This window comes from Prosopis cineraria, unplaced genomic scaffold, assembly GCF_029017545.1.
Source record: "Prosopis cineraria cultivar Desert tree isolate PC_DT_omini unplaced genomic scaffold, ASM2901754v1 PC12, whole genome shotgun sequence".
Taxonomy (NCBI): Eukaryota; Viridiplantae; Streptophyta; class Magnoliopsida; order Fabales; family Fabaceae; genus Prosopis; species Prosopis cineraria.
Window position 1 is genome coordinate 16,111,096 of NW_026555343.1, and position 56,393 is coordinate 16,167,488.

The 56,393-nt window shown below is 30.6% G+C and overlaps 1 protein-coding gene and 1 long non-coding RNA gene across 3 annotated transcripts; both read right to left on the minus strand.

Annotated features, from left to right (window-relative positions):
• Nucleotides 1–3,261: 3,261 nt before the first annotated feature.
• Nucleotides 3,262–11,883, minus strand: LOC129288620 (uncharacterized). 2 transcript variants are annotated; one of them, XR_008588039.1, is made up of 4 exons: nt 11,576–11,883; nt 10,317–10,427; nt 5,185–5,534; nt 3,262–3,663 (listed from the first exon to the last, which is right to left on the minus strand). It is a non-coding gene; the product is annotated as an uncharacterized LOC129288620 (long non-coding RNA). The 2 variants fall into 2 exon arrangements; XR_008588038.1 differs by lacking the exon at nt 3,262–3,663 and having other exon boundaries at nt 4,720–5,534.
• A 10,282-nt stretch (nt 11,884–22,165) lies between these two features.
• Nucleotides 22,166–23,631, minus strand: LOC129289463 (UPF0481 protein At3g47200-like). The gene is made up of 2 exons (XM_054926230.1): nt 23,524–23,631; nt 22,166–23,394 (listed from the first exon to the last, which is right to left on the minus strand). The coding sequence occupies exons 1-2, from the start codon at nt 23,529–23,531 to the stop codon at nt 22,716–22,718; spliced, it is 687 nt and encodes a 228-aa protein (XP_054782205.1). The 5' UTR covers nt 23,532–23,631; the 3' UTR covers nt 22,166–22,715.
• Nucleotides 23,632–56,393: the final 32,762 nt, after the last annotated feature.

Sequence of the window (56,393 nt, forward strand, 5' to 3'; positions counted from 1 at the left end):
CAAAAATGGGTCCCCTAGTCACTGATAATAGCCCTTAGAATATCAAACCTGTAAAAGATATATGACCTAACAAAATCTACAACAATAACAGAGTCATCAGTCTTGGTGGCTTCAGCTTCCACTCATTTAGAAACACAATCAACATGTAGTAAAATGTAAGCAAATCAAAATGAAATAGGAAAAGATCCCATGAAATTAAAACCCCATGCATCAAATATCTCACAAAAAAGTAGAGATTAATGAGGCATCTCATTTTTGTAAGAGACATTTCCTGTATACTGACATCTAACACATTGCTTACAAAATACATATGCATTTTGTAATAAAGTAGGCAATATAATCCAAAATCAAGAACTTTTCTAGTAGTACATTGTGGACTAAAGTATCCTCCACAAGCAAGAGTATGACAAAAATATAATATAGACTAAAGCTATGTGTCAAGAATACATCAAATAATCTGGTAACTACATATGTGCGAAAGGTATAGGTTATCCTAAATGTAATATTGAACTTCCCTCTTAAAGTTATCTAGTTGATATTTCTTTAAATGCACAAGAAATGTAGAGCCAGCTAAGTAATTAACTAAGTCACATACCAAGGAGTAATATCATGCAGTATATAAGCATTCATCAAGAAAATTATCATCAATAAGAATAAAATGAACTATAGGAGATTTAATGTGACTTAAATGATATGCAACAAAATTCTCAGCTCCACTCTTATCTTTTATCTCCAAGTTAAACTCTTGCAGCAAAATTATCCATCTAACTAATTGTGGCTTTGCATTAGGCTTTGTCAAGAGATACTTTAATGTTGCATGATCAAAAAACATAACATCTTTTGCATTCAAAAAATATTATCTAAACTTATCTAATTCAAAAACTATCACACCCTAAAAATTCAACATGACTGACATAAGATATATGCACAAATTCACATTCCTAAAGCTTTAATTAAGAAAAGTCCTGAATTAATGTATCAAATTTTACTTTTCACATTAATCAAAATATCAAACTTTTTATAAAAATTTCTACAGCACCTCCCCTAAAGGTAGGATCCTCCGAAATATCTATAACAGAAAGTTTACAACATATATCTAGCAATATAGAGCTTTGCTTCTCAACAACAAATAATTAGCATAACTGAAAAAAAAAGACCCTAACTATAGTTATTGTGGAGCATTCTAAATTGGACTTTCAAAAGATACTACATAAGTTTTCAAATTTTACATAAATAAGATGATATTCTCAAAAGTAATCTTCTAATCAGTTCAGCAATGAGCCCATCAGAGATTAACAAAGAGTACAAAATTAGCTATGGTATCTGAGACCAAATAAAATACTTTTTCCAATGAATAACGTCCCAGCAATAAACAATTAAACATGAATAAAAAGAAAAGTTTGAAATAATTATGTAATTTAAATAGACAACAATTTTCATAAAAATTTAATAAACTTCAAAATCAAATGGCTTTATAAAATTTTAAATAAAATCTTAAACCATTGCACTATTATAACAAATGTCATTATCAGTTGATTTCAAGAAAGCATATAAATGAAATAAATGTTTGTAAAAATTTACTAAATGAAAATCAATGGAATATAAAACCACCAAATAATCAAATTCACAATTTTAGAGACTTATCAGAATAATAAACAAATGTGGACACATAGTCCACGAAGATAAATAACCGAATGTGGCTTATGCCATGAATACAAATGTGGACACACAATCCACGAGGGTAAGTAACCAAACACAACTGAAGCCATGAAACAAACATGAACACATAGTCCATGAGGATAAATAACCGAATGCGGCTTATGCCACGAATACAAATGTGGACACACAGTACACAAGGGTAAGTAACCAAACACAACCGAAGCCATGAAACAAACATAGACACATAGTCCATGAGGGTAATGCTAACCAAATGCAGCTTGAAGCCATGAAAACAAACGCAGGTACGAGACCCAAGAATAATCAACGTGAGAACAAAACTCAAGAAAATCAAACTAGCTCGTCATTAACCATGACGTGCCAAGGGCTAACGAAACTGTCATTAGCAACTAGTGTTCTGTGTATAGTTCCTTTTTAAATTCACTTTCAGACATGCGAGAAAATCATCATTTTCAAAATACAATTTCTCTTCTCGGTATCAAACTACACAAAATATATAAAAATACTAATCTTTCTAAATATGAAAATTCATTATTATTTCATAAACTGTTCACAAACTTTCATAATTGACTTTATCAAATAAAAGACTGCTAGAATTTGTAAAAGCATTTTGTCAATTTGAAAAGCATAAGTCATGACTCCAAGAAATAAAACAATTTAATTAACAAAAGTAGCTAATGCAAAAGAAATATATATAAATATCTGTAAATTGTTAAAATCAATATTTTGATAAAGAAAATCTTTCAACATGTAAATTGATTAGGACGTTATCCACTTACATGTCAAATTCCAAAATTCAAAAAGTCACTCCTTTTCAACCTTTACCAAGTTCTTTCCAACATTCTATATAGAGATAAAAAATTTTAATGGCCTATACTTGAATCAAATAAGATACCTTTCAAAAATCAACTCACCACCAACATTTAACAATAATAACTTTAGAGTTCTAAGACTGTAGTTTACACATAAAACTTTCGTCATAATTTTCAACTTTAGCTAATGACTTGACTAAAATACAATCTCCTCTTAGGCTTTTTGTCAAGCATATAGTGTATGACCTCTCTAAGCCATTCAATTAAACTTCCTAATTCTCAAACTTTACTCAATAATTTGCAAACACCAATATCTAAATTTATCATACTTTTTTAAAACTCAACATCCATCCAAATCAAGTTTAAGTTCAAAGAAGACCAACTCTAAATTTTTCTTCTTAAGGTAACCAAATCAATCAAGTGAAATTACCTATCAAAGATGAGCTCTATCAATATAGAGAATTTTTCATAATTTCCAGAGGGTATAAATCTTCTTATCTAGTTACAAAAACTCCATTAAAACTAGGATTATAAATAAGATAAAAGAAACTTGGTTAAACATGATGTGGTGGGAGCAACCTTATTGATTGAAGTTTATCTACCTTAGTACCTAAATGCTTTAATAAAAAATGTTGCATTAATTAAACCATCCCACTACATAATATTGAATAGTATATGCTGACAGTAAATGAACCAATAGATTACTCCCTTTTTTAAAAAATTACAATTAACAAAACTCAAAGAAAACCAATCAAATCAAGCTTCCAAAGTTCTATGCCTTCAACAAATAAATTCATCTTTAACTCTAAAAATATTACATCCTCATCCCCACATTACTCATGGCAACAGAGAAAGGAGGAAGAAAAATTTCAATATTTCAACCCACAACACAAGTATTCAGCAACAAGGAAGTAAAGGATCAAAGTTTATTACCTTAGACCATCAACAACACAAACAAGAAGTAAATCACGGTGAAGAACAGAGGAGAGGAAAAATCTCGACCCACTTAAGCAGCTACACATACGAAGGAACACAGCCGATATAGGCGAGGAGATGAGAAAGTATCTTCAATGCTGACTCTAGCCGACGCTCCAGTGTTTACACGCCTAGTAGAGCATTGAAGAAGAAATAAAGATTCGATGCTTCCCACAGCTACACACACTCGATGACGGCACTTGAACAAGGAAGAAGAAGAGAGATGTCACAGGAATCAAAAAGACTAACAGATCAAACATTTTACACCCATGAGCCAACTCCCCCAACACAAAATAGAGGAACATGCTACATGACTCTAATAGAGGAGAAGAAAGAACAGTCGGTGATGGAGAGCAGAGGGAAGAGCAATGCGAACAAAGGAGAAAGATTAGAGAATCCAATGACTCAACCCATTGTGGCTAATAAAAGTGAATGGAGAGGAGAACGACGGACGAACTGATGACGATGGGAGGCAAACAGTGCAACAGGAAAGAGGAGAAGACTAGTGAAGAAAACTCACGAACCTTCTCCATTTGAGCTCTATGAAATTGATCGAATGGAAGAGAAGAGGAGAAGAAAATGAAATATAATGCTTATGACAAAAATTACAAAAAAATACCCCCATCAGATTTTATTATTATTATGTTTTTATACTAATAGGCGAGGGCACATTTAGTAATTTTCCCATCTGAAAATAAAACTAACATATTTCATTTAAATAAGATTTAAACTCTAAATTTCCATATAAGTAATCAGTATAAGTTCAACTAGCCCTTTATATTCTCATTTGTCATAAAATTAAAATAATTAAATTAAATACTAATTGGGAGAGAATTCATTTAATTTAAAATTTAAAATCATTACACTCTTACTAAACCAACATTCCTTGGTAAAATTTTTTCAAAATTAATACAAATACAATTAAAACACATTATTATATATTTCAATTTTTTTTTACTTAAAATTCTTGAGTTATTATAAAAACAATAACTGAAAGCTTATTTTCAATGTTAGTGTAGTTGGTTTGAGATGCATTTGAAGTTTTGGAAGCATAAGATATGACATGCAATTTCTCATCAACTCTATGAAAGCACGACACCAAGAGCATAGTTGGAAGCATCACATAATAATTCAAAAGGAAAATCTCAATTTGGTGGTTGAATGATTGGTGCAATGGTCAATATCTTCTTTAACTCATCAAATCCCTACTTACAAGCTTTATTAAATTTGAACTCTACATCTTTATGCAACAATCTTGAGAGTGGCAAGGCTATCTTGCTAAAATCATATATAAACCTCTCTAATAGAAGTGAGATAAGGCAAAAAAGTAATCACTGTTACAAAATATGCTTTAGGAGCGCCTATTTCAAAGCGCTCTTGTAGATTGTAAAAAAAATAAAGAAAAAAAATTAAAATGACATTTGAAAATGCTTATTTTAAAAGTGCTCTAATAAGTTTTAAAAGTTTTAAAAAGAAAAACTAGAGAACCCTATTGGAGCGCTTATTATGGAAGCCCTCCTATAGGTTTAAAAAATTTAAAAAAATAAAAAAAAAAATAAAAGGACCTAATGTAGCTCTTATTATGTAAGCATTCCCATAGGTTTAAATTAAAAACTTTTAAAAAAGGACCCTATAAGAGCGCTTATTATTTAAGCGCTCTTATAAGTTTAGAATTTAAAAATAAAATAAAATAAATAAAGGTGAGTACTCTTATAGTCACCTTTATGAGCGCTTGTTTTATTAGTAGTGGACATTCGCAGGAGGGCAGATATTTTCTAATGTTCTTTTCTCTCAAAACCCTTCCAACTTTGGTCCTCTCCCTTCCCGCCATTGACACTACCTAGAGTCCATCGTCATGTCGCTCCGAGAAGCCTGTCACAGGTGATCACTATATGTTACCGTGCCAATAGCTGTTGCAAATTATAGAGCGCGTCGCCAAAATTTGCTGCTATTTGAAGATGCAGATTGGGTTGTTGTGTCGCCAGTCAATTTCTAAGGACCATCCATCTCGCCATCACAGGAATCTGCATCCTTTCCCGTTGTAGATCTACAGCTGTGCATCAACAGAATCTACAATAATGAAAGGGGAATATGAACTTGACCAATTTTCTAAATCAATTAGGTGATCGACAAGTTCCTATGTTCACTGCAGCAATTAAAGCCTACCAAAAGTTCACTGCAATAGCCAGTTTTTAGCTTTGCGATACTGGATTATGCTTTAAGGATTTGCTCTAAGTTTTTTTTATTCCTTCCAAGATTCATGCTCACATCTCCACAAAATACTTTTTCTTTTTCTTTCTTTATTTTGTTTCTTGGTCCTCAAGGAAAAGTATTTACTCTACAAAACTTCTACAGGTGAATGTCGACCCATGTGGCTATAGGAGATCTAAAGGAGATAATGTGGGAAGTTATCCAGAATTTGCATGTTGATTTACTTGTGATAGGTTATCATGCATTTGGCCACATTAAGAGGTAGTTTTAAATAGTGCTAAGAAATTTATAATAGTTGAAAAGTGATAATAAAAATCTATTATCAATTATTTTTTCCCTTTATGTAATGTTATCCTAGATAAAATGCACTCTATTTTTATTGATTGTTTCTGGTAGGTAATACAAAGTTTTAAAGTCCACTAAAGTTGAAGGGGGGGCTTGCAAGCATCATGGATTATTGTTCTATTTCCTCATTCTAATTTTTTCCCTCATTAATAGTAAAAATAAACATGTTTAGCTTTGGTAAGATTGTTGTTTTATTTTGCTTGCAGTTGCTTTCATTTAGAACTTTTTAAATTCTAAGTGTCATGTGAAAGTCATGTCAAACTATAAGTTTTAACATGAAAGAGAATAATGGATGATTAGGTTTGTATGGCTATGGAAGAATGCGAAAGAAATTCTTATAACGTAGAAGTTCCATGTTGAACATTTATATGACTCCTTATGGTAACTCTTCAGCTTACCCATTTTGGATTAGATGAACACAATCAAATCTGATCCCATGATGGATTCCTCAAACATCAACCTCACTGATAAAAAATCCAACCAGGAAAAATTCCAACCAGGAAAAAATCCAACATGGTGATGACAAAATGCGCACCTAAACCGAAATGCAACTGTAGAGAAAAGATTTTGGATTTGTATGTGATGATGCAGATAAAAAAGACATGGAGAGAAGGAAATGATGGTTAAAAAAGGGAATACAAAGAACACATTGTGAGTCCATGAGGGAGATGAGGGAGAATCGGAGGTCCTTTGGAAGGGAATGATGAAGCTCAATCAGTAGCTAGGAGTGAAGATGTAGAGATGGTGCGACATGATGAAGAACAAGCTTGATTGAGGATGGGCATAGAGGAAGAGATGGTCAGAGGATGATGATATGTCGCTAAGGATGGAAAGTTCTAGAAAGTGAGAGTAAAGACTAGAGCATATTCATCGTTTAAAAAAACTTGACAACTAAACAATGGATCCCACATCAGAAAGTGCATTTAGGTAAAAACACTATAGGAGACCCACGTTAGAAAGGGTTATTAAGGGAAAAACACTATAGGTGAATAGTATGAACAGTAAAAATCGACAGGCTTTATAATATGTAAGACAAAAATGGAAGAAATATAGTTTATCAACTCTTCTTTTCACCTTTATTTTCTAATAATTTTACCGCCTCAACAAAACCCAACAAGATAATTGTATCATTAAAATAGTATAAGAATAACATGCCTTTCAAAATTTACCTCTATTTAAAAATATGAATTTTAAGAAGAAAAATTATTGAAAATTGGAATTGCAGGTAATTCCAAATCACTTTCTTTATCTCATCATCAATAGAAACACAAACCATATCTCAATACACTACAAACTTATCATCATTAAAATTGAAATGTGTAGTCCAACTCTTCTCAGACTCCCATAAGATATTTATTTTCTAGTTGTACCATTTTTAGTTCCCTCTAGAAATCATTACTAATGACCATCGAATGTACACTAACTAAAACCTTCAATGGCACATCCCACTAAGAATCCAAGAATGATTCCATCAAACTATACGCTTGTACTATCAAATAAACCACGTGCAGTGTTTTTTCTACTCAATGCATCAACAAACGCGTTAGCTTCACCTAGATAATATTTAATTTTAAAGTTGTAATATTTAAGAAATTTCATCCATCCTCTATGCCTCACATTTGGCTCTTTTATATCTACTAGATACTTTAGACTTTAGTGATCACTGAATACCACACCATATAGATAATGTCACAAAAACTTCAAAGTGAAAACCACTATTGCAAGTTCCAAATCATGATTTGGATAGTTTTTCTACTTAATGCATTAGCAACGATGTTAGCTTTACCTAGATTATAGTTAAGTTTAAAGTTGTAATCTTTAAGAAATTCCATCCATCTTCTATTGCCTCATATTTAGCTCTTTTTGAACTACTAAATACTTTAGACTTTTATAATCACTTAATACGTTGAAAACCACACCATACAAATCATGTCACAAAAACTTCAAACTATAACCACTATTGCAAGTTCCAAATCATGGGTTGGATAGTTTTTTTACTTAATGCATCAGCAATCACATTAACTTTACCATGATGACATCTAAGTTCAAAGTTGTAATCTTTGAGAAATTTCATTCATCTTCTATGCCTCATATTTAACTCTTTTTTATCTACCAGACACTTAAGACTTTTGTTATTCTTAAATACTTTGACTACCGCCATACAAATAATGTTGCAAAATCTTCAAAGCCGTACTTTTGCAAGTTCCAAATCATGGTTTGGATAGTATTTTTCATGTGGTCTCAATTGTTTCGATGCATAAGCCATTACTCGCTCATCTTGCATTAATACAAACCCTAGAATTTTTAAAGATGTATCAGTGTATATCTTAAATGACAATCGTGAATTAAGAATGATCAATATAGGCACTACAATTAATTTTTCTTTTAACTTTTGTAATGTAGCCTTACATTTATCATCTCAAATAAACAACTGATGCTTCCTTGTCAAGTTGGTCAATAAAGAAGTAATTTGAGAAAACCCTTAGATAAACTATTTGTAATATCTAGCTAATATCTTTGTAATCAAACTAGGCTATTCCTACTTCAACACTACATCTATTTTATGTGGGTCAACTAAAATTCCATCAATAGAAACCACATGCCCCAAAAATCTAACCTCTCTTAGCCAAAAATTTGCACTTGCTAATCTTGGCATATAACTTGCTATCTTTCAAGATATGTAACACAATTTTAAGATGCTTAGCGTGCTACGCTCACTACTACAAAATCTATTTTTTGAAGTACTTATTTTTAACTTATAAGAGTGCTTTTGAAGTGCTCCCGTAGTTAGCACTCCAAAACATACAGGAGCACTTCCAAAACGCTCCTATAGGGGTAGCCAATGGGAGCGCTTTTTGCTTTTTCAAAAAGCGCTCCCATTGGCATCCCTTAGAAAAGCCTACGGGAGCGATTTCTAAAGAAGTGCTCTTGTAGGTGGACTTATAGGAGTGCTTTTCAATATAAGCGCTCCCATAAATCCGCCTACCTGAGCACTTTTAGATTGAAGCGCTCTCGTAGGCTCAATTTTTTTTTTAAACGATCATTTTTGTTGTACAGCACTAACAAATTTATAAATTAATGTACAATATTTTAAATTTAAACACCATACAACTAATAAAAAATGTACTTTCTTTTAAAATTTAATAAAATACAATATTTTTTAGTTCGGTAGCTACAATCTCAATCAACTACTCTAATCACAAAATTAGTGCAAAGATTTATATTCTAATCTTCCAAATATTGGATTGTAAGAGCAAAAATAATATCTAAAACAAAAAAAAAACTGTCTTCTACAATAATGCCAACCTAAAAAAAAAACACAAAACAAAAGTTTAGATAACATAAATAATATAACAAAAATATATGGATAGATACTAATCATACAATACACTTTAATATTTCAACACAAATAACTACACACATTGTTTCTTGCTACAGCTATTTAATATTTGACATTATCAGAGAAAATTCAAACCATGTCCGGCAAGAGATAGTTACCTATTTTTTGATTAGATAAGATAAAAAAAAATAATTTTTTCATGCTATAGAATCCCCTCCTCTGACTTCTTATATCTTCCTCGACTCTTTCAATAGAGTATTATCATTCAGGCTCTAAAATTAATAAAAATATAAATATTGTATTAAATAAATCCTATAATAAGTTTAGATAAGTGCATGATCTGGTTTATTTCGCAAAAGTTTAATTCCATAATGTTGCCATAAAAGGAGAACAAGTTGAAGAGTTTATCCTCGTCTATTCTCTGAAATAAGTAGCTTTCAAGTTAAATTCATGTTTAAAAAAAACCAAGCAAGAGCACAAAAAATCAAGTAGTTCTTACATTAGGATTAAGATTTGAGACCAGAATTGTATACCTTTCATTTGTCCCAGTTATTCCAGAAGGAAAACCATTCCCGAATGCAACGGCAATGGCTGTAGCATTGGCCATCTAGATCATTATGTCAAATCATTTGTATGCATTTCTAAACAAAAGTTGATGAAACAAACATAGATCATTTGTATGCATTTCTGAAGCCAACATTCCCTATTTTTTCATTACATCAAATCATTCATCACACAATGGAAGAAAATCTTGTGATACTCAAGAAGCAAGAAGTTTGAACAGTATCCTCCCTCCCTAACCAACCTAATGTCCTATCTGACAGGAAATGACATGCCACAAGAATAGAAATTATCAGCAGCAAGATATTCTCGCTTCTGACGAGTCAAACTGCTAAAATGTTCTCTGCTGAGGTCAAATTATACCAAGGATAATAGGCAATAGCCAAAGTGATTACCTGTTGCATGATTACTTCCTTTTCCTCCTTCTCTTTAGCCTTCACTTCATTTTGCACTTCAATTTTGTCCTTCACCAATTCATCAACTTTACCAGTGTATTCACGTATGAACTATGAGAAGAAAGAAAATATAGTCAAAATAGATACTGCAAGCATTTCAATGCATGAAAGGCAGAAAAAAATACATAGGAGTTATCCTATATAAAACCACAAGTGAAATGCAAGAAATAAACCATATAATTTGCATTATGCATAAGCCAAGCATCACCCCCTTACATAAAAGCTACTTATTAGTCCATTTTTCAATTCACCAACATGTATCAGGCGCTAGAAAAACCAATGTGATAATTCATAGAAAAAGTAGTTCAAAGCTACTGTTTAAAATTGCTTATATGAGAGATGCCAGTCTTTATAGACACTCAAGTTCACTCCCCATAAACAAGGGTTTTATCCAATAGGAAGCATAAATTTTGGGACACTAAATAAGCGAAGGGGCCAGAGCATACCATCCTGTATCAGTAAGTTACTTGAGGCCTAATATTACAACTTAAAATAAGATAAAATTCATAAGTTCTCTGATACAAGGAAACAGTTAGCAGAGAAAATACAAACCTGTAATGAAAAAATATTAATGTCCAACTAACAGCAACCATCATGAATATTATGCCCCTAGTTATTTCCAAAAGTAAAACCATCATTTCATAAACAACTTCAGAATCAACATGCTTAGAGCTACAAGCCCAAATTTAATGTAAGGAACCCGAAGTGTGCTTGGAGCTACCACAACACTCTAACGTGATTGATAGTGAACCAGAGCCCGAAAGCCTACAAAGTTTGCAAGTATAGGATAACACAATCGGAACAAGCATAGTGCACAGGACATTCATGTATGAGCCAAATGCAATTAAGCCAAAGTCTATAATGCTCTACCCATTAAAAAAAAGGAAAAAAAAAAAACTCTGCATCCTCAATTAAAATCTCAAGATACGCATAGTTAGTATAAAGTGTATAATCCCCTACAAGTTTAAACATGAAAGATAATAATTTCATTTGGTCCAAGAATCTCATTATATTGCTTTTCCCATTTTCTTTCAAATATCAATGATTTGCATATATTAAAATGAATTAGTCAATGGATAAAATATATTGATGCTCGACCTAGTTGAAACCCACAAGCATAAAAGGTTAAAAATGAAAAGAAAGAAGGAAAGTGAGAAATTAGAGAGAATCTGACTAGCTAATTTCTAAAATGTCACAACCTTTTCAGATAGAAGGTTTCTTTATCTAGAGTTCATATCCAGGGAGCAATGGAGCAGGGAAGAAGCACCGTCGGCGACAAAATGGCGAGAGGAAGTGTGGAAGACGTGTGAGGTTCAGATCTGAATCGCGACCCTTCTGCGTTCAAAAACGGAGAACATGGAGTGATTATCGACGATGGCGGAATGTGCGCTGTGCTCGGACAAGGACCTTCAAAAACAGCGTAGGTCATGAGGGGTAGACAATATGTCGACTTCTGGGAGAGAGAAAGGAGGTGAAGGGCCGATGAATATTTTCTTGCGGGAGTTCTGTTGAATGAATGGGCACTGAGGAAGTGGGGCTTTTAATTAATATAATATTTTTTTACTTTTAGAGCGCCCTATTTTAAAGCCCTCCTAAAGATTAGATGTTTAGGAGCTCATTAAAAAAGCATTCCTAAAGATCTTTAATGTTCTATTCTTGTGTGTTGAAGCCCTAATTTTTAGAGTGCTCCAAAAAATTTAAATTTTTTATATTTTAGAGCACTTGTTAATAGAGTACTTTTAAAAATTTAATATATTGGAGTGTTTTTTTTAAAGCACTCTTATAAGTTTTACATTTTATTTAATAGTACTTTTTTTTTAAGTGCTTCGAAAAATATACTTTAAAAGGTAATTCTTGTAATAGTGACTTCATTCTCAGAATAATTCAAAATGCAGTCAATAAAGATTACAACAAACTAATCTAGATAAAGCTTGAAAATACAATTCATATAAACCATAGGTGCATTTGTTAATCCAAATAACATCTATAACCATCTAATGTGAATTTTGGATTGAATAAATTTTAAAAAATTATAAATTCAAAATACATATTGGACAATTTTCTAAATAATTATCCAATATAGTGAGACATATTTGATAATTATCAACAAAACAATCTAATATTCTGCTTCACATCTTCTTATTGGATAGTTAAGCATATAACCATCTAATAAGACTCGTCATATATGAGTAAATTTGTAAAAGTGATCCCAACTGACCACTTTACTCATTTCCTTCATCATCGACCACTTTAAAACCTCTATTACCTACAAACAACTCCTATTAGCTTATCTAACATCAATTGATTACTCTAAACATCTCAAATTGCCACTTTTCATTTAGGGTTCATTCAAATTGGAAGACCCACTCATATAACTTTAGATAAATACTAACCTTAGATTTAGAAAGTTAAAACAACTTTCATTAGTTCCAATGAGACCAATGGGTTCAATTATAGCCCACTTATAATCGAAAACATCATCACTTTCAACAAATCCCGACCTCAAAATTGCATAGAGAGGGAGGAAGATGAGTTGCCTAGATGATTTTGAGCTCAAACAAGCCTCCTAGTGTCACAACTCCATTGCCCTAACAAAGTTCTATGTGTGCTCTCCATTCTCTCCCTCTCCTCTTCTGTTTTGAGCTCTCATGCGATCTAATTAAATCAAATTTTATGCAATCTACTGTGGTGTATTGCTTATCTCGTGGTGTATGGTACAGAAACCCAATCTACATTTTTCTCTTCCTATTAGGCCCAAAGCAGCCCAATATACTCCTTAGCCTAATTCTAAGGTTTTTCAAGAATACAATAGGCCCATTATGTTGGAAATTATGCCATAGGGCCAATTATTGTACTATGTACATTGTTATTTAATGAACTTCTTTTTTGTTATCATATCAATTGCATGTTCAATATGATAACTGTATCATTAGACAAATTATAGTGATTATCTAATTATAGTGATTATCCTTAAAACTCTTCAATTTGATCGAGAAGGTGAATATTTAAGCTAAGAATTCATTGATCATCTTCGGAGTTGTGGGATAGTCTCACAACTAACTGCTCTTGCAACACCACAATGGAATGGTTTTTTTGAGTGGAGAAATCAGACACTATTAGATATGGTTCAATCCATGATGAGTTAAGTAGATCTTCCACCATCCTTTTAGGACCATGCATTAGAAACGGCTACATTCATACTAAACCGTGTTCCATCTAAGGAAATTGAGAAGACACCATATGAGATATGGATTAGGAAGAAACCTAATTTATCTTTTCTCAAGATTTAGGTAAGTGAGGTTTATGTTAAGAAACAGGCCTCAGACAAGTTAGTACCCAAATCTACAAAATACCTTTTTGTGGGGTATCCTAAAAAAATAAAGGGATACTATGTCTACAATCCCACCAATAACAAAGTGTTTGCAATTTGAAGTGGTATCTTTTTAGAAAGAGAATTTATCTCTAATAGAACTAGTAGGAGTAAGACATCTTGAAAAATTCAAGAACCATAAAATAGCACAGAGTTAGAGATAGAAAATCAAGAAGACTCACAAGAAGTAAATGACCCTACTTAAATAACACAAGGCCCACGAAGGTCTGATAGGACATGATATCATCCTTAAAGATATGGATTTTTGATTAATGAATGTCGTGATGTGTTGCTCATTGAACACAATGAACCAACCACCTACCAAAAAGCCATAGGGGACCAAATTTTAAGAAATGGCTAAATGCCATGAAGTCTGAAATGCAATCTATGTATGATAATAAGGTATAAACCTTAGTAGATCCACTTGAAGGTATAAAAATCATCAGGTGCAAGTGAATTTTTAAGGAGAAAATTGACATAGATGGCAAAGTAAATGTCTTTAAGGCGCGATTAGTTGCAAAAGGATTCACTCAGACTTATGGTGTAGATTATGATGAAACTTTTTCACTAGTCACAATGGCCAAATCAATTAGAATTCTCCTTGTCATTACAGTATATTATGACTATGAAATATGGCAGATGGTTGTTAAAACAGCATTCCTTAATGGATGTATACTTAAGGAAGTGTACATGATACAACCTGAAGGCTTTATGCATCCAGAAGACTCTAAAAAGGTGTACAAGCTTCAAAGATCTATTATAGATTGAAGCAAGCATCTTAGAGCTGGAATCAATGTTTTGATGAAGTAATCAAAGAATTTAGATTCATTCAAAACATTGATGAACCTTGTGTTTACAAAAAGATTAATGGCAACATAGTTATATTTCTAGTGCTATATGTAGATGACATCCTACTTATTGGGAATGACATTCCTACCTTGCAGAATGTCAAGTCTTAATTAGGAAAATCTTTCTCTATGAAGGACTTAGGTGAAGCCACTTACATCCTTGGGATTAAGATCTATAGAGACAGATCTAAAAAGCTGATAGGCCTAAGTCAAAGCACATACATAGATAAGATATTGCATAGGTTCAGTATACAAGATTCAAAGAAAGGTTTCATCCCCATGTTTCATGGCATTCATCTCAGCAAAGACTAGTGTCCTAGTACACAAAATCAACGAGATTGCATGAGTAAGGTTCCATATGCCTTGATAATTGAATCTATCATGTATGCTATACTGTTCACTCAATCAAATGTTTCATTTGCCTTGAGTATGACCAGCAAATACCAAGCAAATCTAGGAGAGGATCATTAGACTACTGTTAAGAATATTCTAAAGTACTTAAGAAGGACTAAGGATTTATCTTTAGTATATGGCGGATTGGATCACGAGCTAGTTGTAATAGGTTACACAGATGCAAGCTTTCAAACTAACAAAGATGACCTTAAATCGCAATCAAGATATGTGTTCATCTTAAATGATGAGGCAGTAAGCTGGAAGAGCTCAAAGTAGAGCACAACAACTAATTCTGCAACAGAAGTTGAGTATATAGCAGTATCAAATGCAACTAAAGAAGCCGTTTGGATCAAGAAGTTCATTATTGAACTAGGAGTAGGGCCTAGGATCTCAAATCTAATAAACTTGTTATGTGACAATAGTGATGCAATTTGATAGGGATTGTCATTTTCCTTCAAAATTAAACTAAAGCTAACCCTAATGCAATATAGGGCCAACCCTAGGTCATCTCCCAAGGAATGATTTTAAATCTAATTTAAAATTTATCTAGTGAAATAAATCACCTAAAGTTTGAAGTTAATTAACTAATTGCTAACCTAATTATCTAGTGAATTAAGCTAGAAAACTAATCCTAATTATGAATGGAATGGACTTCCCTTTTAATGTAGGAACCCTAGGGTGTTGGTAATGGAAGAATCTTAGCCTCTAATTAATTATGGCAGCTCACTCAACTTCTCTTCCTTAGCTGAAAAATGTATTTACTTTAAGACAACTATCTCAAGCAACTTAGCTTCACTAATTCAATTCCCTAAGTGCTATTACAAGCCCTTTAGGTAACCTCACTAGCTTAGCTCAAGAATTAACTAAGTGTTTAGTTAAAATTTATTCTCAATTGCCACTAGCCAAAGCTATACCTTTTTAAAACTATGAAAACTCAAGCAAGTCATCAAGTATTCACCACACAATTACATGCTAGCCTAATACAAGACATTTACTAAATGAAATCACATATTACAATGCAAAATCACTAAGTGGTAGAAATTTCCAGCAACAAAAGGAAGTGAAATTCAAGTCAACAACCTTGTTTCAACACTAATAATTACAACTAACCATGAAACTAAAGTCAAATTGAACTATAATTAACCATAGTCATAGTATTCTAGTGAAATTGAAACAAGATGAAGAAACAATTGAGCTTAGCCAAATGAAGACTTCAAAACTCCTCTTCCATCAATTCCTCCCTAAGATTCCATGGAGAATTTAGCTAGAAAACATCAAAACCACTTACTCCTCCAAGAACTAGACATAGCCAAGTAGAGCTCCATGGAAATGGTAGAATCAAGCTTTAAATCTCCTTACAAGTAGTAGGAATAGGTTCATCCAAGGAAGAGGAATGAAATGGTGGTGGTTTTGTGGAGGTTTGATGGCTGAATGTGGAGTTATGGGTGCTGGAAAAATGAAGAAAGTAGAGAGAAGGTGGAGAAAATGAAGAACAAGATGAACCAGAGAGAGAAAATGTGGAAGATGAATGAGATGAGTATTGGATCTCATTTGAGGGGCAAAATGGCATGCTTATTCTGTTTTCCATCAGCTGAAGGCTTAATTAAAAAATAAGAAAAGAAATTAAAATGGAAATGGGAGCCTTATCACACTTGCAAGGTGGCAACCTCTTATTGGTTTATAGATGATTTCAATGTATGTGTAATTTCTCATGTGTCATCCACATCATTTAAACTGATTTAATATCCCAAAAATAGCATAAATCACATGCAAAATGCTCAGCCATTAACCTCAATGATTTTTGACTTCAATTGCCTAATTGATGCATAAGTCACATGCCACCTATGTCACATAAATCACATAATTCAATTAAATGGCCTGTGATATAATAAAATCTAATTAATGTTCAGAATTAAATTCATAACTAGAAGGGAGAATTTATTAAATTAACTAAGTTTCTAGCTGCACAAAATTATATAAAAATTTTCACGCAAAGGCAAACTGAAAACTAGGTCAAATTAAGACACTTAAGAAAGTGTTAACTTTTTTATTTAATTACTCTCAAACTAAAATAAATTTTAAAAATCTAATTTCACCACTCATCAACTGAATATAAAATTCACTTTGTCAATTTTTCTTGTACATTTTCTCAAAAGTCCATTTTTTGGACCAAAATGCCCCCAGTGCACTGAACCTAGAAACTTAGGCAAAATTTCAAATCTAATGCAATGTGTGCACTTAAAGGTGATAAATCATTAATAAAAGGGTCCTAATTGATAAATAAAAGTGGGTAACAAATGTGTTCTATCACAATTGCATAGAGCAAGGAGCCGAGGTCACACCAAAAGACTAAGCATATACTCAAGTGTTTCGACTTTATCAGAGAGATCAATGATAGAGGTGATATAAAAATATACAAAGTAGTAGGAGAAGACAATGTTGTTAATCCTCTTACAAAACCTCTTGCACAGGAAAAGCATGAGCGTCATGTTAGGACAATGGGAATTAGACAAATTAATAATTGTACCTAGTGCAAATGGGAGGATGTTGGAAATTGTGTCTTAAGGCCAATCATTGTACTATGTACATTGTTATTTAATGAACTTATTTTTTGTTATTATATCAATTGCATATTCAATATGATAACTGTATCATTGGACAAACTATAGTGATTGTCTTAAATGTCCTTAGTTGGTCATCTATGAGAGATCATAGATGAAATAAGACTAGTATGATTTTGATTAATTATAGAGATACAAATCAAAATCACAAGCACTTAAAAGAGTACAACTGGACCAACCCACTATGAGAAAGTTATATGGTATAAGTCATAAGTTTATCTCATATGTAACTTCATCGCTAAGCCCTTTGACCTGAGATCATCATGGATTCCTACATGATGACCATTAAACTTTGACCTAGTCAAAAGTCACCTTTGACCGGGCGATTATAAAGGCTATGATTGAGTTTAATGATATTCATGTAGAGGAATATGAGTAGTCAAGATAAAATTTGTTACATATATATCTTCAAAATATATATATTTATGTGTGTTTGTGTGTATGACATATAAAATTAAATATATAAAATATAATACATATATATATATATATATATTTTTTTTTGAAATATATATGTGTGTGTATATATATTCATATATATATATATAATATAATATAATATTTATATGTTATATATATTATATTACGTTATGTTATGTTATGTTATGTTATGTTAGTTTTAAATTTAATTTTATATGATAGATTAAACTTAATAACTAACATGATATGAGAGAATATCATGTCAATTTTATAATTCTAGATATGATATCATAGATTAAATTTATAAGATAAATTTAATTAAATTTTCGTGGGCTTTTAAGTGGAAGATGAAAACCTTGATCCATATATTATAGATAGATAGGGATGTCCTTTATGAAGAATGAGAGAGTTGAAAAAGTTCTAATGACAAAAACACTTTGAGAGCCACTAAATATCCTATAGAAATGAAAACTAATGTTCAAAGAAGAACGTACACTAGGAGCGCTAGCATGCTGTTCAAGTTAAAGAGTTGTTCGTGTAGATATCGGTAAAGGGAGCAGATCTACATTGTCAGCTTTTAAAATCTAAACTCTTGAAGAGAACATGCACCAAGTTTGAAAAATTAAAATGTAACTCTTCTATCCACCTTGACTTAAATGATTTTATTCGATCAATATCAGAATAGGGACTTTAAAATTTTAATCTTCCGTTGCACTTTCCTATCCAACACATTAGTCATATCTAATCCTCTTTAACTTAATTAATATACAATTTTACTAATTTACCTTTCATTAACTTATTAATTGGGATTTTAAAATTTACAACGTTACATGTTATAGAAAATATTTAAATGAAAAAAAGTAAGAGTGATGTGTCAAAATATGATTGGATAACTGGATTGGGTCAAAAGTAATGATGAAGTCTCACAATATGATTGGTTTGTTTTCTTGGACACACTCTACCTTTTTAGTATGTCAAATCAATTTTAAATAAGAAGGATATTGGTATATGGGAGAATTGTACTACTAGTACCCAAAATCAACATATTTGTATTAAAGGCTCAGTAGAGTCTGAAATAATTTTTCATGCCCAGTGGCTTCTTTTGCAATTAAGTTTTTCGATGAAGAGACAAAATTCCTCTCTGTGAAATATATAACAAAACATCTGTAAATATCATTTAAAGTCCATTTATCAACTATAAAATGTCTATTGATTTTACATAGTTCACATGATTTATACTTGTTGAAGAACAAAAAATTTATGTTACCCAAATGATATTAACAATAGAATTTCCATAAATAATATTCAAATTTCATTTATAAGAACAAAATGTTTGTTGATTTCACATAGTTCACATGGTTTATACTTGTTAAAGGAAAGGAAATTTATAAGTTACCTAGATAATATTTACAATAGAAACTCACTAAATAACATTTAAAATTCATTTATTAACAAAAAAAATTCTGTTCATTTCACATAATCTACATGGTTTACACTTGCTGAAGGAGGGGACATTTGCAAGTTACCTATATGCAATTTACCATAAAAACTCTAGCTGTAAATAACATTCAAAAAGTCCATTTATTAGCTATTAGTTTTAGGTTTAGGTAGACTAATTTTTGTGCCCACTTATTAGCTTATTGTGGCCATGTTCACTTAGGTGTTTGGATTATTTTTTATAAACCCTCACCTTACTGTATTGAGGTGGTGGATGATGAGAGGAAGTCCTCTCTTGATCCTACTTTGATGTAATCCTACCTTATTTGGGATTCTCTACTTCATTTCTATTAAAAAAAAAAAAGTCAATTTATTAACAATAAAACATCCGTTCTTTTCAAGTTAATGATCATATGGAATTTATAGCAAAAAATCTATAAATAACATTCAAAATTCATTTATTAACAATAAAATGTCTGTTGATTTTACACAATTTACATGGTTTACACTCGTCAAAAGAGAGAATTTACAAGTCACCCAAATGAAATTTACAACAAAAACTTTGTAAATAAGATTTAAAGTCCATTTATTTTCAACAAAAAGGTCCATTTATTTCACAAAAGAGCAATTTCATCTTTTCACTGAAAAAAAAAATAATTGCAAGAGAGGTCTCTTTTGCAAAATTATTTCATACTCAATTGGCCCTTTCATGAAAATTTTCTTTTGCTAGGCATGTAGTGCAATTCTTAGCTGAACTTAATTAGTTCCTTAAAATAAATATGTTCAGTAGACTTATTAATCTTCCCGTTGTGACTTGCATTGCTTTTATTTGATGTTAATTAATGCCAATAGTATTGAGTTGCAAGACAAGATGGAGGAAAGAAGTTTTTCTGACTGGGTTGTGTGTTTAAGGCTAAAATTGTTGAAAAGCAAAATACACGTTTAATATTCTGACATTATCACCGTTAAAGTCAATTTCAACAGTATGAAGAGCTTCAAAATTCATAAGAAATAAATATTGGGTAAAGAAATAAATATTGGGTAAGTTTCAAAACAAAGTACTTTCTCGAAATTTATAATTTCTCGTGATTTTGGAATAATATAGATTAAATAAATAATTTCATAAACTTCACGAGTTCAGGTGTAGGAATGCGGAAAACCAGAATTAGAATGATAAAATCAGAATTTACGAAATATGGATTCAAGGAAGTCAAATAGGATTTGCCCAAGATATTTCGAAATGAGAACATGAGCATAGATTGGGCAACAAAGAATTAATTTCGAAATTTAGTGAAAATATCAAGATTCATAGAGTTTAGGAAATGGACGAGGAATTTTGAAGTTTAGGCCTAGTTCCGAAATAATTTCAGAATACAGGGAAGAATTTCAAAATTCAGATGATGTTTCGAAGTTCAAACAAGGTAGAGTAAATGAATACGAGAAAAGAATATCAGAATTTGAATTCGATGACTATACTTAATGTAGACACTGAGTGTTTATAGCATTTGAACTATTAAAATTCAGATCAACTGTTCAGGTAAAATCACTCATTTATTAATCTTAAATGGGATATGAATTTAGAATAATTGATTTGAATTTCAACGGTTTAGATACTATATGTATTCAATGCCTGTATTAACTACAGTCATTAAATTCAAATCCAGAATATCAAAACTGGAGATGACTTTTGAAGTTTGGAAAGGGAGAGAATGATAGAGAGATCTCAAAAGAACCAATTAATTCAATATAGATCCCAAATGTCAAACTTTAGGAATTTACAAATTTGGCTCTTAATTTTGTAACCTTATTGTGGTGAATTTGCAACTTTTTTTTAAATTTTAATATAGCTAAAATATAAAAAAATTTATTTTCTTTATTAAAATTTGGAATACAAGTTATAAATTTATCACTACAAAATTATAAAATTGAAAACCAAACTTACAAATTTTTGAAGTTTAATACTTAAGACCTAAGTTAAATTAAAGGATCCTTTTGGACCTCTCTGTCATTCTCCCTTTAGAAAAGTGTTAGAAATTTCAAAATTTAAGATTACTTTTGAAGGTCTAGTTCACTTTTGGGAAATAAAGCAACACTTTCGAAATTAAGGGAGAATTTTGAAAGATCTGGACGATTCTGAAATTAGTTATATCACAAGTTTATATCAGAAACTCAAAGGGCTCACAATTGATTCAAAAACTCATTCGAATAAACACATTAAAACCAGGTTTTCTAATCAAAAACTTAATTTTGAAATGGATAAGGGAGAAAGATCAAGATTAAACCAAAATTTGAAGCTTAGAGAGAGTTTTGGAAATTAAATCAAAGAACAATAAGTTGGAAAGATAGAATTTTGAAAGTTATGAACAATTTCAAAAATCCTAGGGAAGTATGAAAACGAAAAATTATTCAAGTTAAACCTTCAGTCTTAATATTTTTACTCTCTTAGGGTAACTTAAACCTGTTAAACAGAAAATCTTCTCTAAATTTGTCATGATATCAAAAGCAAGAGTCAACATATTTCTATAATACAGTTGTCATCTTTTGTAAGGTAGTACTAAAAAAATCAGAAGATTTTAATGCTTCTTGAATATTTTTAAAATTTGTGGTTGGTACAGAAACCATTCTTTGAACAAAATTCTCTGTTTATTCTCAATTTGATGTCTTACAAGTGAAATGAGATGGCTATTTATACTAAACCTTAGAAACCAACGACTTAAATGCTGTACAAGGAGTTTCAGCTATTACATGTGTTTATTAGCCTGGGAAGGTTACAAAGAGAAATATGAGCATTCCAAGGTTATCAATAGATTTGTTACAGGAGTTATGTGAGTTACGTTCAGGCTTCTGTTTCAGTGGTCTTTAAGTTTCATTATATATAGGTCCTACAAGGTCGTCAAATGTCACTTTCCAATATATATATATACATATATATATCATGATATGATACTATTATCATAATAATTGATAGCTAGAGTCCAAGTCAATATTGGCAATTTCACAGAAATTTAGTAGCAATATTAATGCTTTATTTACGTAAGTGACGATTGAAGACATAAACTTCTACATTCAGATACAGACTAATAATACATATTACCAAGATTGCATATTATTCATCAAACTCCGAATAAAACACGAAAACAAGGTTCTTCTGTAACTAATTAACTTCGTCCATGAAATCCTAGGAAAAGTCTCCATGAAGATCTTCTCACGTTTTTTATCACGACACTGTCATTTCTATGCTACATCACAACTAATTAGTGTTGCTTTTAATTCGATTGAGGTCAAAGACCAGTCTGACAAATTGGCAAAAGTTGAAGATTGTGAATACGAGGACAGAAATTCCAACCAAGGTAGAACTTGCTCTCCAAGTGTCTCTGAAGTATACCAACCTCAACAAAGCCATTGTACGATTCCAAAACTTCTGGTAATGTCCATTCAGATCATTTATAATATCTTTATAGCATGTCTTGTCCAACGCAACATGTTTGCAGAGACTATTCACCAAAGTTGCTACTTCTTGGTCGCTCCCAAGTTCGTGGATAATAACTTCTTTTTCAACCAGCAAATCAACATCATCTTTGGTGTGAATGAGAGAGTCAGTGAAGGAGACGTAGTTGCAGATGTAAGGTTGATCTGCATAGTGACACTGTTCAAAGGCTATGAGGTTTCTCAGAACACATTCTGTTATGTTGTCTATTTTTAATTGTGGAATTTGCAAACGAGCTTTAAAGTATGTGAATTTTGGTATACAACCCAAGAACAGAAACCAGCTCAAGATTGGAAGTTTCTTGAACTCTATGTCAAGCCAGCTTTTGTCAAAGACTTTCTCGAAGCTCACTCCTGCTTCTTGCAACTGCGTTGCAGTCCTCAAAACATTAGAAGCCGACCCTTTTTCATGCTGAGTGATATTATCATAGATGTGGAAGTACCTGGTCAGATAAAAAAAAATATATATTTACAATAATGTGTTAGCTTTTTGTGTTTTACTATGATATTGCGATTCTTACCACTTTCATCTTGGCAAGCATATCTTTCAATTTAAAGATGAAAATACGGACCTGATCATGTCAGTAAAATGCTTTGGTTCATTCTTCCAGTTATGTTATGCTATGCCAAACGTGAGCGAAGAGTCCTCCTGGCACCCCTTTGGTTTCTCAGCTTCATCGTGATACGATTTGCCTTTTTCATAAGGATGACAGCACCTGAAGTAATCATAGGCCTGTTCAATAAACTTGCCACGCCTTCCAGCTTCTGGAACCACAGTTGTATACAGCTTATCCAAGATGAACAATGGAATCTGGTTTTCAAGCAGCAACAAGTCCCTCTGGATACCATTGTTCAGCCATGTTTGTTTCAATATAATATGATCTTTGTGATGTACTTCTGGTTCTCTCATCATCAGAAAAAGCTCCATGATGAAAACAGAATCCAAAAGAATCACTTCCACGAAATTTTCCTTAGTGATGAAGGATGAAAACTTGTCTGCATAACAATAGCGTATAGCTTCTTCTTCAGCTTCAATGTACTCTTTGCAGGCCTTCATGGCTTCCTCATTTTTGACACTATCCCAGAAGCAACGAAAGTATCGTTGTTTGAGTTGCATTGGATTTAGATTTTTATGGCCATAGTGAAGAGTTCATATGGAAATCAACTGAGGAGTATGGGCTTCCTCGCTCACGTTGCGAAGACAACATGGGACTCTGTGGATGTTACACTTGGACATGTTCAGATCTTCTGGTTTCTTATTTATGTCGATAATGTGACTCAACATGTGATAAATGAGTCTTGATGATTCACAATAGGCCAATGATATCCTCACCTGTAAGCGAAATGACCACAAAGTGAGTAGAAATTCACACAACACCTTGTTAGAGTTATTTTGTTCTTTAGAAGGAAGAAGACTGTGAAGAAGGAAAGGAAAAGATAGGAGAGACGAAGGAAACTTGAGAAGAAGAAGACAGAAGTAGAGTTTAAAAAAACTGAAAAAGAAGAATAGAAGAAAGCAAGAGAAGTGAAGAAAGAACAAAGACGACAAGAATTAATGAATAGAGGCTCTTTGCAACAGCAGCTTCACATCCTCCTCAGTTCCTCTCTGTGTGGCTTACCTCGGCCAGATCAAGCTTCCTGATGAGACAGTAAAGATGAAAGATGAAGAATGGAGGAAGAAGATGAAGAATAAAGGCGTGTGGGAGCTGTTCAGTACTTCGTCTGCAAACTGATCGGAAGCAAAAGACCAATGGATAGAAAAGTTAACTTAAAAAAAAGTAAGAAGATTATCATCACTGCCATTGTATGACTGGTCCTATTTGGCTAAAAATAATAATAATAATAATAATATTTTCTCCTTTTGATAAAAAAAAATATTTTCTTCATCTTAAGTTATAAAATAATTCATATAAATTATACACGTATCAACAAAATTTAATAATACTATTTCATAAAATTATTTTTAAGAAAATTATCATATACACTTAATTATTATATTACATAATATAATTTTGACGGTTTAAATAAGACAAATTAAATTTTTTCTATTAAAAATAAAAAATTAACATAATATTTGGCGGTCGAGCCAACATACAGATACGGAGAAACCCCTAACAGTAATTTTAAGTATTTCCAGTCCCATAGTAAACTCTATAGAATAGAAATATGGATCATGAAATAAAGAGAAAAAGAGAAACAAGGGGGAAAAAATCACATAAAACCCAGTAAAACTAGGTCACTGTATTTCTTCAAAAACAAAAGGAAAAAAAAATGAATAAAGTGGGTATGAGAGATTTCTGAACCTGGAACAGTTTGCTGTCTCTTCTCAGAAGGTGATCTTTAATTTGTACGTTGGATGCGTATAGTCTGAAATTTGAGTTGCCGGGCTTATTTCTGTGATTTTCTTCTGAGAGGGAGAGAGAAAAGGTGTGGGGGGGGGGGGGGGTTGTATCTTTGTTGGATGATCGATACAATAAGGTGCCTGGTTATGTAGGTTCTTTTGGACTTCTGGTGAAGATGTTTGTAAATTTCCGAGCCGAGGGGCCCAGGCGCTTCACTTTCACATCAACATTATTAAAGAGAAAGATTGATTTTCTCGGCATTTGGTAGATGGAAGGATACCTTAAAAGAAGAGAAATAAAGGAAGACGAAAGGGAGATCATGTTTGTATTTACACCAAAGAGACAAGGCTTACGGGATTATTTATATAAAAAACAAGTCAGACTTTTTTAATTAAAGTTTAGCTCGAAGCCAATCAAACCCACACGTTTAACAAATTATATATTCTATAATATTATATATATATAACAAAGTAATACATTATATTATATTCTATATTAATTTTGATATATTTAACTCGATATGTTTAAAGCCATTAAGCCTAAAAAGGCAAAAATATTTATAAACTTTTTTTTTTAAGCGTCCAATATCTTTAAATGAAGGAATGTGTAAAAGTATATATATATATATATATATATATAAAATAAAGTGATCAATTAAACATAACCCACATACCTAGGTGCCAAAGCGTGACTTTAATTCATGAGAAATATGAACCATTAGGTCCATTACAATCACAACAGTGATATTTCAATATTTTAACAGAAAAGTGACTTTAATTCTCGATGTTTTGGTTCGCTCACCTTTAATTTCTTATGTGGATAATTCGCCTTTGCAGAAACATTGAAGAGTAAATAAGTAAAAGTAATATATATGCTCACTCAAAATATGTGTTCACGCAAGTGTTAATGTGTCACATACATAGCATAGTGGAAGAGAATTGACGAGAATATGAGACGTCATTACCACAAGGTATTACATAAAACAACATATAATCTAAGTGATTAATTATGAAGCCCATTTGCAATGTGTTGGTTTTTTTTTTTTTAAACCCCAATTAATCGTGATTTAGATTATTTGCCGCATCTTGAATAAAGCTACAAGGAGGTGCATGCTTTTGCATTTAAAAAATCACGATTGGGTCTTTATTAAATTATATTTGATAATAATTATAGAAAATTAAACAATAACTTTATAAAAACTACACACTTTTAGGTAATCATACATCTAAACATGATTTTGAATTTTTGATAAATACACTTTAAACAAAACTAACAATTCTCACAATCACTTAAAAGAACTATCTAAATAAAAATCATGATTTATCAACATTACTTTTAATTAATGTCACTTATAAAAATTATGATTGCCTATCATCTCATTTGTTCAAGTCCAATTCAAAGGGGCATTAAAACTAAGCTAAAGAAATAATGACCAAAACTATTGATGAGGATGTAATGTAAGAAAGAACCAAAAAAAAAAAACAATTAAGTTAAAAGTGACTACTGGTTCAATAAGAAATCTTAAGACTAACTATTCCATTTCTCTAAAACCTCGCATATTCTTCCCTTTTTCATTTGATTAATACTATTTATCTTAGTGATGATTCAAAATTTACCTAAAACTGTCTTCTGAATGCAGCATTGGGCTTATGATGATAGAATTAGTACCTTAAGTTTTTATTAGGTGGTTAATCATATGGATCAATCATAATCTAAACCTACTGAATTGGGTGAAGCAACAAATTAATCATTCATCCCTAATGCTATGTTCAGATAGAGATAAGATGGGAAAAAACCTAGAAAAGAAACGAAGGGGAAAACACATTTTCCTTTATTTGGACAAGAAAAGAAAAGTGAAAGGAACATGAAACAAAAAGATAATGGGGTGTGGCCCAAATTTTCTCAACAAATATGGAGACGTTTTGATAAAAGAAATTTATGCCACACTTTATTCATCCACTTTCTACTCGGTTTGGTCTTTGGTGATGAGATATAAATCATCTAAATTTAAAAATTTTTAATTTATATTTTTAAAATAAAATTTATAAAAATTATATTTTTTAATAAATATACTTTATCATTAATTTCTGCAATGCAAATTATTTGGATAGTCTAATTTAATATTAAAAATTTTATAATTTTTAAAAATTGAATATATTTAATATATTTAATAAATATAAAATAAAATTTTAAATTTAAACAGTGTAGATCACATCAAAGTAGAATCCATCCCTACCTATTCCTGCTTTCACCGTCATCTCTGCGCCTCGTCGATTAGGACCATCATTTTCAGGTCTTCTCAACCTGGACCTAGAGTCGGTAATTCGGGCCAAATTCGACGGACTAGCCCGAATTGAATCGAAAAATTTTAGGGCCAGGCTTAGAAAAAAAGATGTTTTTTTATGTTTGGGCCAAGCTCGATCGGGTTTGGGCTTGGCCTGAATACCTGAATAAAAAATATATTTTTTAAAAATATAATAAATATTAATTAATTCTTTAATTTTTAGATCATTTTATACTCAAATACCATATATTTGAGTCCTAGACATCGTTTAAGTATTAAAAAAATATTTTATATTTTTTATAAAATAAAATAATTAATTTCAAAGTAAAGAATAATTAAAAATAATTTTAAAAATTAAATTCGGGTATTCGAGCTGCCCGAAGCTTGAAGGAATTCTTTCTGGGCTTGACTATTTGGGCTTTTCAAAAAGTCGGGCCTGTTCGGGTTCTAGCCTATTTGAGCCGAGCCTGAATAAGCCCGACCCGCCCGAATTCCCAACTTTACCTGGACCTAGGGGTGAGTATCGGCCAGTTCGGTTTGGTTCGATCCCAAAATATGCAGAACCGATCGATTGAATAACACTGAAAATGAAAACCGAACCGAACCGAACAAACCAATTGAACCGAACAAGAACCGAACTGAAATTTGATAATTCGGTTCGGTTGGTTAATTCGATTTTTCGGTTTCATATTTGGCTATTAAAATTGGGCCTATTTTTTAAATATTAAAACAAACAACACTACAAAATTGGGCCTTTTTTTCTATTCATTTTTTTTTTCAATATGAGCCCATTCTAATTACACCTATATGACATAAAGCCCAAATATTATAAAAGCATGGATAATCAAATAAACAACCATAAATAAACATCGATGGTCAAATAATGGCCCCATAATCCAATCGCAACATCTACTGATAAAAGTGACTGACTGAAATGGGGTTTCAAGTGATGTTATTATTTTTTATTCTTTATTAAAATAAAAAATAAAAATAAAAAAATAATTTATAAATTAAATATAATTTATAAATTAATAAATTATATGTAATTCGGTCGATTCGGTCTATTCGATTTTAAATTTTACTAACCGAATCGAACTGATCAACCAAAATATTTAAAATAAAAAACCAAATCAAACCGAAAAATTAAATAGACAAAATTCGATTCGATTCGGTTTAATTTTTGATTTCGGTTCGGTTTTGTTCACCCCTATCTGGACCTATGGTCTTCGTTCCTATATGGAGAACCTAACTTTGCATGGCCTTCACCATCGCTTATGGTTGGGCTTTTGAAAGAGGGCACATTGAGTTGTTGGTTAATCGTCTCATGTTTTGATACAGAGATACTTTTTTATAAGCCAAAAATACTATTTTTTATTAATATATTTCTTATCAGGAGAGGGGCTGAACATTCTTATAAATGTTTCTTAATTATCTAGTCACTCTCGACATTTTTAATTTCATCAGCCAGGGCCAACAATCAAATTATTTTTATAGAGATAATTATATTTGATTTTAAAGTATATAAAATAATACATGACCCAAAAAAAGTATATATAATAATATGAATATATATATTTACCAAATAATTTTCTTTTAAGTTATTTTGATATATAAATTTTAATATGATTTTTTCCTTCAATTTATTTTTATAAAGATAATTGAATGAAACATGGTACTTCCTCCATCCCAAAAATATAAGACACTTTGATAAAAAAATAAAATTTTATGAATAATACTTTTTTAATATTACTTGTTCTATTGTATTCTCTCTCTTTAATTTTCTATCACTAATGAAGTATTAAATGAAAGATATTTTTTATAGTTTATATTTTTTTTGAAAAAATAAGATTATAAAGTATATTTAATAATCCATATTATTATGCGTGATTTTGTCTAAAAATATCTTATAAATTAGAATGAAGATAGTATATTCTATGGAAAATTAATCAATAGATTCATGTAATTTTGACTTAGTTATAATTCAATTCTTGAATTTTAATTCATTGTTACTCAATCTTATAGTTTAGACTTAATTATAACTTAATTTTTAAACTTTGACTCATACAACTCATTGCCTATAGTTTTAACTATTTTAAACTATTCGTCCTTAAATTTTAAAATAATTTTAATCTTTATAATTTTATTTTTTAAAATATTTGTCCAATAATTTAGATAGTTAAAACTACAGGATTCAAATCAAAGTTCAAAGAGTGAGTTATAATCAAGTCATAACTATAAGAACTGAGTCACAACAAATCAAAATTTAAAAATTGAGTTACAACTAAGTCAAAATTATAGAAACAAAATCATTAATTTTCCACTATTCAAGCATAATGGTATGTTCCCTCCATACCAAATTGTAAAACACTTTTGAAAAAGAAAACACTTTTGAAAAAGACTCGACATCCTAAAATTCAAGGCATTTTCAAAATATTAAAGTTTCATTAAATAAGCTTATTTCAATATTGTATTTTCTCCCTCTATTTAATTTCCATCTATTTCTCCCTTTTCAAAATATCAATTGAAAGTTATTTTTAAAAGTTTATATTTTTATTTGAAAAAAGTTGTTAAGTGTATTTAATCACATTCATTAAGATTTTATTTCAAAGTGTTTTATAATTTAGGTTAGATGAAATCTATTTTATAATCATTGTGATATTTATTTATTTTTTAATTATTTTTATTTTCAATCCTATCATATTATTTTATTCAGATTCAGAGCTCAAATAGCAATGTTAATACTATCCATTACTTCTTACGCATTACAGTATAAGTTATTTTTTAAAAACTTTATTTGATAAAAAAATATAAGGTATTAGATAGGTATCATATATATATATATATATATATATTCGACTACTCTTATTTTATTGAATAATTAACGAGACTTTGAATAAATTAAATATTATATTTATTACATTTAAAGGTATGATTGGAAATATGTGAAAGTTTTAAAAATTAATTAATAATAAATTATATTATAATCCAGAGAGAGTAATTAACTAGATTTATTTCCTATGTGAAGCACAGAAATGTTTTACTATATAAAAATATAAAGAAAAATAAAATTTTTTTTAAGTGTACTTATAGTTTAAAATAAAATACGTTGTCCTCCTCTATATTTTCTAATTATAGATATTTTTTCTATTTTAACACCTATACAAATCTCTCTTAAAATCAATAATTACATAATATAAATATTCCTTCTACTTTTAAGTTTTCACTTCCATCCACTTAATTGCTAGTTGACATTTTAGTCATATATGTTGAATCAAAATATCTCTCTTTAAATATCAATTTTAATTATTCAAGTTACCCTCAAAACATTTAAATGAAATATTCTTTTAAATTTTTATTCTTATTTTAAATTTAATATTTATACACATTTACTTAGTTAACAACATTTTCTAAAAGCTTGATAAATAATAGAGTAAAATGGCATCACATAATTCATATAATCGAGTAAAATGTTATTTATGTGGTATTTAAAAAAAAATTTAATACATAAGTTCGGCAAAATAATACTTCAAACGTGTGTAAAAAAATAATGAAATAGGAATTTAATATAATAAAATATTTATTAATAAATATAATTTATGTTTATTTTTATTTAAAATTTATACTGTTAATAAAAGTTCATTTGAAAACAATATAATGTTGCTTCTACTATTAATAAAATTTAGTTTTGATTGTTAGTTGATCAAAAAATTATAAAAATAATTAAAAATAATATATTTTTTTAGTAATATGGTATTGGTTGACCCATAACTCTAGAGTCATAAAATCTTCCTCCCATTACAAACTAACTCAAAAGTAAAGTGAAATGGAAAAGGGTAGATGGAAGCTTACCTAGGTGTAACCAAGCTTGAATCACTCCCAAGAGCTCCAAAAATCAAGCCCTAGCATACCCCAACTCAATCTCCAACTCCCTCTTTGTTTCTCTTCTTTCTTTCTGTTTTTTGAATGCTAGATATGTGCTCTTATTTTCTAATTCTAGCCACTTGCCACGGTTGAGGGCACAATAGGTCAAACTTGTGTTTTATCACTTCTAATTGGGCTCAAGTGTTCCAATATCCCTTTGAGCCTAATCTAAAGATTGTGATCGACAAGGTTTTGATCTAAAGAGAATTGCATTTGTATCGTGCAAAATTTGGACTACGTGGTCAAGTGCCGGTATTACGATTTGGAGGATGAATGATGTCGATATTGCATGGTCAAGTGCCAAGGGTTGGGCAACAGTGAAGAAACAAGAACAAGAGGGAGGTAGGTGGCAGTGGCAGTAGTAGAGCCTATGGCCAAGGAACAACAGAAGTAAGTGGTCGATGAGAATGGGGGTAAATTGGTCTAAAAAAACTCAATCTCAGGATTGATTTTTCAATACCAAGGGGTTGTGGTTTTAGGTAATCTCATATAGATAGGATTGAGATTAGGATTAAATTTCTTAATGCTCTATACCAAACACAAAAAGCTGGTACTAACAAGTGCCAAGCCCAGTTCCACCCTTCCAATCTTTTATACCAAATGGGCCTATAGGATAGAAGAGAAGATAAAAACAATTAAAACAAAAAAATAAATGAATATCACAATGGTTATAAAATATATTACATCTAGTTATAAAATATATTACATCCACCTCAAATTATAAAATACTTTTAGATAAAATTTTGCATACTAATGAATCTCATTAAATACATTTAACAGTATTATTTTTTTAAAAAATAGTGTAAATTTTTAAAAATACATTTCACTTAATATATTTCAAAGATTCGGCCAAAAAAAATTAAAGAGAGATATGGACAAAAATTAAATAGAAAGAGAAAGGATAATATTGGAATAAGTTTATTTAATGAAACTTTCATAATCTCATAATGTCTTATATTTTGGGATGTTGAATATCCCCCAACAGTGTATTATAATTTGAGATGGAGGAAGTAGTACTTTTTAATGAAAATTAATCATTTGATTCCTATAGTTTTGACTTAGTTATAACTTAATTCTTGAACTTTGACTTGTTATAACATAATCCTTATAGTTGTGATTTGATTGTAACCTAATCCCTAAACTTTGGTTTGGGCAACTCAATTCTTATAGTTTTAACCATTTAAATTATTGGTCCATATATGTTAAAAAATAAAATTATAAAGATTAAAATTATTTTAAAATTTAGAGACAAATAGTTTAAAATTGTTAAAACCATAAAGATTAAGTAGCACAAGTCAAAATTTGGAGATTGAGTTATAATCAAGTCAAAACTATAAGGATTGAGTAACAATGAGTTAAAAATCAGTGACTATATTACAACTGAGTTAAAATTATAGGAACCATCTGATTAATTTTTCCTAGAATATACTACTTCCATCTTAATTTATAAGATATTGTTAGATAAAATCATATATACTAATAAAACTTATTACATACACTTTATAATCTTATTTTTCATAATAAAAATATGCTCCTTTAATCCTTTTTATAAGCCATTTTTACGAACCTGATTAATACCAATACAAAAAAGTAAAAGCAATAAAAGTGTATAGAATTTCAAATATACCCCTGTATAACAAATTTAAAAAGTAATATCATATTACTTTTCTCTTTCATAAAAAGGTAATTTTGAAAATATTTTTTAAATATTACCTAAAAAACCGCATTATGATTTATAAATGGGACTAGAGAGAATAAATTTTCAAAAATATACTTCATTTAATCCTCCATTATTGAAAGAATATTAAAAAAAGAGAATATAATAGAAAGGGTAAGGGAAAATGACAATAAAATACCTCTTAAATATATAAATGATATTTTAGTCCCTTGAAATGCCATAATTACCCTGAAGTCCCTAGAGACTTTTCTCTCATTAATGAATTTATATAAATTACTAAATTTCTCTTGTTGAAAACTAATGATTCACAAAATTTATTTAAATATTAACAATTTTCTTTATTATATTCGCAATATTGCAATAGCAAATCACAACTTTGCATGTTAAATTTTTTATTTATTATTGCATTGTTGTGAATATAAGAAAGAAAGTTGTGAATATTTAAATAAAGTTTGTAAATCATTTATGTTCAATAAAAGTAATTTGGTAGTTTAAATAAATTCGTTAATGACAGAAAAGTGATTAGAGACTTCAGGGAAATTATGATATTTCAAAGAATCAAATTGTCATTTATATATTTTAGAGGGATTTTATTGTCATTTTCTTAAAGGGTAATATTAAAAAAGTATCACTAATAAAATTTTATTTTTTATTTTGGTCAAAGTGTATGTCTTATAATTTCGATGGAGGAAGCATTGTGTTTCATTTAATTATCTTTATACAAATAAATTGAAGGCAAAAATCATACTAAAATTTATATATCAAAGTAAGTTGAAATAAAATTATTTGGTTACGCACACACATATTATTATATGTACTTTAAAATAAAATAATTATCTTTATAAAGATAATTTGATTGCTAGCCCTACCCAATTAAAGAAAAAAAGTCGAGAGTGACTAGATAATTAGGAAATATTCATAAGAATGTTGCGCTTCTTTCCTGACAAGAATATATTAATAAAAAAGTAGTATTTTTGGCTTATGAAAAAAGTATTTTTATATCAGCAGAGAAGTTGATTGATCAACAACTAAAAGTGCCTTCTTTATCTTATCAAAAAAAAAAAAGTGCCTTCTTTAAAAAACCCAAGCAAAGGTGATGGTGAAGGCCATGCAAGGCTATCTGTATGAGAGCAAAAACGACAGTTCCATGTTAAGAAGACTCGAAAATGAGGTCCTAATTGAGAAGGCACAAAGATGATGGTGAAATGATGAGATATAGATAGCTTAAATTTAAAGTTTTTATTTTATATTTATTAAAAATTTATAAAAAAATTATAAAAATTTAATGGCCCAAATTTAATATTGAAATTTTATATTTTTATAAATTGAAAATCTAAATTTACTAGAAACTGTTCAAATTTAAATTTTTTAATTTATAATTTTTTAAATAAATTTTGGAAATTATGTGTTAGGAGATTATCTTTGTTTTAATATTGTATTTACTTAATAAATATTGATAAAAGTAATAAAAATTAATATTAAATATAAACTATCCAAAGTTCACCTTGGTAGTCAATTTCTAAATATTATAAATTTTTTAATATCAAATTAAACCATTCAAATTAAATCCATGTTACCCAAATTAGTGATGAAGCATATTTATTAAAAAATTATAATTTTTATAAATTTTATTTTAATAAATATGAATTAAAAACTTCAAATTTGGATAGTCCATATGTCTCATTATCCTCACGAGGTGATGAGCATTGAAGATGAAGCTGAGTAGAAAGTGGGTGAGCAAAGTGTGGCATAAAATTCTTTTATCAAAATATCTCCATATGCATTGGGAAAATTTGGGCCATGCCCCAATTTCTCCTTATTTTATGTTCCTTTTATTTTTTTTTCTCATATAAATAGAGAAAAATATAATTCCCAACAGTCTCCAGGAACTTTTATGTCATTAATGAATTTATATAAATTATCAAATTTTTCTTATTGAAAACTAATGATTCACAACTTTTTTTCTTATATTCATAACAATACAATGGCAAATCATAACTTTGTATGTTAAATTCTTTATTTGTTGTTGCATTATTGTGAATATAAAAAGAAAATTTGTGAATATTTCAACAAAACATGTAAATCATTTATGTTCAACAAGGATAATTTGGTAATTTAAATAAATTTATTAATGACAAAAAAGTCCCTAAGGACTTAGAAGAATTATGGCATTTTGAAGGATCAAATTATCATTTATATATTTTAGAGAGATTTTATTGTTATTTTTCCAAAGAGTAATATGAGAAAGTATCACTAACAAAATTTCATTTTTTTGGTCAAAGTGTACGTCTTATAATTTGGATGGAGGAAGCATTGTGTTTCATATAATTATCTTTATAAAAATAAATTGAAGGAAAAAATCATACTAAAATTTATATATCAAAGTAACTTAAAATAAAATTATTTGGTTATATTTATACACACACATATTATTATATATACTTTAAAATAAAATAATTATCTTTATAAAAATAATTTGATTGTTAGCCCTGCTCGATTAAAGAAAAAAAGTCGAGAGTGACTAGATAATTAGAAAATGTTCATAAGAATGCTACACTTCTCTCTTGACAAGAATATGTTAATAAAAAAAAAATAGTATTTTTGACTTATAAAAAAAGTATTTTCGTATCAGCAAAGAAGATGATTGATCAACAACTAAAGGTGCCTTCTTTCAAAAACCCAAGCAAAGGTGATGGTGAAGGCCGTGCAAGGCTCTTCGTATGGGGGCGAAGACGACGGTTCCAGGATGAGATAACCCGAAAATGAGGTCCTAATTGAGAAGGCACAAAGATGATGGTGAAATGATGAGATATAGATAGTCTAAATTTAAAGTTTTTATTTTATATTTATTAAAAATTTAAGAAAAATTATGAAAACTTTAATGGCCCAAATTTAATATTGAAATTTTATTTTTTATAAATTGACAATCTAAATTTGGTCTATACTGTTTGAATTTAAATTTTTTAATTTATAAGTTTTTGTAAATAATTTTTGGAAATTATCAGTTAGGAGATTATCTTTGTTTTTAATATTGTATTTACTAAAATAAAAATTGATAAAAATAATAAAAATTTAATATTAAATATAAACTATCCAAAGTACATCTTGATAGTCAATTTTTGAATATTATAAATTTTTTAATATTAAATTAGACCATTTAAATTAAATCTATATTACCCAAATTAGTGACGAAGCATATTTATTAAAAAATTATAATTTTCATAAATTTTATTTTAGTAAACAAAAATTAAAAACTTTAAATTTGGATAGTCCATATATCTCATTATCCTCATGAGGGTGATGAGTACCGAAGACAAACCTAAGTGGAAAGTGGTTGAGCAAAGTGTGGCATAAATCTTTTATCAAAATATCTCCATATGTATTGAGATAATTTGGGCCATGCCCTAATTTCTCCTTATTTTATGTTGCTTTTATTTTTCTTTTCTCATATAAATAGAGAAAATTTTGTTTTCCCTTGTTTTCTTTTCTAGGATTTCTTTCCTCTCATCTCTTTCTAAACATAGCATTAGGGATGGACGATTAATTTGTCGCTTCACCCAATTTAGTAGGTTTTGGTTATGATTAATCCATATGTTAACCACCTAATAAAAATTTAGAGGTACTAATGTCACAACCACAAAGCCATCTGGATAGAACTCACCCCTAAAAAGTGCCTCATAAGGGGAGGTTCCTAGCTAACTTATAAACCATATTCTACTAACATGGCTTCCTAATGTGAGACTCATGACATAGCCCACCCCTTAAGAGTAGGCGTCCACAATGGCTCATACTCCATAACGCTTCACTCGACCTTTAGCTAGTTAGCCCCTTTGTGGGTAGCCCTTTTCACGAACGATGACTCTTAACGAGAGCATCTTTGTCACATACTCACATGCAAGAGCTCCTTCTTTCGGAGCGCTCTTTGAAGAGCGCTCCAGAAAAGTCTCCCACTTTTTTTTTAACATCCCCGTCAGTTTTCTTTTCCTCATACATTAGTTTCTTTCAAAACCTCTCTCTCATTTGCTGAGGCCTCCTATTTCGTCCGTCACTGTTCTCAGCCGTCGTGCCTCTCAGTTTCATCTGCCATCGCTGTTGCTGTTCTCACCGTCGCTATTCTTCGTTTGTCGCTGTCGCTGTTCGCGCGCCGCTATTTGCCGTTTGCACTGTCGCCGTTCTTGCCATCGCTGTTCGCCGTTCTCGCTATCGCTGGTCACTGTTTCTGTGCCACCGCTGCAGTTTGCAGTTCGCGCCGTCGCTGTTCATTGTTTCTGTGCCGCCGCCACTGTTCTCTGTTCCAGAAAGTTGTCCGCCGCTGTCGCTGTTCCAGATCTGCACCGCTGCTGTACACCGGAGGAAGTGACGCCGTGAAGACTTCTGTTGCCGCCGTGTGTTGCAGCTGCCGTGAAGACTGCCGTTTTCTGCCATAAAGACTACATTGTGAAGGTATTTTTTTTAATAATTAATTTATAATGTAATATATTGATATATATTTGAGAATAAATTTCATATATATTTTTTTAATAATCAATATTATAGATGATATATGAATTGAAGTTATTTATATTAGATGGAGTATTTGTAGTTAATAATTTAGATTAAAGTTGAGGAAACTACTTGAACATTTTTATTTTATTTATGAAATATACTTCTAATTTTTATTTAGATGAATTGATTTTTTTTAGTTTAAATGTATTGTGTTGTGGAATTTGATTGTTTGATCATTTGGGAGGTTCTTCTTTTAAGGAAGATGCTGTTGAATTTTTTTTATAGAAATCTAAGTCCTTTTTTTAAGGTATATGGCTACCCCACCTGAGAACAGTGGTGATGCTCCACCCACTGAAGAAGAAGCATTCAAGGAGGTTAAACGGGGTAAAACTGTTATGAAAGTAGTAATATGGGCTCGAGCAGCTGGTCATAAATTACCAGTAAATTGGAATGATAGGGGCCAATTAGTTAAGTCTCCTCAGTTGGCCAGTTACATAGGGGTCTTAGCTCATCATTATATTCCCTGTTGCATTGCAGACTGGAGAAAGAAAAATGACCCACAGCTTGAAGAAGCAAAAAATAATATATGGGAAGATTTGTGTATATCTTTTGACCTGGATGAGAGTTATAGGCATTATATCATGAGAAAAGCAGCATATGCTCATAGAAAGTTTCGAGCTACCCTCACAACATATCATCTAAAAGATACAAATGAAGAATTCAATCCTCATCCTCCTAAAATGTATCCAGAGATCCAGCAAGAGCATTGGGATGAATTTATTAAAATGCGCCAACAGCTTGAATTTCAACAGATCAGCCAGGTCAACCACTCTAAAGTCGCAAGTACTCCTTTTCAATATAGAGCAGGAAGAAAGAGCTATCCAGATATTGAACATGGTTTGGTAAGTTTCAATTAATATCTTCTGTTGATATTATTTATATATATAAGGAAATATTTTTTAATTATTCTAATATCTTCTTTAAATAGAGGGAAGAAGTTGGACCTAATGCTCCAATTTCTTGAGCTCTTGTTTGGAAGACTGCTCGAGAAGATAAAGAAGGCAAATTACCTGATGAACGCACTCGAAAAGTCTGGGAGGATTGTGTGAGTATTAATATTTTAGTGTATTACTTTATTTATATTATTTACTTAATAATTAGTTTACAATTTGTTCAACAGGAAGCATTATCACAATCAATATCACAAGATGATGTGGGGGAGCATGTGGATGTCCTTGGTAGGGCATTGGGAGCTCCAGAGGTCTCTGGCCGTGTTAGAGGAGTCAGATTTGGCATTTCTCAGGGCACCTACTTTGGACGTCGGTCCAAAATTTTTACTGAAGATGATTTTAATGCAAGGATGGCAGAAATGGAGGCGAGAATGGAAAAAAAATTTCAAGCTCAAATGGAAAAGAGATTTGAGCAAATGATTGGAGTTATAAATGCCACAAGGTAGCCCCAGTGATAAAGATAGTTGCTCCTTCCATACTAAAGAAGACTTTTCTAAGGTTATAATTTTTCTTTCTATTATCTTCTTTTTATTCACAAATTATGTTTCATATTTTTTAAAAATATTAATTTTTAATTTTTAGGGCGAGTCTTAATGTCAATTATGGTTAAAATCACCACATTGTCGTGTTGTGGCACTCGAATCTGTGTATAATGACAATAGTGTTACTATACACTCCAGACCATTGCCTGCTGATCACTTAAAGGTGACTATAACTATTTCAATAGAAAATGATGCTGAGTTGCCAGTGCAAATAGAAGATGAGGATATATTCACGATTTTGGATGCTGTTGGAACTTATGTGGCTTAGCCTTCAAATCTCATTAAGTTACAGGTATAATAATTGATGGTTCTTTAAAATCATTCATGTTTTCTTACGCCCTTACCAATCCATTTTACATCTTGTAGTCCTCAAAATTTAACGAAGTTGTAAAGAAGCCAATCAAAGCGAAAGGAAAGCCGTCAAAAGGATCTACCTCTATGACTAAGACAGGGAAGACCAGCACAGAATCTACGCAGTTGAAATATCCTCATCAAAATACACTTGAAGTGATTAGGCCGACAACATTTAAAAATGAAATCCGTGAAGTAGAATTTGAAAAGGAGATTTATGGTGAAATAATTAGCGAAAAATTAGCAGCTGAAAATATTAACGAGATTCTGACCAAGGATTGGCTACAAACCACACAAATTAGTTTATACATCAGGTACTTTCTCAATTTTATTACTTATTGTGATATTTATTTAATTTTAGTTGTGAATGATTCTATTTGTTTTCATTTTAGGTACTTATATCATACTTTTGTGGTGCCGGGCTCATTGATAACAAAATTTTCATTTATTAGCCCGCACAATACTAGTACCTATAGTGTTGAGTACCATTCTCAAAAGATTACTGATGCATTCAAAGCCAAAGGCAAAAGAAACATGTTATTTTTAGCTCCTCACAATCCAGGGTAAATTGTTATTATTGTTTATTTTTAACTTTAGTTGATGTTTTAGTTAATGAAATATTTTATTTTTTCATGCAACATTGGGTACTTGTTTGTATCAATCCATTCGTCCCTGTGATTTATTATCTTGATTCATTAAGAGATAGTGACTTTAAGAACTACAAATCTATGAGGATATTATTTAATCAGTAAGTTTTTAGTTCTATATTCTTTATATATGTTTATTATAACAATTAATTTTTATTTGGTATGCTTAATCATTATATTTAATCAGGGCTGTAGCACGTTATCGAGGAGGTGAAGGTCTCCCTCCAAACACCGAAAGACCTGATCCTGTTAAGTTTTATTGATGAAAAAGAATAAAGGTTTATATTATTTTCTTAATAAAACAAGGTGGTATATATCTAAATGATTATTTGATTGATATTTTGTTTGTTATTCTGAATATGTTGTTCTGGATTGATGTAGAATTTTTGAAAAATTCTGGAACTTCCAAGTTATAGAGGAGACTCTGCCGGATTTTCGACAGCAAATACTTGTATCATATATATAACTTCATCACTGAAGTATTTTAAATTAAGTTAGAATTTATTTCTACCATATTTTGATAATGACATCTTTTATTGTTTTATAGGTACCTACACAATTACAAGGTTGGGAGTGTGGATATTATGTTATAAAGTTTATGAGAGAAGTAATCACACAACAAGAGTTGATCATTCCTGAAAATGTAAGTCAAAAGCTTTGAAATTAAGTTAATATAATGTTAATTACTTATATATTGCTTTCATATCTTGTGTAGTATTTTGTTGGAGCAAGGTATTCGCATTTTACTATGGAGCAAATAGAAGATTTAGTTGAAGAATGGTCAGAATATATTATTGGCTGTTTGTGATAGGAACTTAGATTTCAATGTTAAAAAAATAACAATAGTTTCATTTGTTAGGCTTGTTAGAAATTAAACTGGGTTAGTTAGAAAATTAAAATTGTTGTATCAGTTTCAAATTCTTCTTGTATATAAATTTTTATGTTGATATTATTTTTAAATTATTTTTTGATATTATGATTTGTCGTTGTTAAAGATATGTAAAAGGAGAAATTTGAAAAATTTGATTTAAAAAAATAAAAATAATATACGGGAGCACTCATTTGAAGAGCGCTCCTGTAAAGTAACTTACGGGAGCGCTCTTTAAAACAGCGCTTTGGTACGTTGTCAGCATACGGAAGCGCTCTTGAAAAGAGCGCTCCTGTATGGGGAATACAGGAGCGCTCTTTTAAAGAGCGCTCCGATAAGGTGTAGCATACGGGAGCGCTCCTATGGAGAGCGCTCCTGTATGGGGCATACAGGAGCGCTCTTATAGAGAGCGCTCCCGTACATGATGTCTCTTACGAGAGCGCTTTTCCAAAAGTGCTCCTGTATAGCGTACATACAGGAGTGCTTTTTTTAAACACTCCTGTACATTTTGGAGCGCTCAATACGGGAGCGCTTTAAAAGCGCTCTTTAAAGTAAAAAAAAAGCGCTCCTGTAAGCTTATTTTGTAGTAGTGAATTCAGAGGGATGAATAATTAGTAGAATCAACAGTGCTATGACAACACTTAAGTAATGAAATATAGAAGATTGGGTGGATATGAGCATGTAAAGGAAGGTCCAAACGGTAGGCTACAATCCTAACGTATTGAAGGATCTTAAAAGGATCAAAATATTGAAAGCCTAGCTTCTGGTTCTTATGAAGTTCAACCGATGGTTGACGATACAGTTAGAGCTTGAAAGACATATTATTGAATTCATCAAAACAGTAGTACAGGTCAGCATTAGACTTCATACAATTTTGAGCCCTTTGAAGATTAAACTGAAGTACAAAGAGGATATGATCTCAATCCTGTAATAGTGCATGAAGTTCAACTGGCATGTCAGAAGTAGAATAGTCATAGATTAACTGCGGTGGGTCACGACCGTAGACCACCTTAAAGGGTGTCATTCTAATGGAGGAATGAAAAGATGTATTATAACTATATTTAGCCCACGATAAAAACTCTAACCAATATTAAGGATAGTCATGAACGAAGCAACACAAGTACATTTTGACGCATTAGTTCAAAGCTTTCAACTGGCCATCGGTTTCTGGGTGATAGGTTATCTGGGTAGAACTCACCCCTAAAAAGTGCCTCATAAGGGAAGGGTGCCCAGCTGACTTATAAACCACATTCCACTAATATGGCCTCCCAATGTGGGACTCATGACAACTAATTCTATCATAAGCCTAATGCTATAATGCAGTATTCCAAAGACATTTTTAGTTAAATTTTGAATCATCACTAAGATAAATAGTACTAATCATATCAAAAAGGGAAGAATATGCGAGGTTTCAAAGAAATAGAATAGACGATAATTGGTCTTAAGACTCTTTCACTGAACTGATAGTTACTTCTAGCTTTTTTCTTATCTTTTTTTTTTTTTGGGTTCTTTCTTGCATGCCTCCTCATTAATAGTTTTGGTCATTATTTTGTTTAGCTTAGTTTTAGTGCCCTTTCGAACTAGACTTGAACAAATGAGATGATAGGTAATCATAATTTTTAAAAGTGACATTAATTAGAACTGATATTGATAAATCATGATTTTTGTTTAGATATTTTTTTAATGATTAGGAAAAAGTTAGTTTTGTTTGGATTGTATTAATCAAAAATTCAAAATCATGTTTAGATATAGGGTAAAAGGATAAAAATACCTACAAAGTAATCAGTCAATAGCACCAAGTATCCTAAAGTGAGGAAAAGGATAAAAATACCTATAACATTATATGAGTGGGTGCAAAAATGGCTAAATCATGAAGTTTGACCTAACGCCATTAACTTTAATCATTAAATACTGACTGTGCATATTATTTGTCAGTCTTTACTAATGTAGACTAATAAAAGGATAAAAATATCCACGAAATCATTAGCCAAGAGCAAAAGTATCCATAATGTTATTAGAGTTGGTGCAAAAGTGATCAATCCATCAATTCCTTGGAATGTTGACCGTTCAGTTGACACTTAAGTAGAAGTTGACTATTTTTTCACTGATGTAGACAAAAAATATTCCCAAATAAATTTTTATGAATGTTGATCAATTATCGTATAAGTAAATATAATGTTACTTTAATGGGTGTAATAGTGACCAATTCGTCAAAATCCTTGCTACATGTTTTCTTTCTATCACCATATATCTCGTCCCCTTCTTCCTTCCTTCCTCTTCACTCATTTTTCTTGTTTGCAAAACTTGAGATTCAACATAGTGAGATAGACTGTATATAATCTAAGATCGAGACTAAGTACACCTCCTACGCCGCCCTACTTTAAGAACATTGTCACAACTTTAAGCAATTTCATTCACGATAGGTTTAAAATTTTCAAATGATTTTTGCCATTATTGCAAAGAAACAAGCAATTTAATTTGATATTCAATCAAAATGACATTTTCTCACGTGAAATTCAAATAATGATCGATTAATCTCTAGAGAATTTCATATGGGAATTTTTTTTGACAATGTCAGTGAAAAAATGGTCAACATCTGCCTAGGTATCAGCTAAATAGTTAACATTTAAAGAATTTAATAGATTCATCACTTTTACACTAACTCTGATAACATTGTAGGTACTTTTGCTCTTGGTTGACGACTTTGTGAGTATTTTTACCACTTTATTAGTCCACATCAGCAAAGACTGATATGTGACATGTATAGTTAGTATTTAATAGTCAAAGTTAATAGCCTTAGGTCAAACTTAATGATTTGGTCACTTTTGCACTTACTCATGTAACATTATAGGTATTTTTGTCCTTTTTCTCATTTTAGGATATTGGATGCCCTTGGTTGACCACTTTGTGAGTATTTTTACCCTTTTATCTGTAGATACATAATTACCTAAAAGTGTAAAGCTTTTATAAAGTTGTTGTTTAATTTTATATAATTATTATTATCAAATATAATTTAATAAATATCCAATTGTGTTTTTTTAAGGGGGAAGCATGCCCTATGCACCTCCTTGTAGCTTTTATTCAACATGCAGCAAATAATCCAAATCATGATTAATTGGGGTTTCAAAAGAAAAAAATATTACCCACACAATGCAAATAGGCTTCATAATCATTTATATCAGCTTCAAAAGAGATTATATGTTGTTTTATAGAATACCTTGTGGGAATGACATCTCATATTCTTAGTAATTAGCTTTTACAATCCTGTGTATTACACGGATTAATTTTATTATATAATGTATAATTAGATCAATCACATCTAATTACCATACTATTAAAGTATATTAAATATTCAAATCCTTATAAAAAATAATAAAACAGTGGTAATTGCACATCTTACATCAATTGTGAAAATATTATTATAACATAAGATGTTCAAACACAACTACACTACTTAATTAAAATGTAGCCTACTATTGATGCAACAATTAGAATAACTAAACTTTTTGAAAGATCTCCCTGTAAACAACATAAGTTGTTGTACTTTTTCCATCTTACTGATTGGCAAGCAATAGAATCTTTAGCCGTTCAATGTTTTCACTCTTGATAATGCCACATACAATTGACCATGTGTAAAGACAGGCCTTGTAAGATATAACCCGACATAATGTGAAGATTGCCCTTGACTTTTGTTAATAGTCATTGCAAAGGATAAACTTACAGGGAATTGTCTTCTTTTCATTCAGAATGGCCATCTACTTTTAGAAGGATTCATGTCCATCTTATGGATTAACACCTTTTTGATGTTGATTTCATCCATTCAATGTAATTCCTTCAATTATAGTCCTCCCTAATTATGTGATTCATAGTCTAGTTCCATTACAAAGTCTTGACGCTTGATCAATATTTCGCAATAACATTATTAGTGCTCCAAGCTTCGATGTTAGTTTATGAGGAGGTAATCCAGAGCAAGATATTGTGTTCAAAAATTCTATTGTATACAAATCATTGAAGCAGTTAGAATCTTTTGTTGATTTACATACTGTGTCATAGATATAATAATCAATAGATTCACCAAGTAATAGAGGACACATGTAATCATTCACAGATTCAATTGTTGGGGCTAAAATTGCCCTATCATTGAAGTACTATGTATTGAAATTTTTTTGTAATAGATCAAGATAAGTAAATGAGACAATACCATCCACAGGACTTTTATAGTTAGTGATTACCAAATGAGAAGTGTCACGCCTCAAAAATAGAGGGTGACTGGCACAGTGCGAACTACATCACGCATTCCCATAAGCTTTAAAATGAAAATCCATTCCGTTTTCTTAAAAAATAATCAGATTATATGGAAATTCTAAAACTTTTGATATTAATTATTATAACAAGGCTTCAACGTTTTTGTAAAAATTTTGGTAAAACTTTCACTATAAATAGGATAAAATTCTACAACACAAAATTTTTTATAGAATATTATATTAGTTAGGAGCTTAGCTCCTTCCAGCCAGTAATCAGTATATAAATAAAATCCTAGCAATAATTTATGTGGAGCATATAATCTTTCCTTTAAATTAAAAACATAAGACTTAAATATTTTCATAAAAAGGTAATAGCACCAAACAAAATTTTCACCCAAAGTAGCTATGTTTTCCTTCAAAGACTGGTAGTAAGATCAGTGTTGGCTAATGAATCTAAAACCAAAATATTTTTTCAGTGAATAGCATTCTCAAAATAACATTCAAAAGAATTAAAATAATAAACTCAAATAATCACATAAAATAATTGAAAAAAATGATAATTCAACATAATAATTTCATAAATTTGTAAATTATAATCATAACCATAAAAGAAGAGTGAATTGGAAGCACTTTATTCTATCATGCTTAAAAAACAAATTACTCATATAAAAATCAAAACAGTACATTTGTTAATTAAAACCATTGGAATTTTGAATGAGCCAATTAATCAAAGTTTAAAATTTTGAGGACTTAACAGAATAGGTAACAAATATGGACACATAGTCCACAAGGATAAATAACCAAACGTGACTTATGCCACAAAAATAAACGTGGACATATAATCTATAGGGGTAAGTAACTAAAGATAGCCGAAGCTACAAAACAAACATGAACACACAGTTCACGAGGGTAAGGCTAACCAAATATGGCTCAAAGCCACGAAATAAACACGAGTATGAGGCCTGAGAATAACAAACGTGAGAATATAACTCACAAAAATCAAACTAGCTAGTTATTAACCACAGTGTGCTATGGGCTAATAGAATTGCTATTAGTAGCAGTGTTCTATTTACAGTCCTCTTAAAAATCATATTTCAAACATGTGAGAGAAATAATTAATTTTAAAATAAAATTTTCATTCTCAATATCAAACTCGCATGAATTATTTTAAATATATAAAACTTGCCAAATTAATACATCAAAGCGAATGTACAAACCTACATTAATTATGTAATCAAGAAATTTCAAAATTCAATAAACAAAGATGCCTTCATCAATATTAGAAATATATTTCTTAAAAAAAAATAAATGCACATATCACCATCTAATTATCCATCACCAACATTTCATAATTTTTAAAACTAATGTAATTCATAAGAGTAAAATATTTCAGAAAAGTCTATTAAAATAAATTAAAAGAATGCTATTCACTTACTCATCAGAGTTCTAAATTCCCCAAAGATATTCTTCCTTTAATTCTTGTCAAAGTCCTATTCTTCCACACACCTTATGAGAATATAAATAAATACAATTTTAATAATTTTAACTTTAATTTTAATTTTTAATTAATTTTTTAATAATTTATTACACAATCTCAACTAACCATCATCATTTAAAACTCCAAACCAAAATTCATGCTTTAGAGGTGGCTTAAATGTTATCATTCACATTACTAGTTTCCTCTAATTTGTTTTAATCATGCCAATCCATTTTCTTGAAACAAAATTTTCTCTCAGCTTTACACCAAATACTTTAGGTGCATTATTCTACCCATTCAATTTAAACATCTAACAATTTACTAAGAACCTTACAAGTGAAATTCATGGGTCAATAACACCTAACTAAGCAAACTTCACCTAAGAATCTATGAAATTCTAGACAAACATAAAATCCAAGTAAAATTCTTCGAACAAACACTTGTCAAATACCTTAGCCACCCATCTTCAAGTTTAAGTTTAGGCTCTTTTATTCCTATTTCATCCAAGCCACTTCTTTAACAGTTTAAGAACATGATTGCATAAATTATCTCAATATTCCAAAGTCATTCCTTCAATAAATATCAAAATACTTTCAAATACAATTTTAGCCCATATTGCTTCATCTTCTTCAATGGATTAAAATTCCAACTTACATACTTAATCTTCCACCATCCATTCACACAATATAATAAACAAAAAGCAACTCACCTCTCACCCACACATATAGATTCAACATTTAGAGAGGCAAAATGCCCGCGAACTAAAATAGTAAGAAGAAAAGTTCAAAACTTCATACACGAATCAACAATAATAAAGAAGAGGAAGAGAAAGAAGCTGATCGAAACCAAGGAAGAAGAACTCACACACTAACAATAATTCTACAATGATGCACGAACAGAGGTGTTGCAAGGTGGAAGTTTTCTGACCATCCTCATCATTTAGTGATAGCAACAGAAGAGTAGGAGCTGAGATAAAAGAAATATTGCTATTTAGACAAGAAAAAAGATGACTAGCAATGTTAAGCAGAGGAAAATAAAAACTAATGACAACAATTAACACCGCAACTCACCATAGAAGAAGCAGGGGAAGAAGAAATGGTTGTTGTCATCTATAATAATAGAAGCACGAAGAAGAAGGAAGTCACACGGAGAAGGAGAAGGAAAGGAAGTATCTCATACAGCCCTTAACCACATCACTAGCAATGACAACAATGCAATACAACAAGATGACAATCATAGCAAAGGCATGAATGAAAAGGAGACACAAGGAATAAAGGGGAGGTAAGGATTTCTGGCATACTCACGTCACCGATAACAACAGCAAAAGCAGAAGGGCGATGAATTGAGATTGCAAGGCAGAAGCTTTAGGTCAGTGAAAAAGAAAGAATGGAGATAGAAGGATGCATTCTTGAAGCTTCTCCCCCTCTATCTATTCTAATATTCAAATAACCGAGGAAAGGAAAAAGAAACTTGTCAAAAGGAAGAACTGAGAAAATTACAAGAAAGGGCCAAATTTTTTCCATTATAACATAAAAGACAAAGGTATTTATTATTTTTTATTTAATTTTTTATTTATTTTGAGTCATTACAAGAAGAGATTTCAATCTTTGCTATCCCATCATGTGGTTGTCCTAAATTTCCATGACCAATATCTAGCAACCATTTTGAGAACCATTTTAATTTATGAAGGTTGTGGTTTTCTAAATTTGAAGTTAATTGCATATTTTTCATCAATTGAAATAACTTACAATGATCCTATAAAGGCGATGAACTAATACATGCATCAACAATTATTGCTCGTGTATCTTTTAGAATAACTTGCAAGATTTGATGAAAATCACCATCCATGACAAGCACTTTCTACCAAAGGGATAGTTGCAATGCATTATATCTCTCAAAGATCTATCAAAAGCTTCTACACAATATCGTTAAACCATTAGAGCTTCATCCTAAATAATTAGCTTAGAATATTCAATAAGAAAAGCTAAGGAAGAGTTATGCTTGATATTACAAACAGAGTCCTTAGTTATTTGGATAAGGATTGCAAACCTTGAATGTGTTGTCTTGCTTGAAGGTAATAAAGTAGCTGTGATGCTGCTTGATGCAACAATAAGTGTAATCTCCCCTAGCACGTAATACTGATGTCAATGCATTCCATAAGAATGTCTTCCTAGTCCCTTCATGACCATAATAAAGAAGAAACGTTTGCAAGTTTGAAAGTACAATGTAAATATAATAGAATCATATATGTTTCTTTACTCTTCATTTAAACTTTATACAAGATTGTCTCCTTCTTGCTTTAAAGCTTCATGATCATAATTCAACTCATGCATAATTAAATGATTGCTAGCATCAATCCTTGATACTCCTTTGGGCAATGGTATGGATAGGAAGTCATAAAGTGATTTCCCATTTTGATGCAGCATTTCCTCAATATCCATTAATTCCACTTCCTCCTTTTCTTCCATTGATATTTTAAACCTTGCAAATTAAATTCATTGCAGTGAAATATTTATGAACATTATAATCATCATTAAGAAGAAAAAATATAACTAACATGTTATGTTTAGTATACCTAATAATTGTTGATCATTATGAGGAATGTGTAATAAATCCTCTAACAATATATGTGAAGTTTCCTTCTAAACAAAGTTAGGGTGACTTAATGATGAACCTATTAACATGGTAACAAACATCTTTCACAATACTTTTCTAGAAGCTGAAATGGAAGCCTCTCGTATTGCATTAATGAATTCTCTATCATCATCTAGTAGACCTCGTGCAAAGCAAGCAGCTTTAAAAGTTGGATGTATGACACCATCAATATTTTTTATTGCATCATAGGAAGTAGAGCCTCTTACCTTAGTTAAAAAAATTATGAGGAAGTATAGTTCACCAAATGATGGCGATACATGAGTTATCCTACCAATGGCAAAACCTCTTTCCCTTTTTTCCATTTTCTCTTTGTTCGCTAGTAAACATAATGTTGTGGAAACTCACTATATGTAAGGGTTTTTGCCAAATCTTCATCATTATTCATTTCCATCCATGCAAGGAACTGTGATTCACAAACTCGTAGTTTGTCTAATAACTTAGTAACATCATCATAATTAGTGTATATCACAAATTATTGATTCGAAAGATGGAAACTCAATCTTTCTATTGAACTTTCACATGCTAATATCTATCTAATAACTCAGTAATATCTATGGTGTATGTCAAACCCAAAAATACGCCATGAACCTTCACATGCTAATATGTATCTATAATTATAATATTATTTGATCTCATCATGATTATCATATATTGTAACCACCACTCTATTATTTCCTTTGCTTATGTACTTGAATAAGTACTTAATTGAAGTAGATTAGTTATATTTCTCAACATTTATATGAGCTTGATACATACTGAGAAGGAAAGGATTGTAAGGTAAGACATATCTGTTATCTAGAGGTATGCCTTATGTCTCAATTGTGTTCCCATCATTGTGTCTTTTATAAGTAGGATATCTATTCTAATCAATCATTGTATTATCATTAAATTTCTTTGGAAAATATTTACTATATTTATTGTATTTCATGCATGATGATTTAGGGTTGCTATGACCGTAAGGCCTATAGAGCATAAATTTATTTACCAAATCATGTAACAATGGTATAGAAGCCTTATCTAGTATTTCTGGGCAAATTATCTCATCAATACTTTCTGGTTCTTTCAATTTGTCACGTTGATGAAGGAATAAAAGTATATGAGCATGCGGAAGTCCTCTCTTTTGAAACTTAATAGAATATACCTCTACAAATAGTAGTAAATATTATAACCAATGATGCAATGTTAAAGTTAATTAGCCTAACCAATTTATTAAAAATCAAAGGAAATGTACATTTACTTGCATAAACTCTTCTAAAAATTTCTTTGTCCTTTATTGTTTTCATCAATGATTGTAATTTCAATTTGAAAACACGACATAATATAACTAGTCTATTAAAAGGAGATAATGAGTGTTGTTAACAAAATTGAGTTATCTCAGGCCATGCTAGATTGAAAAGAAACATAATAAATATACCAAGGTAGCCTACCCATTGATAAATTGCTATTACATCTTGGTAATTGTGAATCGTATACCTTACACCACCTATAAAAGATGAAGGTAGAATTATTCTTTTGCCAGTAGATGATGCATTCCTTTTCCCTTTCGTCAATGCATCAAACAACCCTTGATATAAGTCAACCCTTAGTTCTCTTGAGTGAGTTTTAATCTAAAGTAGCCTCTGAGACTTAACCATTGTATATCCATCCATTATAAATTGCTAGAATAGCCTACGTACATGTAAAATAATAGACACCTCATTTTCCCTTGTCATCAATCTATAAGTAAATAATTCTCTCATGCTAACTCTTTTCTTGTTTGTAGTTGCATTTTTGTGTTCTTCTCTATGCTCAATATCATTCCTATAACTATTTTCACCATGTGTAAATAAGACTAGATATTGAAGAGGAAGGTACGGTGGATGCAATTCATTGATATGTTAAGGTGAACCTGATAATTCCTCTACTATAATATCTCTACTACTAAGGCATTGTTTGGTTTGGTGGAGGGGAGGGGAAATTTTTAAAATTTCCCCTCCTCTTCCTTCTAAAACCTCCCCCTAAATAGGGGGAGCCCCCCTCTCCCTCCGCTCCCCTCACCCTCCCCTCCCTTTCCCTTCGTTTGAACCAAACAGAGCCTAAGAGACATATCAATATCACCAACAATTAAGGCAACAACCTCATTTGCAACAGGCCCTCATTTATAGTAGGCAAATTGTAAGTACGACTATCATGTTGACGTGTACTTAGTAGACAAAGCTTGAGATTTGTATCAACTTGATTCTTGATTATTGATGAAGCAACATAGTATTGTTGAACAAATGGATTAAATTCATCCAACACATCCTTGATTTGTTGAACAATTTCTGTATTAATAGTTGTGTCCACTTGGTGTTTGCTATAGCAAAAATTTTAGAGCAATATGTAAGCAAGAATTTGAAATGGATATCTTTCAATAATTATATTATCATATAAAATTAAGAATCATATTACTTTATAGTAGAAATCCTGTTTGTAACCTCATTCTTTGTATCATAGATGTATAATTGGGAGTATATAGGTTTTCCTCCTTGTAGATGCAAAAGACTTCCAGTATTGTGATAATTAATTCTAGACAATACAAAGGAATATGGTCCATTCCCACAATTTATGCTATGATTGATTTTCACTCCCATTGATGTAAAGCAAAACATGTTATATTGCCTTATATTAACATGGAAATTTTTTGATTTGGTTGTTGTCTTGTCAAAGAAGAGACTATGCAAGACTTTTGATGGCTTTTTCATAATTGGAAATACAACTTTACCTTTAAGACAATACATTGAGAAGGAATGAATATTTCTAAACTTATCTTTCTTCACTCTTTCATTAAACCATAATAAAGCATCATAGAATTTGCATTTATGTATAGGATCTCCTTATTTTATATATTCTGTCAAGACAACCAATTTCAATATACTGTTATGAGATTGAAATTATATTTTTTTAATTTCCAAAATAGAATCAAGAATTATATTATAGAGATACCGTTAAATTGAATGGAAGAAAACCAATTTGAGTAATTTTGGCCTTTGGTACCATTTATTTGATTTGTCAAATAATATATAGTTAGACCTAATAATTGGATATAATATTCACGGCCATATGTAGTTCAATTATGATAATATTACCTTCAGTTGAGGCATCGTCATTATTGTCACTATCTTCATCCCTATGCATATCATATGAAAATTCTATATTTTCATAGGTTACTTCTTATGTTGGTAAATCATGACCTGTAAAATGTAATTGGTATACATTGAATAATAGTGATAATATGATATAAAGTTAATAAGAAACAAAGCTTCAGAAAAGTAAAAGAGGATTCACTTTTAATAATTTTAGTTAAGGTTGGAATCATAAGTGCATACCCTTACTGTGATCTAATAGTAGTAATAAGTACTGCTATAGTATTAAAGATTACAAGTTCATTAATTAGACGTAAATTAGGATATATGATAAAATGAAAGAATAAAATATTTGGTATGTGTCCATGATCTTATTTTAATGTCAGCAAAATAGGAAAAGAGTTGAAGAACTATATTTTATTAAGGAAGCATAAAATCGTATGAGCAAGCATGAAGAAGAACTAATACATAATAATTAACTTCCTTTGAAGTTGTATATAAAAAAACTAAAATATCATATCTTATTCCTTTCTTGATTAACTATTGATTTATTTAATTTTGAAGGCATGAATGATAAAAAATATGTATTAGTTCATTAATTAAAAAGAAACAGTAAACAATAGCATAAAAACCTTGATTGTGATGGCCTTTTATAACCAAGATTAACTATGGAATTCTATTGAAACTATATAGACAACACCAACATAAATTTGTGATATACTTGCTTGGCTTTTTTTGTTTTTGTCCATGGCACATTGCAAGATTTTTTCTAAAAATCTAGTCATCCACACCTTGTGCTTGATGATTTAACATTTGTTAAATCAGAATTTATATGAGAGGCATTATTTTCTTTGTTACTACTTCATATGTATACACATTTCAAGAACATAAAATGTTTGAAATAAATAAAAGAGTTGTTTGCTTCAATATATTACCAGTTAAAAGGGTAACTGAGACTGTTATTTGCACGTTCAAATTTTCTGTGACACATAACCTTGCATTTTTTCTTTTGAATATTGTTTGATCTATAGTGTATGGTTGATGGAAAAATCATTAGATATTTTTATATAAAATGATATGCAAAGATGATATATATTATATTCATGATCTCACATTCAATAGAGTTGTGTTGGAATCTTGAAGAGAGATTTGTTGCAATGTTAGTGATGTCTTCCAAAGTGGCTCTTGATTTTCTCTAGTTCTTGTTCCATCCATTTCCATTTTGAGAAGAAGTAGAAGGTTGTGTATATATATTTGTTTCACCTTTTTGTAGATGGTGTGATGAAGCATTATTCAATATGCTATTACAGTGTATATCCTTTCCATGTTGTTTTATAAAACCAAGTCTCTATCTTTCACTTCAACCATACATTTAAAGTCAAAGACACACGATTAAATATTTATAATAAAAATGATTGAGCATATAGTAAAATTCAGTTGGAAAGCATTACCATTACTTATTGATGATTGTTCACATGATTCTTCTGCTGCAATAATGAAGTTTATTGGTGGATAACTTGTGATTGATGTTTGAGACTTCCTTCTCTTACACTTGGCCATTGGATTTTTATTCTGCATATTTTCTCATCACAAAAGAAACTAAAGATCCTATAGGAAAGAGAAGACTTTTGAAATGATTTTGATGGAAGTTTCACTATAAAAGTTCAATAGTAAAAGTTGTTGTAGTACATAGAAAATGATATTCTTTTTGTATCACTAAAAAGGACTTCTTATATGCATATGCAGAACATGGCAGAAAAAGTGAACACCATTTCAATGATTTGGAAAAGTTTTGGATGTATTGTCAATGTCTTTAAGGTTTTCTATAGAGTAGATATACAACCTCTTCAGTGAAATATTATAATGACCTTACAATTATTGAAACCTTATATAAAGATGTTTCTCAAATCTAATCAGAAGTTAATTAATGAATATATGTAAAATTTACAATTATCATTTATATGAAAAGGTCTTCATATTGATAACAATTGCTTTAAGTATATAGAATGTATTGAAATTATATGACTACTCCAATCCATCTTCCATAGGTTTTCATTTTTTCTTATAATAATCCATTTAAATTATAGTTTACTATGTGAAACAAAAAACATTCAGACATATCTGAATAATTGGGTCTTTAAAATATTAATTGTATATCTCTTCATTTTTATTATAATGCTAAGGAATTATCTAAAAAATCATGGCAGATTGAAGGCTATGTTAATTGTTATGTGAAATGCCAATTATACTTGATCAGTGAAAATCACATTTGAATTAAACAATAGTTATCATTTTCACTAATTTTATCAAAATGAGTTACTTTATTTATACCAATTATACTTTATCATGGCAAGTTGATTGTTATGATTTAAATTGCTTTGATTTAACTAAGGTGGTAACTTGTTATTGACTAAATATGGTGAAAGATATAATGACAATTATTATGATGAACTCATTTGATAAGGTTGTTTACATTTTTTTGGAAAATAACTTGAGAATAAACTATAAAAGTAATAAATTTTACACAAAACAAACACGTTAATTGCATTATTAAAATTGAAATGACAAATGAGAACTAAGTACAAACTTAATAGTTAGTACTAAGTGCAGTGCCTTCTTAACACAAACACACAGGGAAACTGAAGCATGATGTAGTGCACATTGCCCTACATAAAGACCAACAACATAAATGACAACATAGGAAAAAGAACCAATTAAAAGTAGCACAGCATGCATAAAGCCAAGGTATACTATCTATTTCTTCTCCTGCTTAATGGATTTGAGTTGCTTAGGGTGGTTCAGCACAGAAGAAGATGCTTCATTGGACTTCTCAAAATCAATAAAGGCTACAACTCTCTTCACAACAAACTCTTTTCCTTTAGCATATGGAGTTGCAATAGCAATTGGTGGAGCAGTAATTTATGTTACAAACATTTGTTCAAGGCCTATAGGTGTGTGGTTCTCATTCACAACTTCTTCTGGAATATCTATTGGTTCTTTAGTAGTATTTTTTTTACTGAACTTCAACAACTCCCGATTGAATCGTTATGTATAAATCCATATTGTAATATCTCAGAAAAAATAATAAAATAATATATAATATAAAATTTACAATAATGTAAGTTAAATATATTTTTATATTTTTGGGACAAAATTATCAAGCCAAGCTGATAGTGTAATGGCTAGTATTTTAAGATTAAAACTATGAAAATTATGGTGTCAGGTTCGATTCCCACGGGATTTCTTTTTCTTTTCTTTTGACTTTTTAACTTTTGTAAAATTACCATAAGGTCCTTGGCCCATCATATTTATTTCTTCCCCTGATCCAATTTCGGCATTTCTTCGACCTTAGCTCTCCTTGAATTCCACCGGCATTCTCCATCCATCATTCCTTTTCAGTCTTCAACATCGCCGGCATGAGTGTGCTTGAGAGCGTCGTCCGTCACTGCTGCTGTGAGGTTCTCCTCTTCCCTGCTTTGTCATCGTTCAGTTCAACTCCTGCACGTGCGCTTGAGTTGGTTGCTATTAGTTCTTCTTCTTTCTTTTTCGCCAGTCGGCTTGCTGTCGTCGACAAGTGCGATAGCTCCGTCCGCTATTGTTGTGAAATTCTACTGTGAGTTTTCTTTCTTCTCCCTGGTTGTCTCTGTTCTCTGTTCATGTGTGCCATTGTTCTTTCTTCTTCTTCCTTGGTTCTGGATGTCAGAAATAGTTATCTTCTGTCTGACTACTGTGATTCATCGTACAAGGTTCCTTTCTTCTTTCTTTGTTCAACGTGATAGATTTGTTCTTCCCCTTTTCCTGCTTTACCATGTTTAATATAAGGTGGGGAGATTC